We start from the raw sequence: 72,089 nt of genomic DNA on the forward strand, positions 1-72,089 counted from the left end.
AGTCGAAAATTTAGCAGGTAACATTGTCCATAGCAACCAATCAGATCACTTCTTTCAATTTCAAACTTGTCTTAGAAAAATAAAACCAGGAATCTGATTGGTTGCTACGGACAACTCCTGCATGTCTTTTCTATACTAATATTTCTCTATAAAGCAGGGGCCCTGTTGGTTAAGGGGGAGGGTGCACTGTCACATTAACTCCTTCCCGCAAAATTATGTGTCTGGTACGTCGGTATTGCAAGTAACTTACTGCAGTCCTATGTACCAAGCATGTCAGGACTTTAAGCTGTCGCTGTGTAAAGCGACACAGTGACAGAACCGGCAACTCAGCTCTAAAGCAGAGTTGCCGGGCAGGAGATGCTGGCATGGGATCAATCAGATTGGTCCGGTGCCAGCGAGCGCTGTGATTGGCCAGTCTGTACTGACCCACTGTGTCATCATCACGAGTTAGCTCCACTCATTCCCCACCACATAAATATTCTTATTGCCACTATGTCAGCCCCTGACATTTGGGAATTTGTCTATCACTCTATTTTTTCCCAATACGCATGTCCATCGAGCTTAATAGCTCCACGGCAAATTACTCTATCACTTGTTTTTGCCCTCATACGCATGCGCGCTTTGCTATGCCCTCATTGGTCACATAGGGTGGCTGCTTATTGGTGGTGTGGCATGCCCGTCACAGAACGGGGGGCTCGTTCTCTGCTCACTCTGTGATTGGCCCTACGCCAATCAATAGAACATGTGGAGCAACTCCATTACATATTTAAACAGGGCCATCTCGCCGCGCGCTGTCATTAGCCCCGATACCCCTGAAGACCCTACTTCGTAGCGAAACATGTCGGGGGGGCTTCTAATCTAAATTTTAAACACGTGTCCTGCTGACTCTTAGAATTGAACGTTTGGTCTGGTGCTGCGTGCTGCAGCCGTCAGCTCCAGGCTTTCTATACCTTGCACTAAGCTGATTGCAGTCAGCAACGGACTCTAATTTTTAAATTATATGTAGTCTGTCCTTTCTTTGCATAAATTTAATAAATACTTTGTTATTTTCTAATTGTTAGTTGGAAAACAGGGCTTCTGTTGCCGGCAGGCAATATATTTATTCCATACCAGCTGATGACCTGGGGTGATGAAGAAAGGTGCAAAGTGTAAGGTCCTTATACCTGCAATGTGGAGATATAGATAAAGCTGCATAAACCAGTCCCAGCCACTGGGGGCAGCAATGTTTAAAGGACATCAGCATGGAGTGGAAAGGTATAGATGGGATTGTACGTGATTCACTGGCTCTGGTTGTACGATACAGTTATGGGGGACGTCCAGTTTATATAACACAATCATAAAAATAACCATTTAAGGCATTGTGATTTATTAGAGGGGAGTCCCTCATTCAGGCTGTAAGCAGGGTAAACCAAACATAACATGCGAGGGAAGCTTTCTTATTGACTAATATAGAAATAAAGACCAGGACACCAAATTTAGTCTTTTGCTGGAGGGTGATCGGCCACAGCTTTTATTTTAACCTCTTAAACCAGAACCGCTTAGCGGTGAAACCCTTATATATTTTTCCACAGCTATCAGGCGTTATGCCAACTGCCAGACTGCCGACGGGCAAATCCACCCTCTTAGCCCCTACTCATACCAGCAAAGTCTCAAAGACCGCCATGAAGGAGCCCTTGTATGCCTACACAGGGTTCCGACCCCCACCCAGCAGAAAGAGTGCCTGTTCAACTCCGCATCCCGTGCACCCTGCCATACCATATGGGGGACAATCTCTGACCAGACGAGTATCATTTCGGAGAAAAAGGAGGAGAAGCGCTCCATATCAGAGCGCATTATCGTCATCAATTCGACCATTCTTAGGAGACAGAGATCATTGCCCCCCGCGTGAATGACCAGTATCACTGGGCCATTAACACCTGAGGTTTACCACTTCTGGAAGGACTTGACACCATTTTAAACCACGTATTCCTCTCCAAGAAATATTGATGTCTCGAAAGCCCAACGCACGGCCACCAGGCCTACAATCAGCCCGCTGGGCGGCCCAGAATATATAAGAATGCTCTAGCATCCAAACTGTGGGCCTAACATGATCAAAAAGAAAAACACATTATGACAGTGTTCTACAATAACAAATCCGGACGTATGTATCTGGCAAAGCAAGAGGAAACACCCGCGATGATAAGGCAGTGGTGGAGAACTGTTCTAAACTGATAAATAGTGAGGGGAGTGCGATCCATATGTACTAGGAACTGGGAGTAATGGAAACGAATGAGTAAATACTCAGAAAGTAAACGCATGGCGCAGACCGCGCCCTGGATGGCACGCAGGTGAATCCAAACACCGTGGCCAAATACGTCAGTCTTAGATCTTCGTACCCGTAAGATCCCGTACCCGTAATCGAGCAGCCTCAGCGGTTATGATAACATCCGTGTGCTGTAAGCCACCCTGCTTTTTTTTTGAAGGAGGTAATAATTCACTGATTCTAAAGGCTTAAAGAAGGCAAGGCTGAAACTGAGGGCCAGTAAAGTCTCGTATGGAGATGAGCACATTTTTGGACTTGCCATTACAAAACGGCAAAGCAAGGGATAGGAAATTGGCCGTCGTGATTCCTGACGAATATGACACTTTTTCCAGTCTGGGTAATTAAAAAGCATTTGGTGACATCTCCCCCCCCCCCCCCCCAACCCAGTGACTTAAATAAAAAGCAATACCAGATAAACGTTTCTGTGCGGCTGTGCCAGATATGTTTAAAGCCCTGAAGGATAGAACATATTCAATTGTTACCTCTAAACATAACTTATCCGAAGAAGAAATATTGCGACCTTTCACGACCTGTAATCACTCCAACCACGCCTTAGCGTTTCTCTGCCACGTAGCAGGCGCTACTGATGAACTGACGAGAGACATCAGTTGAGGTCCACCAACTCCCATAAATGATTTGGGCATGAGATGCGGACCCTCTCCGTATTGGGCAGCAAAGCCTGGAATTCGTGCCAGCGAAAACGTGAGAGAGAAAAAGCAACAACATTATTAAGACCAGGAACATGTTTTGATCTAAAATAAATGTTATGTTGTAGACAGCGCAAAACTAAGTCACGTAATAAAGATATAACACATATTGAAGAACAAGACAGACTGTTAATACCGGCAACCACACTGGCGTTGTCGGACTAGAAACAAATATGTCGATTTTTGAACAGTGGTCCCCAGATTTCGACTGCCACAATGATTGGAAAAAGTTCCAGCAAAGTAAGATTCCGGCAAAGGCCAGCGGCATGCCACGCTGCAGGCCAGGATGATACACCAAGCAGGGCAAACAACTGCTCCAAAACCGCAGGAGCCCGATGTATCTGTGTATAATGATAATTCTGCATTGTTGCCTTCTCCTGACCTGAAACATGTATGTTTGGAAAGATATACTTGGAAAGTATATAGTATATATACTTGGATATAAAGATATAGTTGGAAAGAAAACTACCCCATATGGTAAGGTCCGCTTTTAAGGGTTTGGTGAGACGAATCCGATGCCCAGCTAATTTAACTCCTCGAGTAGCCAATGATAAGCGGACAAAATCCTTCCCATTGGAATGACACGGCAAGCAAAGACCAAAAGACCCAGTAGTGACTTTTACTACTCCACAAAATCCTTCAATCAAGCTAAAAAGTTTCTTAATCTTTCTTCAGGTAACCTGAAAACCATTTCTATGGTGTCAATTTCAATGCCGAGGAAGGACAACCTTGTTATTGGACCTTCGGTTTCTTCTGCAGAAAGAGGGACGCCAAAACGAGATATGAAGAATTGAAATGTTTTTAGCATGTGATGGCCGGTATCCTCATCTGCTGGGGCGACAAATAAGAAATCGTCTGAATAATGAACTGCTGACCGTGAACCAGTCTCATATCTTACCACCCATTACAGAAATGAGCTAAACATCTCGAAATAGTGACATGATATTGTCAAAAATATTTTAATTATCTTTATATGTGTGAACATATATTGCTTTTGTGAAGGTGATTAGAATATGTTTAAAAAGATAACATTTTACATGGACTCCATCTTGTATGGTAGGCATCCATTTTGGATCATTGGAATCTATCTTTTGGCCTGAAGGAGCCATCTTGAGGTTAATAAGTAAAAAGTAAATATCAGCAGATGTCCTGAAGCAATTCTATGTTGTGTTCTTGAATTGAATGTTTTATTACTCTTTTAAGGAGCAGATCAAATAGCCTTGGCCGAATGGACAATGACTGTTTACCATCTCTCAGCCTTGGAAGAAGCCCTCTGTTTAATTAATTTAAACTTATCTGCAGTCTCCATTCTCTAGTGAGATAGGAAGTAGAGACAAATTAACTTGTGTATCTGAAATGTGTGTCCTTCCCATGGGACAAGGTTCAGGCCACCTGGGGCTTGGAGGGTGAAGTATTATTATAATGCATTGAAATAATTCTTATTGGCTGAATCAGAGTCATTATCATATTGTAGATGATTGGCTGAAACCAAAGCCTACACCTTTCCTGTCATTATACCATATGTGGAGTTTTGGGATATTACCATATATAGAATGTTTATGTTTGCAAGTATGAGGTCACCACCTACTCTCATTTTCCTATAAATAAAGATGGATCCGCCCCCTAGGGCAGAGATCGTTTGAACACTGAAGCTGCGTGTCCTGGTCTCTCCGGCCGGCCTCTCTCAGATCCACCATTGAGAGAGCATTCATTAATTAATTTGGAGCTCATAGACAAATGCAGATAATGTCCAACGTTAATGGACATACTAAATTCTGCAGCGACAATATGGAACAGACCATGGGCAACAAAGTATCAAAATAATAGTGATCCTCATAGAAACAGCCTAATAGGTGATATCAATCTGGGTGTACTGGCAGCAAGCTACAAGCTGATTCTATATCTGATTTCAGCGCTCCCTGACCAGCGCAACTGCACGATCAAAGGAAACGTAAGAGACCGAGGAATCCTCCAACGAAATCCCATAGTTTACCGAAAGACCTTTAGGAAATGAAAGATGGTGTATAAGGCGGAACTTACCGACTTCCTTCTTTGGAACCACTCCCAACAGAGAAACCCGAAGGTTAGGGAAGAAAGGACCCTCGATTCTATCTAAAGATACTTATTTTGCCAACTTCTCCCTTAAGACCTCCGGCTGCTCCCTAACCGATTTCAAGTTGTCCACAAATAAAGAATGGCTGCTTAGGTTAAATGGGATAAAGAAACCAAAACGTAACTGTGCTGCCGCTGCTCTGTCAGGATACTTATCTAGCCAAGGCCCCATCGTGGTTTCGCTCACTGGGGTCCTTTCCGTCACATTGAGCATTTTGCTTTGAAGGTGTCTCATGTGTTGGGCGGGAACCACGAGATGCTGTGTGTGGACCTCCACATGCGGAGCACCAATGCTTATATTTGCATAATCCTGCAAATTTACAATGGCCTTCATTGAATAACCAGCATGCACCAGGCCTGCGGACGGCCACTGACCCTTGAGGAAAAGGAGCTGATGAGCCACCATGTGGAACCGCCATGTGACTTATAAGCACTATAAATGCTATCCATGTAAATGAAAAGTTCCGAACAGCGTTCAGGGTGGTGCTGACCCATGACACAACCCATAACGGAAAAGGCCGGTATGCAATTATTCATGGTTTTGGCTACTCTGGGTTTTCGATCCTATGGTAAAATTTGGTCGATACATTCCGTGTTTATTTGTAAAAAACACCAAAATTTGGAGAAAATGTGTAAAAATTTAAATGTATCTGCTTATAAGACAGATAGCAACACCACACAAAATAGTTACTAGTTAACTTCCCCCATATGTCTACATTAGATTGGCATCGTATTTTGAACATCCTTTTCTTTTTCTAGGACGTTACAAGGCTTAGAACTTTAGCAGCAATTCCTCACAATTTCAAGAAAATGTCAAAAGGCTATTTTTTAGGGACCAGTTCAGTTCTAAAGTGACTTTGAGGGGCCCATATATCAGAAAACCCCATAAAACTCCCCATTATCAAAACCTAAACCCTCAAAGTATTAAAAATAGATTATAGGAAGGTTTCTAAACCCTGTAGGTGCTTCACAGGAATTACAGCAAAGTGGAGGTGAAATTTACAAATGTAATTTTTTTTGCAGAAAATCAGTTTTAATCCATTTTTTTCTGTAACACAGAAATTTTTACCAGAGAAACGCAACTGAATATTTATTGCCCAGATTCTGAAGTTGTTGGACTGAAGCACAGGCCTCAGAAGCAAAGGAGGACTTAGTCGATTTTGGGGCCTTCTTTTTCTTAGAATATATTTTAGGCACCATGTCAGGTTTGAAGAGGTCTTGTGGTGCCAAAACAGTAGAAACCCCCCAAAAGTGACCCCATTTTGGAAACTACCGAAGGGAAAGAGCGCCATTTGAGTTTTGGAGTTCAAATTTAGCTTGAATGGTTTGCAGAGGCCATGTCGCATTTGCAAAGCCCCTGAGGGGAGAAAACAGTGGAAACCCCCAAAAGTGACTTCATTTAGGAAACTACACCCCTCAAGGAACTTAACTAAGGGTATAGTTAGCATTTTGACCCCACAGGATTTTTGTAGACATTTTTGGAAGTAGGCTGTGAAAATTAAAATCTACATTTTTTTACGATTAAATTTAGCTAAGCCTAAAAAATTTTCATTTCCACAAGGATTAAAGGAGAAAAGGCACCCCAACATTTATAAAGAAAATCCTCTTGAGCACAGCAATACCCCATATGTGGTTATAAACTACTATTTGGACACACGGCAGGGATTAGAAGGGAAGGAGCTCTATTTAGCATTCAGATTTTGCTAGATTGGTTTGCGGCACCCTGTCACATTTGGAAAGCCCCCGAGGGCCCAAAACAGTGGAAACACCTTTATGCACAGACCCGTTTTTTCAGGGGGGAGGTTTTGCACTGATAAGTGGTGACCCTTCTTATGCCACTTTTGCTACACACTCTGCACCTCTTTTGGTATCTCCCCTTCTTTGCAGTTTGGGGAACGATGCCGGTAAAGTGTTGCCCTGGTACAATACGGGCGCCCTCACTTTCAGCAGATGTGTTTGGGCCCTCCCCAACCTGATTTTCAAACACAAGCACCTTGATAATCTCCTCCTGAAAATTAAGGAATGACTCTGTCCGGCCTGCACATTTGCATAGCACGTAAGTGTGATACAATGCCATCTGTACTAATGGCACGGCCACCTTTTTGTACCACACCCTTGTCTTCCGCATTGCACTATACGGCTTCAGCACTTGATCTGAGAGATCAACCCCTCCCAAGTATTTATTATATATAGCCCACGATGCAATCTGGCTTGTGGGTCACCGGGGTGGCACCTCGTACAGGGACAGGGGTTCTGCCGTTTCCATGTATTGTGGTCAAGAGAAGGACATCCCGCTTGTCCTTATACTTGACGAACAACACTTTCTCGCTGCATAATGCACCCCTTTTGACACGTTGCCCAATCAGAGTTTTAGAGAGGCCTCTCTGGTTATTGCGCACCGTGCCGCAGGCTGCAGTATTTCTGGTGGAGAGGTATTTAAATAGTGGGATGCTGATGTAGAAGTTATTCACGTAATGTTGGAGCTCCAAGAGGGGGGGGGGATTCTGGGGTTCAATCCTGAAGTCCTTCCCTTCATAAACCCAAAACCTGAGCTGCTCTAGCTCAGTTTGTACATTTTTATCCCATACCTTGCCCTCTTACTGGGTAGGTATTGGCGGAATTTTAGCCTACCCATAAAATGTACTAGGGACCAATATTTTTCAGGTAATCCAGGATCTGTCAGCATGCATCTGATCATTTCCATCAGAGTTCTGTTCTTCCTTTCTGCTGCCCCCATTTGTCCCTTTAAATCTGCCGTTCCAATTATCTGCACGTGGATCAGAGATTGTGGTTTTGACCTTTTGTTTAGTCCCTTTGCACGTGGATCAGAGATTGTGGTTTTGACCTTTTGTTTAGTCCCTTTTGGAAATGGTTTCTGCTGTTCTGCTTTCCATATTGTACAGTCCTTCTTTAGGTGTCCCTGTTTGTTGCACCTGAAACATTCTCTTCTTTCCTTCTTTTGATATTTTGTCTCTGTAGCTTTAACCCCTTCCCGCCGCAGCCACTTTTGGACTAAATGACTATTCCCGTACTCTGCAGGTGTATGTATATTGCTGTTCATATGTCATTATCTTGATTGTATTCACATTTATTTTTTGGTATATGCCTATCTGTGCAAAAGTTTTATACTTATTGCCTGCTTGAAAACTACTTAGACACTTTAGCATTTTTGGGGGATCATTTTTCCGGATTACTATTTGGTTGTCCTGCTGCGCTAGTGTTCTGATTCCATCTTTGATTTTGCGAGGGTTACGCTATTTTAATATGTTCTATGTTGTCTGCTTGCATTTGTCTATTTGCGTTTAATAAAGGATTTTTTGTATTTCTTCAATTATTTGGTCGTGACTGTTCTTTTCTTTTTTGGTCTAAGTTATTAGTCACTAGGACCACTGATATATTTGGGTTTATTGCTCAGTTGGCTAAACATTTCCCATATGTCTACTTTATGTTTGCATCATTTTTTAAACATCCCTTTATTTTTCTGGGACATTACAAGGCTTATAAATTTAGCAGCAATTTCTCACATTTTCAAGAATATGTCAAAAGCCTATTTTTTTAGGGAACAGAACGGATCTGAAGTGGCTTTGAGGGCCTTATATATTATGAACCCCTACAAATCACCCCATTTTAAAAACTGCACCCCTTAAAGTATTCAAAACAGTATTTAGAAAGTTTCTTAACCCTTTATGCGTTTCACAGGAATTAAAGCAATGTGGAAGGGAAATTTGCAAATTCCATTTTCTTTGGGCAGAAATGCCATTTTAATCGATTTTTCCTGTAAGACTGAAGGTTTTTACCAGAGAAACACAACGGAATATTTATTGCCCTGATTCTGCAGTTTTTAGAAACATCCCACATGTGGCCCTAGTGGGGTACTGGACTGAAACACCGGCCTCAGCAGAAAAGGAGCACCCAGTGGATTTTAGGGCCTTCCTTTTCTTAAATTATATTTCAGGCACCATGTCAGGTTAGAAGAGGTCTTGTGGTGCCAAAACAAAGGAAACACCCCAAAAAAGACCCCATTTTGGAAACTACACCCATTGAGGAATTCATCTAGAAGGTAGTGAGCATTTTGACCCCACAAGTGTTTTGCAAAAATTAGTACACAATAGATGTTGCAGATTGAATATTGCCCTTTTCCACAGAAATGCCACTTCAGTGCCCAATGTGTTGTGCCCAGCTTGTACCATCGTAGACGAACACCCCATAAATATTTAAGCAGGTTCTCCAGAATACAGTAATATCCCATATGTGGTCATAAATTGCCGTTTGGGCACGCTGCCAGGTTCAGTTGGACCACCATTTGGCTTTTGAAGCGCAGATTTTGCTTGGTTTTACTGTTATTTCAATTTATAATGTGGGGACATATGTAAGCTGGGCGGAGTACATCAGGGTATATGTAAGCTGTGCGGAGTACATCAGAGTATATGTAAGCTGTGCGGAGTACATCAGGATATATGTAAGCTGGGCGGAGTACATCAGGGTATATGTAAGCTGTGAGGAGTACATCAGAGTATATGTAAGCTGTGCGGAGTACATCAGGATATATGTAAGCTGGGCGGAGTATATCAGAGTATATGTAAGCTGGGTGGAGTACATCAGGGTATATGTAAGCTGGGTGGAGTACATCAGGGTATATGTAAGCTGTGAGGAGTACATCAGAGTATATGTAAGCTGGGCGGAGAACATCAGGGTATATGCAAGCTGGGCGGAGTATATCAGAGTATATGTAAGCTGGGTGGAGTACATCAGGGTATATGTAAGCTGGGTGGAGTACATCAGGGTATATGTAATCTGTGCGGAGTACATCAGGGTATATGTAAACTGGGTGGAGTACATCAGGGTATATGTAATATGTGCGGAGTACATCAGGGTATATGTAAACTGTGCGGAGTACATCAGGGTATATGTAAGCTGGGTGGAGTACATCAGGATATATGTAAGCTGGGTGGAGTACATCAGGGTATATGTAATATGTGCGGAGTACATCAGGGTATATGTAAGCTGTGTGGAGTACATCAGGGTATATGTAAGCTGGGTGGAGTACATCAGGGTATATGTAAGGCAATTTTTTGTTGGTGTAACATGTACACTCAGGTTGGAATATTTTGATTATCTGATACCATCTTCCAATAAATTCTTAATCTTTCTACAGGTGTTATGGATACCTATGGTCCATTCGTCCAGTTCTATAGTGGAGGTTGTCTATGATGTTCAACTTTGGAAATTGTGGGCTTGTTCCCCCTTTCTCCTGTTGGTTATTACCACATGCGGGCCCTCTGTATGCATGGGAGTGTTACCTTATGTATACGCATTTATATACTTGTTTTTCTTTTCTATATATGGATTTGGCGTCTCGGTATGTCTTCAGCTTTCTCAAGGGGTAGGTATTGGTACTTTTATGCGTACCGGCTCTATTTTTATTCTTATATATGCCTATTGGTATATTCATTTATATATTGGTATGTCTGTATTTCTGCACGATATCATATCTATTTCATGTATATACTATATTTCTTTGTGTACCGACCTTATTTATATTTTTAGTATTACATGTAACTATGGGTGCACTAATTCATATATTTACATGCTCATGTTTATGCCCTATAGCATATTATATATATATTGAATATGCACAAATTCACTTGTTTTATGTTTTATGAAACAAATTCATTATGACATCATATTTACACATATGCACTTTATTCCACAAAATATTTATTATTGGATATGTAATGATGTAGTATATTTTTTTTACACATATGGATTTTAGGTCAATCCATGTTTATTGTTGGATATATTATTATGTATTAGACCATCTACATTGATGGATTTCAGGTTACTACATATTTATTATTTCATATATTGTTTTTATATCTGTACACAGATAAGTATATTTTTTCTCCTTTTATATAACACATTTTACAACGATCTGTATTTTGACACTTTCATATAGGTCCCTATTTTTGTCGATTTATACAGCACATTATACAATGATCCACATCAAAAATGTGTGTAAGACTTGTGTATGAGTAACAGCGGTTTTATGTTTTTCAGGTGCCGTCCTCATCTCTTCTCACATATTTTATTTCTTTTGTATTTTTCTCTTTTTATCACTGTCACGAGCACGCGTGTTCACTCACCTGTATTCACTCTCTGTCTATTAGCCTCACTTTATTTATTTATTCTTTTATTTTCAATACTTATGCATACACGAATATATATCTTTACCATTATGGTTTTTTATTGTAAATGAAAGTGAATTTTTAAAGTGTATGGTACTCTTTATATTGATATATATATATGCCTGTAAAGTATAGATTCTTATATTTGTGTTGGTGTATGCACATATATGTATTTATGTATATTCATATGTGATGTTTATGTGCGTGCTATAGGCATCTAGAAAGTATGTATGAACTGCCTTGGGATATACCCTGGTATTCGGGATTATTTTAAACTTTGCCAGCTGTGTTTCATCGCTGAGACATGGTCTCTACTCCTTCGGGGTGAACTGTCTCAGCGATGTATACGGCATCCCTAGCTTGCATACGTCTATTGTCCCTTGTTTGGGCTTCTGGCATATTTGCCAGGCTCTAAGATGGCCACTGACCTCTCCCTACATAACAAGTATGGCCACGCCAGTCCCTTCCTTTAGTTCTTTTGTGGCGCGCACGCGCAGTGCGTACTCTGATGCGGCTGATGTCTATGGGCATGACTTCCAGCGCTCGGATGAACGCCGGTGCGCATGCGCAACGGAGGCATAATGGCGTCCGCAAACACAAGTGCAGCTCCTTTCATCTGTCCACATCTCTGATCTCTGCAGCATGGTAGGTGTAACCTTGCCTGTGATTATAATGCCCATATGCTGTGCACACTTTGTGTCTATTGGACATTGACATAATCCCCTCCCTTTGTATCTCATACTTAAAGTGACCATTATCCCATCAGTCAATACCCCTTGAGAAAGCTGACGGCGAAACGCGCGTCGGTGGCGGTCAGTGTGGAGTTATCTTGTGTGAGATCCATCATGCAATCCACGGGTTTGTGCAGTCTTCTTAACTGATGAAGTAGGGCAATTTTTGGGTGCAATTGTGCAGTCGTAGCCGTGTATTTTCACACGTATGCACAATGTTGTGCTCTTTGGTTAGGTGTATAGTATATCTATAGCCTCTTCAGCAGTTTAACAAATTGACTCATTACACATCCTCTTTGGATGTAGACCTCTGCACTTTACCACATCACAGGATGTTTATATTGTGTTAGCTTAGAACTTGGATTATTTACGCAGTTCCTCCACACTCTCCTTTTTAAATTGTGTGCAATACTGTTTTTATCTCTTCAAGGCCAATGTGTTATTTGCATTTCAATAAAGTTTGTTTTATACTGTCATGGTACATAATTTGTGCTATGTGTCGCTCATTTTTTGGATTTACTAGTAGTCTTCACAGTCTGGTATAGGTATTGACATATGTAAGCTGGGCGGAGTACATCAGGGTATATGTAAGCTGGGCGGAGTACATCAGGGTATATGTAAGCTGTGAGGAGACATCAGGGTATATGTAAGCTGTGCGGAGTACATCAGGGTATATGTAAGCTGTGCGGAGTACATCAGGGTATATGTAAGCTGGGCGGAGTACATCAGGGTATATGTAAGCTGGGCGGAGTACATCAGGGTATATGTAAGCTGTGAGGAGTACATCAGGGTATATGTAAGCTGGGCGGAGTACATCAGGGTATATGTAAGCTGTGAGGAGTACATCAGGGTATATGTAAGCTTGGTGGAGTACATCAGGGTATATGTAAGCTGGGTGGAGTACATCAGGGTATATGTAAGCTGGGTGGAGTACATCAGGGTATATGTAAGCTGGGCGGAGTACATCAGGGTATATGTAAGCTGCGCGGAGTACATCAGGGTATATGTAATATGTGCGGAGAACATCAGGGTATATGTATTCTGGGCGGAGTACATCAGGGTATATGTAAGCAAGGTGGAGTACATCACGGTATATGTAAGCTGGGTGGAGTACATCAGGGTATATGTAAGCTGGGTGGAGTACATCAGGGTATATGTAAGCTGGGTGGAGTACATCAGGGTATATGTAAGCTGGGTGGAGCACATCAGGGTATATGTAAACTGGGGGGAGTACATCAGGGTATATGTAAGCTGGGTGGAGTACATCAGGGTATATGTAAGCTGTGCGAAGTACATCAGGGTATATGTAAGCTGGGTGGAGTACATCAGGGTATATGTAAGCTGGGTGGAGTACATCAGGGTATATGTAAGCTGGGTGGAGTACATCAGGGTATATGTAAGCTGGGCGGAGTACATCAGGGTATATGTAAGCTGGGCGGAGTACATCAGGGTATATGTAAGCTGGGTGGAGTACATCAGGGTATATGTAATCTGTGCGGAGTACATCAGGGTATATGTATTCTGGGCGGAGTACATCAGGGTATATGTAAGCTGGGTGGAGTACATCAGGGTATATGTATTCTGGGTGGAGTACATCAGGGTATATGTAATCTGTGCGGAGTACATCAGGGTATATGTATTCTGGGTGGAGTACATCAGGGTATATGTAAACTGGGTGGAGTACATCAGGGTATATGTATTCTGGGCGGAGTACATCAGGGTATATGTAAGCTGTGCGGAGTACATCAGGGTATATGTAAGCTGTGCGGAGTACATCAGGGTATATGTAAGCTGGGTGGAGTACATCAGGGTATATGTAAGCTGGGCGGAGTACATCAGGGTATAATAGGATGATGTAATAATGGGGTGAATATCCATGGATTGGTGGGGTCACTTCATGCACAGGCCGGGATTATTGGGGATTATACAGAATATCTGCGCTCCAGTATCGCCTTATATGTGACTTCTTCATTAGTCCTATAAGCCGCACAAGGCCCTAAAGTTTCCTCATCTCCGCTGCATCTACGGGGTCACCTGTGGGGTCCAGTAAATGATGATGTGGGGTATTTAGTGAAAAACGACTGGACCTAAAATATGAGTCTGGGCCGTCATTCAGCGTGATTGCGTTCTTAGAGACATAACGTGCTATTTTCCGGTGACGGCGCTGTGCGAGGGATCGGTTGTTGGGGAACGAGCTGTCATTTTTATTGGTTCCATTTTGGGGTAAATACGCTTTTTTATCGCTATTTATTATATTATTTGGGAGATGAGGAAACCAAAAAACAGCAATTCTAGCGCGGTTTTGTTTCTTCTTTTTTACAGCGTTCACCGTGCGGTATAAACAACATGTGACCTTTATTCTGCGGGGCGATACGATTACAGCGACACCAAATTGATATCGTTTTTTCACGTTTCACTATTTTCCCACAATAAAAATTCTCTTTTCCAAAAAATCCTGTTTTGGTGTCGCCATTTTCTGACAGCCGTAACTTTTTTATTTTCCGGTTGATATCGCTGCGGGAGGACTTGTTTTATGCGTGACGAACTGTCGTTTCTATTGGTGCAATTCTGCGTTACTCGCGACTTATTCATCACTTTTTATTACATTTTTTTTGAGACAAGACGACAAAAAAATAAAATGCTGTCATTGTTTTTTATTTATTTTTTTACGGTGTTCACCGTGTGGTAAATAATGCGATATTTTCATAGTTCAGGCCGTTGTGAACGCGGCGATACCTATAATGTAACGTTCTTTTCATGTTGTGCCGCCTCCAGCGCTGCATTTATATCTTTCTCTATGTTGGGTCTCATTTTATACCGTTTCCTCAGCAGAAATAAGCTGCTGTTCAGACTGGAGCTGTCGTGCAGCTTTTGCAGCGCTGTCATGTCTGATGTGGATACATTGCTCGAATCAATGGCCTCGAACCTGTGGCATCAAATTGATACCTGAGGAGGCTGTAAAATCAGGCACTTGGGGCTATAATTATCTGCAGCTACCCGTGATAATCCGGGCATAGCAGGACCTGCGACTCATCCGCGCTGACGGGGGGTTCAGAGTCAGTTTCTGACAGGCGATGACAGGTCTGATGACAGGCGATGACAGGTCTGATGACAGTCTGATGACAGTCGATGACAAGTCTGATGACAGGTCAGATGACAGGTCTGATGACAGGTCTGATGACAGGCGATGACAGGTCTGATGACAGGCGACGACAGGTCTGATGACAGATGATGACAGGTCTGATGACAGGTCAGATGACAGGTCTGATGACAGGTCTGATGACGGGTCTGATGACAGGCGATGACAGGTCTGATGACAGATGATGACAGGCGATGACAGGTCTGATGACAGGTCAGATGACAGGCGATGACAGGTCTGATGACAGATGATGACAGGCGATGACAGGTCTGATGACAGGTCTGATGACAGGGATGACAGGTCTGATGACAAGCGATGACAGGTCTGATGACAGGCGATGACAGGCGATGAGAGATCTGATGACAGGCAATGACAGGCAATGACAGGTCTGATGACAGGCGATGACGGGTCTGATGACAGGCAATGACAGGTCTGATGACAGGCGATGACGGGTCTGATGACAGGCGATGACAGTAGTTGTTTTTTTTTATATTTCAACTGAACAATAGGAGCGGAGCGTCCACCAGTGACCCTGCTGTATTTAAAAGTGGGGATACCCTACCTACCTACCAAATTCTAAATGAGAGGTGTCATTGCTACCTAACCAGGATCTTGGGCAGTGGGCAATCTAGGGGTATACAGTATAATAACTTTATGGTGGTCCCTGTCTATTTATCTGGTCCCAGTCCTGATAATTGATCTCTGGTCCCTGTAGTAATGGCCCCCACACGTCCTCTCTGGATAGTCAGACATTGTGGGAGAATAAGACTGGGACAGACAGCAACCGACATCAGTAACAACATCAAGATGGAGAATACCAGAGATAACACATCATCACCAGAGGAGCTGCACAGGGATAACAACTAATAGTTACCACAGCGCCATCTACTGTCAGTGAGAGATAGTTCCTCCAGCATTCAGCTGCAGATGTTGTAATATTCCAGCATATGTACCCTGCCATTACCGGCGGAGCCGCTTTACTAGCAGAGACTGCGTTAGGGGTGGAGAGCTTCTCTAAGGCTGCGTTCACATGTATCAGTTGCATCAGCATCAGTTTTTTTTGTCTCTCAAGTGATTATAACTGATGCAAAAACTGATGCAAAAACGTATGAGTCGCCATCAGGCTTTTTCACAATTTTTACTACAAAAGCGTCAGTTGTCGTCAGTTGTCATCAGTTTCTTACCATCAGTATTTAACATCCGTTTTTACCACAATGGTTCACCAAAAAGGTGGTCCAGGGTCTGAAAATGTGCCATAGTTTGTGATAGATTAGATACATGATAGATTAGATACTTCTTGTGTTCCATGTCAGGGCTCTCCTTCCCTGCTCCGGCCTTGGCGCTACACTGAAGTCTGACACACACATTGTAATATCACGTGTGTCATGTTCAGTGCAGCGCTAAGGGCGGCGCCAAAAGAGAGCCCATAAGGCAACTGCCGTCCACTGACCTCAGATCAGATCTACGAAGCAGCCATGGGAGCCTGAAAAGATGCCAAACACTCTCTGTATCTTCAAGGAGTAGATTGTTTTTGGCGCCTTTACAGCTACCCACAGTGCCCTCTGTATATAGTTCCACACACCCCTGTAGATAATGCCACAGTGACTTAATATAGTGCCACACCCCCCTTTATATAGTGCCCCACATGCCCCTGTATATAGTGCCACACATGCACCTGTATATAATGCCGCAATGCCCTCTATATACAGGGGGTACTGCGCCAATATATACAGGGGGTACTGTGTCATTATATACAATGCCACAGTACCCCCTGTATATGATGTGACACAGCCCCCTGTAGATGGCGCCACACAGCGCCCCATGTAGATTGTGCCACATAGCGCCCCATGTAGATTGTGCAACATAGCGTCCCCCTGTAGATAGCGCCACCCCCACTGTATATAGTGCTATCCCCCTTCCCCTGTAGATAGCACCACTGAAGCTCCCTCCAGCAGAGGAATCCCCGGCCAGAGCATCGCCAACGCTGTGGCTGGGGATTCCCTCTCGGAGGACCCCCTGACGCCACTGTCCATATATGGACAGTGATGTCAGGAGTTACTCCCTAAATGGAATCCCTGGCCAAAGCATCGCTGACGGCTACTCCTTGAGCGGAATCCCCATTGCCGACTCTGGCCGGGGATTCCACTCCAGGAGGAGCCCCTGACATCAATGTCCATATATAGACAGTAACCTCAGGGGTTTCCCCTAGGAGCGGAATCCCCGGCCAGATCATCGGCAACGGGGATTCCGCTCAATCAGTAGCCACTGACATCACTGTCCATATATGGACAATGATGTCAAGGGCTCCCCCGAGCACAGCACTTAACCCTTTCAGGACCAAGGGTCCTCGATGCCTCAATGACCAGCCCCATTTTTTCAAATCTGACATGTGTCATTTTATGTGGTAATAACTCTGGAATGCTTTTGCCTATCCAAGCGATTCAGAGATTGTTTTCTCGTGATATATTGTACTTTATGTTAGTGGAAAAATTTGGTCAATAAATTCGTAGCTTATTTGTGAAAAACGCCAAAATGTAAAGAAAATTTGCAAAAATTATCCTTTTTCTAATTTTAAATGTAATCTACATTGTAAAATAGATAGTAATATCACATAAAATTGTTGGTAATTGACATCCCCCATATGTCTAGTTTATATTTGCATTGTTTTTTGAACATTATTTTATTTTTCTAGGACGTTACACGGCTTAGAACTTTAGCAGCAATTTCTTACATTTTCAAGAAAATTTCAAAAGGATATTTTGTCAAGGACCAGTTCAGTTCTGAAGTGGCTTTGAGGGCCTTATGTACTAGATAGACCCCATAAATCACCACATTTTAAAAACTGCACCCCTCAAAGTATTCAAAACAGCATTCAGAAAGTTTATTAACCCTTTAGGCGTTTCACAGGAATTAAAGCAAAGTAGAGGTGAAATTTACAAATTTAATTTTTTTTGGCGAAATTAATGTGTAATACCTTTTTTTCTGTAACACAGAAGGTTTTACCCGAGAAATGCAACTCAATATTTATTGTCCAGATTCTGCAGTTTTTAGAAATATCCCACATGTGGCTCTAGTATGATAATGGACTGAAGCACCGGCCTCAGAAGCAAAGGAGCACCCAGTGGATTTTGGGGCCTCCTTTTTTTAGAATATATTTTATGCACCATGTCAGGTTTGAAGAGGTCTTGTGGTGCCAAAACAGTGGAATCTCCCCAAAAGTGGTTTGGGAAACTACACACCTCAAGGAATTTATCTAGGGGTATAGTTAGCATCTTGACCAGACAGGTCTTTTGCTATATTTATTGGAATATGTCTGTGAAAATTAAAATCTACTTTTTTTCTGAAAAAATATAATGTAATTTTTACAAGGAATAAAGAATAAAAAGCACCCCAAAACTTGTCAAGCTATTTCTCCCGATTACGGCAATACCCCATATGTGGTAATACACTGCTGTTTGGACCCATGGCAGAGCTCAGAAAGGGATTTGGCTTTTGGAGCGCAGATTTTGCTTGGTAATAGTTCTGTTTGGGGTTTTGCTGGTATTTCAGTTTATAATGTGGGGGTATATGTAAGCTGGGCAGAGTACATCAGGGCATAATAAGGGGGTAAATAAAAAACTCATAGATTTGTGGCCGGTGTCGCACTGATAAATGGTGCCCAATCTTATCCGCTTTTGGACACTGCACAATTTCTGTCGCTATATTCTGAGCGCCAGAACTTGTTTTTTTTTTTTCCACCGGAGCCGTGTGAGGGCTTATTTGTTACGTTACAATCTGTAGTTTTCATTGGTACCATTTTAGGGTACATGTGATTTTTTGATCACTTTTTATTTGATTTTTTTGGCAAGCAAAGTGACAAAAAAAACCATACATTTTGACAATGTTTTTGTCCTTTTTTTTACAGTAATCACTGTGCGCTATAAATGACATTTTACTTTATTCTGCATGTCGGTACGATTACGGCGATATAGTTTTTTTACGTTTTGTGGCGTTTGCGCAATAAAATCACTTTTCTATAAAATTATTTATTTTTTGTGTCACCATATTCTGAGAGCCGTAATTTATTTTATTTTTCAGTCAAAAAAAGCTGTGTAAGGGCTTGTTTTTTGCGGGACGGGTTGTAGTTTTTATTGGTATTATTTTGGGCTGCATGCAAATTTTTGATCACTTTTTATTCTATATTTTGGGAGGGGTGATTGACAAAAAAAAAGTGATGCTAGTATTGTTTTTTAATTATTTTTTGCGGTGTTCACCGTGCGGGAAAAATAATATCATTGTTTTATAGTTGGGGGCGTTACGAACGCGGTGATACCAAATATGTGTACTGTTTTAACGGTTTATTTTTTTCCTATAATAAGAGACTTATTATAGGAAAAAAAAGCATTTTTTGTAGCTTATAACTTGTTTTTACACTTGTATAAAACATTTTTATTACTTTTTTTTTTTTTACTTGAAGACCTGCAGCACTGATGGCTGCTATAATACATTACACTACATAGGTAGTGTAACGTATTATAAACTGTCAGTGTGACGCTGACAGTCACACTGACAGGAAGCCTATGAGGATCAGCTGGTCCGTAGAATGGCAGACCGGAGGCTATTGTATGGCCTCCGGTTTTGCCATGCAACTGACGGCAGCACCCGCAATCGGTCCTCGGGAAAGTTTGTTGTAGCAACAAACTTTCCAGTTTGTTGCTACAACAAATTTTCCCTGCGATCACATGATCGGGACCTGAACCAATCAGGTCCCGGTCATGTCTTCGGGACCAGAGGCAGGGGATAACAGCGCGATCCGGGTGTCAGCACTACTCTGAGACACCCGGATCGCGCTTTTAACACCCACTGTAAATTCACGTCGGCGCTGTACAGAGCCGCAGACACTGACACAGCCGGCGTCCCAGCGCTTTTCACAGCGCTATGCCGGCTGGAACAGTGATCTGTATATTCACGCCCTGGCTGCACAGGGTATGTACGAAAAGGACATGGCTATACAGATTGTTGGCATGAAAGAGTTAAAGTAGCGTTGTGCCCAGGGGAATTCTCGGCGAGCGGAGGAGCTCCCTCTGCTCCTCCACTCTGAACTAATTCTCAATCAGGGACCTGATCACAGTTGACAGCTAGACATTCCCCCAGATGCACAGAGCAGCGGGCACACCGCCCGGAATCCGGAACTGTCCCGCTGAATCCGGGACGGGGGGAGGGTAGTCGTTAGGGGTCCCACCTGGAGCGGAATCCCCAGCAATACTATGACAGAGGATTCCGCTCCTAGCTCACGACCACCTTCCCGCCGGGTGCTGCCGAAAGGTGGATGCGGCAGCACCTGGCGTTCATCCGACCACAATTAAAATAGATAGGATACGGCGCCGGACCTCCATGGGATCCAGCTCCCAGGGAGGTCTGGCACCATACGGCGCCAAAACTGATATCCCCTGTGCCAGAACAGATCCCATAGAAAGCTATGGCATCCGTTCTAGCATCAGTTTGCCTCCGGCTTTTCTTCAACACACCGGGTGGTAAACTGAAGCTGACACCGGACATATGTGAACGGCCCCTAAGACAGCTTTTAAGGTGGATAATACCTCAGAGTCATTAACCCCACGCACCCCAGGCCCCAGTGTATGGGAACTCACCAGTACCAGTTGAAGTGGATGGGGATGGTAAGGGGACCACCGGAGTCGTCATCGGTATGATCGGTGCCTGAGCATTCTGCTGCATCACCGCAGCGGTAATAGAAAGTGTGTGGAAAATCAATAGAGGCGGGTGGGGAAGCCGTCTCATCAAGGAAGTGGCTGAGCCAACCTTTCCCTTCTGTTAGGATACGAGCCCTAAAGGCTGTCATTAAATCACCATCAGCAGCAGCCATGGCACTCTGTTCTGGACAGGGCAGCGGTACCTCAAAACTCGCCTCCAGGATCCCAGTGGAAAGAGGAAGCCGCACTATAAAGCAGACAATTTAAGCCCTTTGCTTGTGGGCAAAGTCCAGTACAAAACCTCTCTCTATTGGCCCATGAGTGTGGCCAGTACCCTCAGACAGCATAGAAGGGTAAGCTTCTTTATATGTTGCACCCATATGCTAATTAGAGATAATGGAAGAGGAGAAAACTTTATTAACCCCTTCACAACCTGCCCATAAATTAAAACCACATTTAAACCTTTCTCCCCTAACAGTCAGTGTGCACTGGATGCCCTTCAGGACCCTCACCCATTAATAACCTCACCCAGGGGCGTAGCTAAGGCTCATGGTCCCTGGTGCAAGAATTCAGCTTGGACACCCCTACTCCTCCCCAACACCACCAGACCCTTGCACACGCTTATGCCCGACAGACCCCATGAATGCCCCCACACTATAATGCCCCCTATAGCTGCCCCCACCGTATAATGCCCCCACACAATATAATGCCCCTATAGCTGACCACCACAGTTTAATGCCCCATAGCTGCCCCCACAATGTAATGTCCCTATAGCTGCCCCCACAGTATAATGCCCCCATACAGTATAATGCCCCCCATAGCTGCCCCATACAGTATAATGCCCCTATAGCTGACCCCACAGTATATTGCCGCTCAAATCTCCACATACAACATAATGCCCCCATACAGTATATTGCCCCCATATTTGCCCCATAAAGTATAATGCCCCCATAGTTGCCCCATAAAGTATAATGCCCCTGTATAGTATAATGCAACCCATAGCTTCCCCATACAGTATAATGCCCCCATACAGTATTAAGCCCTCCATAGCTGCCCCATACAGTATGATACCCCCATACAGTATAACGCCCTCCATAGCTGCCACATAAAGTATAATGCCCCCATAGCTGCCCCATACAGTATAATGCCCCCCTACAGTATAATGCCCCCTATAGCTGTCTCATTCAGTATAATGCCCCCTCAGCAGCTACCATATGAGCCCCCCTCCCATACCCTCTATAATGCCCCCATAAGTATGTACCTAATAGAAAAATAATAACAATTAATTACCTATCCCCGTTCCCACGATGGGTGGAGGATCCTTCCCCTCCGGTCTGTGCTGTGAGTGACTCGGCGCAGACTGGCGCGAAAACGTCACTACATCGCGGCACAGTGAATGCTGGAGAAAGGCTCCAGCATTGAACCCCACTGAATGTGTGTCCTGCGGATGCAAATTCTGTTGGATTCGAGACCAGCGCGGACAGCGCTGTGTAAGAACAGGGGCGACCGTTGTGACCCCTATAACTACGCCACTGCCCTCACCTATAAAGAGCATCTCTCTGGTGGAACTTGCACATCCGTACATTACATAGAGGGGTCAGTATTTGATTCCCTGGTGGTCTTGGGTAAGGAAAAGGTAAATTGCCTCCTCCTTGGTAGTCTAATGGTTTACCCTCCTCCACACGCTCTAGTGGTGTTTCCTGCCGCTGACGGGAAGCTGAATGCAATATTCACATCGTGATCGAACTCCCTCCCCACCCTGCATCAATCATACAGATCAGAGGGGTTAATAAGGGGCCGCCAGGCTCCCCAGAGTCCAGACTATCACGTGTACACATTTTGTAGCAAGATTTTTTTATTGATAAAATGTACGTCTAAGGCTATGTTCACACGGAGTATTTTGCCGATTTTTTTTACGCGGAAACCGCGTCGCAAAACTCGGCAAAAACGGCCCGAAAATGCCTCCCATTGATTTCAATGGGAGGCGTCGGCGTCTTTTTCCCGCGAGCAGTAAAACTGCCTCGAGGGAAAAAGAAGCGACATGCCCTATCCTTTGGGCGCTTCCGCCACTGACCTCCCATTGACTTCAATGGGAGGTAGAGAAAGCGTATTTCGGTGTTTTATGCCCGCGCCACTCAATGGCCGCGGGCGAGAAATGCCGCGGAAAACTCCGTGGAAATCGGCGTGCAGGGAGAGGAAAATCTGCCTTAAACTTCCAAACGGAATTTTGAGGCAGAAATTCCTCCTGCAAAATACTCCGTGTGAACATAGCCTTATAGTGTAAAAAATATATATTTATTTTTTTCATAAATCATAATTTTGCTACAAAAACATTGAGACGTTCTTATTCCTCCAGGTTCATGAGGACAGATCTATGGAAGAATCAGGATTATTATTATTGACAGTAATGAAGACAAAAACAGGTTTCAGGTGGTAGAAATAAGTCAAATGACTTTACTAAACCGTTTTATAAGCCAACAAACAAGGACCATGAGGATAGTAAACAGTCCGCTGCTTCTCTCTCCTTGTGGTAAGATGATATTGGGGAGAAAGGTTGGAGGTGGTGGATGTCTCGGCACTTGGTTGTATTTCTGGAGCCTCTGCAGTTTGAGATGTTCCTGCTCGGCTGTGACGTGCCATTCCACCTCGCTGTAGAGTCCGCTGGTCATAAACGGTTCTTGTAGTTCTTTCTCCCCGTTTGTAAGATTTTTTTTTTGAGAAAGGTTGGAGCTGATGGCCGTCTTGGCACTTGGTCGCCATCTCTGGAGTACATCAGTTTAGGATGTTCCCAGAGAAGTTCCTGCGTGGCTGTGACGTGCCATTCCACCTCTAGTGTCCACTGTTTATAAACGGTTCTTGTAGTTCGTCTTCCCTGATGTAAGATGATATATGGGAGATAGGTCGGAGATGGTGGATGTCTTGGCACTTGGTCGCCATCTCCAGATCTTCTGCAGTTTGGGATGTGATAACTGCTTGGCTGTGGCGCGCCATTCCACATCATTGTATAAAACTGGAAAAAGAGAAAGTAAACCTGTAACTATATGGACAAATCTTCTAAAATTTCTAAAACATTATTAGATGATAATGGAGACAGTAGTGACCATAAAAGCTGAACCAAGTGGTAGTAGTCATCATTGTCTGGGCAAGGTCCAAGGGGGCAGAGGGTGGGTAGTGGACTGGTTATTTCCTCACATTTATGGGGCGGGATCCCCTTTTAATAGTGTTTGGATTGGATATTGTATATTCTCTACCTGCCATCTATATACATGTGATTTAGGACATACAACACATTGACCTCACCTTTATTTTTATTGTTGTCAGGTCTGACATGGAAGATTAGGGCTGGATCTTGTGTATTTGTGGTTTGGGGTGTGTGGTCAGATGAAACCGTCTCACGTCACCGTCCACGATGGTCCTCTTTATACTCCAGAGTCCTGGTTCTTCTCCCTCTTGGAGATGGTGAAGCTTTTCAGAGTAATTGTTATAGATAAACTCTAAGAAAAGAAACACATATCCACATTATAAACCCCATGATTGTAGAGATGAATAATAATGTTATTACGAGGTCCGGTATACGAGGTGATAATGAGGTGACGTCTACTGACCTGCATATTCTGATAGTAGCTCAATACATTCACCAGCATGAGGACCAACGTCGACCACTCTATGATCTTTGCTGTCATTTCACTGATCTGTGAAAAAATATGAAAATAAATACATTAAAAATTGCACAAAACAACAACTTTCCGAGATTTTGCTGCATTCATGTTTATTGCATGGAGTCATGTGACTGACGGCGATGCCAAAACGGACCTGACCCATTGTCATGTGACACCATATCCATTACATTGCGGGCGTCACGATCACCATGGTGCTGAGTGCGAGCACAAATATTATAGGTCCAATTATTTTCCTATAGAACGGCTTCTAGGGGTGCAAATAAAATCTATCCAATGATCCAGAATTATTGATAATCTCATTAGTGCCGGATTAAAGGAATTTTGCGTCCACTGGTTTGTACCAGCAGCTCAGCATGTCAATAATTTGATATTATGTATGAGATATACTGTACATACCTTTACACATTGATCTCCAGCGCACAGGTGGGTGTATACTGATACCCAACTTCCAATGACTGGTAATTTATTATATAGGAAAATAACGTTTATTAAGTGTCTTATAGAATTTACTACATATTTATGTGAGATAAATGTTAATATAATACATATATAGCAAGGACAGTACCGCTGCTTTCTATTCATTATCTTCCTGCAAGAAGCTGAACAATGTTACCAGATGGCGCTGTATTACACCAGCATGTCGCCATCTGACGGCCAAGATCAGAAAAGAAAGGGAAATGATTACCTCAGGTTCTGATGTTTCCTACATGTGAACCTAAAGATAAGTACGGTTGGATTCAATTCAAATATTATTTAAAAAAGGATACAGAAAACCAGTAAGGTTACGGCCATTATGCAGGACGCCAGTCTGAAATGGCTGATGACTCTTCGGCTTTCGGGCACTTTGTAGAGGAGTATGGACTGCCAAAGGTTGTAAAGGCTGCCAAACCCGAATGCAATGAAAGCGCAAATCCGGTGAGTCATTGGATAACGGTAGGTCTAGAAAACAAGCAGACAGAGGTTACAGCAAATCTTATGGAACTAATCACTAATTTACCCTCAGAACTTCCCAATAAATCCTAAATAACGTGTTCTGATATAATAACCCCGGAGACATAATGGATATAATAACCCCGGAGACATAATGGATATAGAGGTTGGTCTCCTGCTTGGGACTCCTCTCTGTTAGATGGAGCAGACACACATCTATCACATGGTCGTCCATTCATTGGTATAAGCCATGTATTACCACTTTAATGTGTGGCCACACGGTGATAACCACTGATCATGATCACCAGGGGTTCAGCTGCCGGAAACACAGTGATCAGCTGATTGCCAACGGGTCCCTATTTAGGGCAGATGGGACAACCCTATTAACATAAAACATTTATTAACTTACCGAAAACATAGCCATCACGGCCGTCCCAACGCATGATGACCATCCAATTGCCAGGAGGATCTTTTGAACCAAGGTCTGACGAGGCCCAAAGGCTTCAGCATGGAGCATGATGAACTTGTAATGTAGAAACGTCAGACCCAGAGCTGAAAAAGAGAAAATGAGCCAAATAAATCCTGTACCACGTGTAAAACAAGCTAATAACATCTATGAAGCGCGGACCAAGCGCTAAACCCAACAAGAAACCTACAATAATGGACGGGAACATTTATCTGCATCGTCTGATCCGGACTATTATTATCAATTGAGATTAACAAAACTTTATTTATTATTTAGAATAATCTGATTACTGCTGCAGGCTGAGATAGGGACAGGGCGGGACTGATGCCAAGTCTGAGTCATGTCTGACAGTCTGGTTGCTAGGGAAACACTACCTAACAACCACAGTCTTGTCCAGCAATGTGTCCCTAGCAACCGGCCTGCATCTCTCACTGACGTAGTAATCACATTTTTATAAAAATAAATGTAGGTTTGACCCCAGAGTAATATAATCAGATATAAGACATTTTATAATAACCCGCCATCCCCCAGAAGTAAGAACATATTATAATCACTTCTGTGATATTTACTTACAGGCAATGGCCATTCCTACGAATCCTATTCTAAACAGGATATTTTCGGGAAAGAAATTTCCCGTTTCACTGTGAAACGAAAAAGAAAAAGTCAATGTTAAATAATATCGAAAATTTTTCATAATTGTTTAATCTTAATAATCAGCAGTCTGATAATAATCTATAGGGATGAGGGAATGCGTTTCTCTGTCCTCTTGCAGCCCCTCTGGGTAATGGAAGCCATTTTCTTATTTAGATATTTCCTCCATATTTAAGTAATTACCTTATACATTCCCAAACTATAAAATAAGAGTCGTGTAATTCTCCATCTTACCTGATGTACATCAGTGGGGGGGCATGGTCCTTGATCACAGTCAGGGTGTAGCCTCCAGAGAGCCAGGCCACACACCAAAAGGCCAAGAAGATGGGGAAGAATCCCAATCCGTTGATTTCCATAATAGTGAAAAGTCGCCAATAAATTAGCAAATCACACTCTGTGTCAATTCACAGAAAGAAAGACCGGGCTGCTGTCAGGGGAATATTTATAACCTCCCATCATCTCTCTGTGACATCATAGTTAAGTGATGTCATCATGATGTCACAGTAAGGTCAGTTCTGCTGCTGTCAGGGGAATTCCCAACTTCTCAGCTCTCTGTGACATCATAGCTCAGTGATGTCATCGTGATGTCACAGTAAGGTCAGTTCTGCTCTGGAGCTGCCATGGTTTAGTATCTATGAACTTATTTCTGCTATGCGCTTCGCAGACCCCAGAACATAAGTCATTGATGTAGTGACATTTTAGCGTCTTTTTTCACAGAGGTCAATGTAAGGTCATCTGTTAGGCCTCATTTACACGCGCGTGCTTTTCAAGCGTGTCGTACGCACCTATATTAGTCTATGGGGCAGTGTAGACGATGCGTGAATTTTGCGCAGCGTGAGTACGTTGCGTAAAACTCACGACATGTTCTATAATCGTGCGTTTTTCGCACATCACGCACCCATTGAAGTCAATGGGTGCGTGAAAACCACGCATGCCGCACGGAAGCACTTCCGTGCGAACTGCGTGATTCGCGCAAGAGCTGTCAAAAGGATGAATGTAAACATAAAAGCACCACGTGCTTTTCTGTTTACAAACATCCAAACGGAGTGTCAAATTAAAGATGAGCGCACCGAACTTAACCGGGGTCGGCCGAACTCGTTTTGACCGAACCCGGCAAAAAATGTTCGGGTACGCGACGGCAGGAGACAGTCACTGTCCACGGTGCTGAAAGAGTTAAACTGGTTCAGCACCATGGACAGTGACTTCCGATCACAATATACATATGCGTGTAAAAAAAACAAGAGGTTCTGACTTACCGACAACTCCCGGCTTCTTCCTCCAGAACGACCTCCCGGGATGACAATTCAGACCAAGTGACAGCTGCAGCCAATCACAGGCCAAGCACAGGCTGCAGCCAATCACAGGCTGCAGCGGTCTCATGGACTGCCGCGTCATCCTGGGAGGTGGGGCCGGATGACAAGAGAGGGACGCATCACCAAGGCAACGGCCGGGAGACCGGACTGGAGGAAGCAGGAAGTTCATGGTAAGTATGAACGTCTTTTTTTGATTCACAGGTTGGTGCATATTGTAATCGGAACTCACTGTCGCGGGTGCTGAAAGAGTTACTGCCGATCAGTTAGCTCTTTCAGCACCTTGGACAGTGACGGGCGTCGACTAGCCTCATCTCTATGATGGCGGCTGCGCGAAAATCACGCAGCCGCGCATCATACACGGATGACACACGGAGCTGTCAAGTGCCTTTTGCGCGCGCAAAACGCACACGCTCGTGTAAATCAGGCCTTATACTGTGCTAATAAAAACTATTTACCCCCCTCCATTGATTTTTCCATGTTGTTTTGGGTGACAGCATTGTATCACAGGGGATTACATTTGGTAAAACAAGACTGACAGGACCAATGAAGGCATCACCCCCATATAACACAACCTCTAACATTTATATGAAATAACTGGGACTCAGACCAAGATGTGGGGTAAAGTGGGGGTCGGCCACAGCTTTTATTATTATTATGTCCGCTGGTTGGATAAACACATTGCAAGATAAACAGGTCACCCTGGGTGCCAGAACATTGCAGGCGCGATGGGCATGCTCCAGTTGTTTCCGGGTGATTTCACGAACGGTAGAGACAAGATCCTCCTAGAACCGCCGCTGTGACGTCTGGAACAGAAGAAAATGATCAAAACAGGATGAACATAAAAACTCTGAATCAATTATCAACAAAATGACATTTAACTCCTTAACAAGATGTCACATACATGTACATGGCAGTCGTTGAAGAGAAGTATGGAGCGGGATCACGGGCTGGGGTCACTCCATACTTAGCGGGTAATGGCTGTGTAATATAGCCAACACCGCACTGCAATGGACAGAATCAAATATCACTTTGAGTCTGCCTGTTTAACCCATTAGATGCCAAAGTCAATCACGACCACAGCATCTAACGCATTAGATTGAGAGGGGCGACCCCCTCCGACGTGCCATTGTCCCCCCACGATGCTATAGCGGGATGCGGCTGGTTATAATGGCAGCCTGGGGGCCTAATGAAGGGTCTGCCATCTTTGTTCTCCGGCAGGGCTTCATAGGTGGCTGTAAGAATCACGATAAACTGCAATACGTTACTACTGAAGTAGATCGAGTGAGCGATCCAATGATCATTGGTTCAAGTCCACTAGGGGGACTACTAAACAGAATTTAAAAAAAGTTAAATAAATAAATTCCCTCTTCCCATTTTTTCCCTAAAGTAATGTTAAACAAAATAAGTTAGCATAACTGATATCGCCGCGTTTGCAAGTCCGAACTATTACAATATGATGTTATCTAACCCACTCTCTGAACACTGTAAGAAAAAAAAAATGTAAAACACCCAAATTGCTGTTTTTTGGTCACGTTAGCTCCCCAAAAAAATGGAATAAAAACTGATCAAAAAGTCAAAATGGTAACAAAAGCTCGCCTCGCAAAATCGAAGCCCTCACATCGCTCAATCTACGGAAAAATAAAAAAAAAATACGTCTCTCAGATTTTGGAGACGCAAAACAAATTTTTTTAACAAATAGTTTTACAAAGTGGTAAAACATTAAAAAATATACATTCAGTATCGCCGTAATCGTATTAATCAGTAGAATAAAGTGAACATGTAGTTATTACCGCACGATGAAAACAAAATCCCCCTGAAAATGGCGCATTAGCTTTTTTTTGCTCATTCCACTCCACAAATAATTTATTTTTCAGTTTCCCAGTACATTATCAGATACATTAAATGGTACCATAAAAAATGACAACTTGTCCCATAAAAAACAAGCTCTCATACGGTTATGCCGACGAAAAAATAAAAAAAGTGATGGCTTTTGGAAGGCGGGGAGTAATAAACGAATATGAAAAAACGTAAATTGGTCGTGTCATTAAGGAGTCAAATCATGAGAGGGAGTGGGGGAAAGACGCCAAGCTGCAGGGTCCAAAGAGGACGAAGGGCATTACTATTTTATAGGGAGCTCTATAGCCCCCTACTATGTGATCACTGGCCAATCCCTGTAGATCATGATGAAGTGATGCCACCCCCCATTTATTTATTCTTAAAGTGACCCCGTCAGTCAAAGCTCCCAACCGTATGCCCCTGGGGAGCTGAAAAGCTCTATACAGTGATCTGCATGTAGTATAATTATTAACCCCTTGATGTTGCAACCAATTTTGTCTTTTAAGCTGCAAATATTTTTTTTTCCTTTTGTCTCCCTTCATTGTGACCATTTTGTGGTACATTTAAATTAACATTTAAAGTGTAGCTAAACGTTCGACAAACTACTGACATGTCATAGAGACATGTCAGAAGTTTAGATTGGTGGGCGTCCGAGCACTGAGACCCCCAACAATCGCTAGAACAAAGCAGCTGAATCACTCATGTGAGCGCTGAGCCGCTTCGTGTCTATTCGGCCAGCAGCCATACCGTTTAGGCGGTACGGTCCAGTGGGTCCACGTACCCAACGTGACAGCCAAATGGCGCTCCTTCCATTCTAAGCCCTGCCGTGTGCCCAAACAGCAGTTTATGACCACATATGGGGTATTGCCGTACTTGGGAGAAATTGCTTTACAAATGCTGGAGTTCTTTTTTTCCTTTATTTGTTGAGAAAATGAGAAATTTTGAGCTAAAGCTACGTTTTATTCAAGAAAAGGGATTGTTTTTATTTTCACTGCCCAATTCTAATAATTTCTATGAAATACCTGTGGGGTCCAAAAATTCACTACACCCCTAGATGAATTCCTCAAGGGGTGTAGTTTCCTAAATGGAGTCACTTTTTGGGCGTTTTCATTGTTTTGGTCCCTCAGGGGCTTTGCAAATGTGACATGGCCTCTGTAAACTATTCCTGCTAAATGTGATCTCAAAAAGCCAAATGGCGCTCTTTCCCTTCTGAGCCCCACCGTTTGTCCAAACAGCCGTTTATGACCACATGTGGAGTATTGTTTTACTTAGGAAAAATTGCTTTACAAATTGCTTTTTCCCCTTTAGTCCTTGTTGAAATGAAAAGAAATTAGCTAAACCTACATTTTCTTTGAAAAAATATAGATTTTAATTTTTACGGCCTACTCCCATTTCTGCAATAAACCTGAGCGGTCAAAATGCTCACTATACCCCTAGATAATTTCCTTGAGGTGTGTAGTTTCCCAAATGGGGTCACTTTTCGGGGATTTCCACTGTTTTGGCACCGCAAGAGCCCTTCAAACCTGACATGGTGCCTAAAATATATTCTAATAAAAAGATGGCCCCAAAATCCACGAGGTGCGCCTTTGCTTCTGAGGCCAGTGCTTTAGTCCAGTACCAAACTAGGGTCACATGTGGGATATTTTCTAAATCTGCAGAACCTGGGAAATAAATATTGAGTTGCAATTCTTTGGTAAAACTTTCTGTGTTACAAAAAAAATGGATTTAAAATGAATTTCTGCTAAAATTACTTTGCTGTAATTCCTGTGAAACCGTCTGAAGGGTTAAGAAACTTTCTAAATGCTGTTTTGAATACTTTGAGGGGTGACGTTTTTAAAATGGGGTGACTTTTTCGGGGTTTCACAACTGAACTGCCCTCTGTAAAAATAGCCTTTTGAAATTTTCTTGAAAATATGAGAAATTGCTGCTAAAGTTCTAAGCCTTTTAACGTCCTATAAAAATTAAAGGACGTTCAAAAAACGATGTCAATCTAATGTAGACATATGGGGGATGTTAATTAGGAACAATTTTTTGCAGTGTAACTGCCTGTCTTACAAGCAGATACATTTAAATTTAGAAAAATGCTAATTTTTTAATTTTTTCGCTAAATTTGGGTGTTTTTCAGAATTAAATACTAAGTGTATCGAGCAAATTTTGCCAGTAACATAAAGTCCAATTTATCAAGAGAAAATAATCTCAGAATCGCTTGGATAGTTAAAAGCATTCCGAAGTTATTACCACATAAAGTGACACATGTCAGATTTGAAAAATGAGGCTCTGTCAGGAAGGTCAAAAGTGGGCAAAAGCAGGAAGGGGTTAATTTATCTTTATTTTTATTGTTTTTTCTGCTCCTCATTATTCACCATAAATAATGTTATTTTTCGCGTCTGGAAACTGTTATTGGGGTCAGTAGCTGTCACTATTATTGGGGTCAGTAGCTGTCATTATTATTGGGGTCAGTAGCTGTCACTATTATTGGGGTCAGTAGCTGTCACTATTATTGAGGTAAGTAGCTGTCACTATTATTGGAGTCAGTAGCTGTCACTATTATTGGGGTCAGTAGCTGTCACTATTATTGGGGTCAGTAGCTGTCACTATTATTGGGGTCAGTAGCTGTCACTATTATTGGGGTCAGTAGCTGTCACTATTATTGGGGGTAGTAGCTGTCACTATTATTGGGGTCAGTAGCTGTCACTATTATTGGGGTCAGTAGCTGTCACTATTATTGGGGTCAGTAGCTGTCACTATTATTGGGATCAGTAGCTGTCACTATTATTGGGGTCAGTAGCTGTCACTATTATTGGGGTCAGTAGCTGTCACTATTATTGGGGTCAGTAGCTGTCACTATTATTGGGGTCAGTAGCTGTCACTATTATTGGGGTCAGTAGCTGTCACTATTATTGGGGTCAGTAGCTGTCACTAATATTGGGGTAAATAGCTGTCACTATTATTGGGGTCAGTAGCTGTCACTATTATTGGGGTCAGTAGCTGTCACTATTATTGGGGTCAGTAGATGTCACTATTATTGGGGTCAGTAGCTGTCACTATTATTGGGGTCAGTAGCTGTCACTATTATTGGGGGTAGTAGCTGTCACTATTATTGGGGGTAGTAGCTGTCACTATTATTGGGGTCAGTAGCTGTCACTGTTATTAGGGTAAGTAGCTGTCACTATTATTGGGGTCAGCAGCTGTCACTATTATTGGGGTCAGTAGCTGTCACTATTATTGGGGTCAGTAGCTGTCACTATTATTGGGGTCAGTAGCTGTCACTATTATTGGGGTCAGTAGCTGTCACTATTATTGGGGTCAGTAGCTGTCACTGTTATTTGGGTCAGTAGCTGTCACTATTATTGGGGTCAGTAGCTGTCACTATTATTGGGGTCAGTAGCTGTCACTATTATTGGGGTCAGTAGCTGTCACTATTATTGGGGTCAGTAGGTGTCACTATTATTGGGGTCAGTAGCTGTCACTATTATTGGGGTCAGTAGCTGTCACTATTACTGGGGTCAGTAGCTGTCACTATTAATGGGGTAGTAGCTGTCACTATTATTGGGGTCAGTAGATGTCACTATTACTGGGGTCAGTAGCTGTCACTATTATTGGGGTCAGTAGCTGTCACTATTACTGGGGTCAGTAGCTGTCACTATTATTGGGGTCAGTAGCTGTCACTATTATTGGGGTCAGTAGCTGTCACTATTATTGGGGTCAGTAGCTGTCACTGTTATTGGGGTCAGTAGCTGTCAGTATTATTGGGGTCAGTAGCTGTCACTGTTATTGAGGTCAGTAGCTGTCACTATTATTGGGGTCAGTAGCTGTCACTATAATGGATGCAGTAGATGTTGCCTCTAGAGGCTCTGGCTGTCACTGCATGGTGGGCTGTGGTTGTCACTTATAAGACCCTCCAATCTACCAACTCTCATCTTTTGAATTGGTTGCTATGGTTACTTCTGGGCAGATGTGGAGTAGAAAAACTGAGCAGTTATAAAGCATGGGAACATTGTCCATAGCAACCAATCAGATCACTTCTTTTATTTTCAAATCTGACTAAGAAAAATAAAACCGAGAACTTCCGGTTCCGGCGCCTGCATGTGAGGACGCAGGGAAGAGGAGCTCCCGCACCCAGCCAGGTAAAACTATTGCAACAGCCGCTATACGCGGCGCAGACCAGCCACCGAAGCGTGGGAACACGGGGAAACGGCCAAGTCCGGAGGCCAGCTGTCAGTGCGGGGGGAGCAACAGGAGGCACCGAAGATTGCCGCTGCTTACATGTGCAGCGCGGCGTGAGTACGGGGTGCACCACGTGTCGTCCCGGGATCCGGTACTGAGAGAGGGAGCGAGCAGGATCCGGCTTGGATGTCTTGGCACTTGGTCGCCATCTCTAGATCTTCTGCAGTTTGGGATGTTCCCATAGTAGTTACTGCTTGGCTGTGGCGCGCCATTCCACATCATTGTATAAAACTGGAAATAAGAGACCGTAAACCTGTAACTATATGGACAAATCTTCTAATAGAGCTCCCTTTTATTAGTGTTTGGATTGGATATTGTATATTCTCTACCTGCCATCTATATACATGTGATTTAGGACATACAACACATTGACCTCACCTTTATTTTTATTGTTGTGAGGTCTGACATGGAAGATTAGGGCTGGATCTTGTGTATTTCTGGATTGGGGTGTGTGATCAGATGAAACCGTCTCACGTCACCGTCCACGATGGTCCTCTTTATACTCCAGAGTCCTGGTTCTTCTCCCTCTTGGAGATGGTGAAGCTTTTCCGGGTAATTGTTATAGATAAACTCTAAGAAAAGAAACACATATCCACATTATAAACCCCATGATTGTAGAGATGAATAATAATGTTATTACGAGGTCCGGTATACGAGGGGATAATGAGGTGACGTCTACTGACCTGCATATTCTGATAGTAGCTCAATACATTCACCAGCATGAGGACCAACATCGACCACTCTATGATCTTTGCTGTCATTTCACTGATCTGTGAAAAAATATCAAAATTAATACATTAAAAATTGCACAAAACAAGAACTTTCCACCCGGGCCGAGGTTTTGCTGCATTCATGTTTATTGTATACTCCATGTGACTGACGGCGATGCCAAAATGGACCTGACCCATTGTCATGTGACACCATATCCATTACATTGCGGGCGTCACGATCACCATGGTGCTGAGAATAAGCACAAAGATTATAGGCCCAATTGTTTTCCTATAGAACGGCTTTTAGGGGTACAAATAAAATCTGTACATAGCTTTACACATTGATCTCCAGCGCACAGGTGGGTGTATATGGATACCGTACTTCCAATGACTGGTAATTTATTATATAGGAAAATAACGTTTATAAAGTGTCTTATAGAATTGACTACATATTTATGTGAGATAAATGTTAATATAATACATATATAGCAAGGACAGTACCGCTTGCTTTCTATTCAGTATGTTCCTGCAAGAAGCTGAACAATGTTACCAGATGGCGCTGTGTTACACCAGCATGTCGCCATCTGGCGGGCAAGATCAGAAAATGAAGGGAAATGATCACCTCAGGATCTGATGTTTCCTACATGTGAACCTAAAGACAAGGACAATTGGATTCCATTCAAATATTATTTAAGAAAGGATACAGAAAACCACTAAGGTCATGGCCATTAAGCAGGACGCCAGTCTGAAATGGCTGATGACTCTTCGGCTTTCGGGCACTTTGTAGACGAGTATGGACTGCCAAAGGTTGTAAAGGCTGGCAAACCCGAATGCAATGAAAAGCGCAAATCCGGTGAGTCATTGGATAACGGTACGTCTAGAAAACAAGCAGACAGAGGTTACAGCAAATCTTATGGAACTAATCACTAATTTACCCTCAGAACTTCCCAATAAATCCTAAATAACGTGTTCTGATATAATAACCACAGAGACATAATGGATATAGAGGTTGGTCTCTTGCTTGTGACTCCTTTCTATTAGACACATCTATTACATGGTCGTCCATTCATTGGAATAAGCCATGTAATACCACTCTATGATGTGGCCACCCGGTGATAACCACTGATCATGATCACCAGGGGTTCAGCTGATTGCCAGCGGATCCCTATTTAGTGAAGATGGGACAACCCCATCAATGTAAAACATTTATTAACTTACCGAAAATGTAGCCATCACGGCTGTCCCGACGCATGATGACCATCCAATTGCCATGAGGATCTTTTAAACCAAGGTCTGACGATCCCGAAAGACTTCAGCATGGAACATAATGAACTTATAATGTAGAAACGTCAGGCCCAGAGCTGAAAAAGAGAAAATAAGCCAAATAAATCCTGTACCGTGCAAAACGTGTAAAACAACCTAATAACATCTATGACGCGCGGACCAAGCGCTAAACCCAACAAGAAACCTACAATAATGGACGGGAACATTTATCTGCATCGTCTGATCCGGACAATTATTATCAATTGAAATGAACAAAACATTATTTATTTTTTAGAAAAATCTGATTACTGCTGCATGAAGAGACTATTATAATCACTTCCGTGATTGTTACTTACAGGCAATGGCCATTCCTATGAATCCCATTCTAAACAGGATATTTTCTGCAAAGAAATTTCCCATTTCACTGCAAAACAAAACAGAAAACACTCAATGTTAAATAATATGGAAAAATTGTCAGAATTGTTTCATCTTAATAATCAGCAGTCAGATAATCTATAGGACTGAGGGGATGATGTACATCAGTGGGGGGCATGGTTGTTGATGTGAGGTCAGGGTGTAGCTAGCAGAGAGCCAGGCCACACACCAAAAGGCCAAGAAGATGGAGAAGAATCCCAATCCATTGGTCTCCATAAAGTGAGAAGTCGCCAATAAATTAGCAAATCGCACTGTGTCAATTCATGGAAAGAAAGACCGGGCAGCTGTCAGGGGAATATTTATAACCCCTCGTCATCTCTCTGTGACATCAGCACGGCTCTGCGTCCTCGGCGGGGAAGATGATGTAGATATTGATAAGAAGAAGAGGAGGGTTGTCGCTCAGAAGATGACGAGGGCGATCTCCGCCGACCGTGCCTGCGCCCACCGCCAGATCTGTGTTTCCTCCCTCTCCTTGACGATTCCTTTGCCAAACCTGAAAGAGAAAAAAGGGACAAGGCAGAAGCGTGATTAACATCACATCGATCCCCCTTGGCACCAACAGCATGTGCCACATTCCTGCTCGGACCCTCCAGCTGCGGGCCAGAACTGGACGGTACATTCAATAATGACACAGTTGTGCAGGAGACCGCAGCCCTGGCTGAGACCGGACGACTTCTTCTCCAGCTCTTGTCCTCTGATAGGGGGTTGAGCAATGCAATGCCCTCACTGCTGTGCCCCTGCGCCGTCTCACGTCACCATCCACGATGATCCTCTTTATACTTCAGAGTCCCGGTTCTTCTCCCTCTTGGAGATGGTGAAGCTTTTCCAGGTAATTGTTATAGATAAACTCTAAGAAAAGAAACACATATCCACATTATAAACCCCATGATTGTAGAGATGAATAATAATGTTGTTACGAGGTCCGGTATACGAGGGGATAATGAGGTGACGTCTACTGACCTGCATATTCTGATAGTAGCTCAATACATTCACCAGCATGAGGACCAACGTCGACCACTCCATGATCTTTGCTGTCATTTCACTGATCTGTGAAAAAATATCAAAATTAATACATTAAAAATTGCACAAAACAAGAACTTTCCACCCGGGCCGAGGTTTTGCTGCCTTCATGTTTATTGTATACTCCATGTGACTGACGGCGATGCCAAAATGGACCTGACCCATTGTCATGTGACACCATATCCATTACATTGCGGGCGTCACGATCACCATGGTGCTGAGAATAAGCACAAAGATTATAGGTCCAATTGTTTTGCTATAGAACGGCTTCTAGGGGTGCAAATAAAATCTGTACATAGCTTTACACATTGATCTCCAGCGCACAGGTGGGTGTATATGGATACCGTACTTCCAATGACTGGTAATTTATTATATAGGAAAACAACGTTTATAAAGTGTCTTATAGAATTTACTACATATTTATGTGAGATAAATGTTAATATAATACATATATAGCAAGGACAGTACCGCTTGCTTTCTATTCAGTATGTTCCTACAAGAAGCTGAACAATGTTACCAGATGGCGCTGTGTTACACCAGCATGTCGCCATCTGACGGCGGAGATCAGAAAATAAAGGGAAATGATCACCTCAGGATCTGATGTTTCCTACATGTGAACCTAAAGACAAGGACAATTGGATTCCATTCAAATATTATTTAAGAAAGGATACAGAAAACCACTAAGGTCATGGCCATTATGCAGGACGCCAGTCTGAAATGGCTGATGACTCTTCGGCTTTCGGGCACTTTGTAGACGAGTATGGACTGCCAAAGGTTGTAAAGGCTGGCAAACCCGAATGCAATGAAAAGCGCAAATCCGGTGAGTCATTGGATAACGGTACGTCTAGAAAACAAGCAGACAGAGGTTACAGCAAATCTTATGGAACTAATCACTAATTTACCCTCAGAACTTCCCAATAAATCCTAAATAACGTGTTCTGATATAATAACCACAGAGACATAATGGATATAGAGGTTGGTCTCTTGCTTGTGACTCCTTTCTATTAGACACATCTATTACATGGTCGTCCATTCATTGGAATAAGCCATGTAATACCACTCTATGATGTGGCCACCTGGTGATAACCGCTGATCATGATCACCAGGGGTTCAGCTGATTGCCAGCGGATCCCTATTTAGTGAAGATGGGACAACCCCATCAATGTAAAACATTTATTAACTTACCGAAAATGTAGCCATCACGGCTGTCCCGACGCATGATGACCATCCAATTGCCATGAGGATCTTTTAAACCAAGGTCTGACGATCCCGAAAGACTTCAGCATGGAACATAATGAACTTATAATGTAGAAACGTCAGGCCCAGAGCTGAAAAAGAGAAAATAAGCCAAATAAATCCTGTACCGTGCAAAACGTGTAAAACAACCTAATAACATCTATGACGCGCGGACCAAGCGCTAAACCCAACAAGAAACCTACAATAATGGACGGGAACATTTATCTGCATCGTCTGATCCGGACAATTATTATCAATTGAAATGAACAAAACATTATTTATTTTTTAGAAAAATCTGATTACTGCTGCATGAAGAGACTATTATAATCACTTCCGTGATTGTTACTTACAGGCAATGGCCATTCCTATGAATCCCATTCTAAACAGGATATTTTCTGCAAAGAAATTTCCCATTTCACTGCAAAACAAAACAGAAAACACTCAATGTTAAATAATATGGAAAAATTGTCAGAATTGTTTCATCTTAATAATCAGCAGTCAGATAATCTACAGAACTGAGGGGATGATGTACATCAGTGGGGGGGCATGGTTGTTGATGTGAGGTCAGGGTGTAGCTAGCAGAGAGCCAGGCCACACACCAAAAGGCCAAGAAGATGGAGAAGAATCCCAATCCATTGGTCTCCATAAAGTGAGAAGTCGCCAATAAATTAGCAAATCGCACTGTGTCAATTCATGGAAAGAAAGACCGGGCAGCTGTCAGGGGAATATTTATAACCCCTCGTCATCTCTCTGTGACATCAGCACGGCTCTGCGTCCTCGGCGGGGAAGATGATGTAGATATTGATAAGAAGAAGAGGAGGGTTGTCGCTCAGAAGATGACGAGGGCGATCTCCGCCGACCGTGCCTGCGCCCACCGCCAGATCTGTGTTTCCTCCCTCTCCTTGACGATTCCTTTGCCAAACCTGAAAGAGAAAAAAGGGACAAGGCAGAAGCGTGATTAACATCACATCGATCCCCCTTGGCACCAACAGCATGTGCCACATTCCTGCTCGGACCCTCCAGCTGCGGGCCAGAACTGGACGGTACATTCAATAATGACACAGTTGTGCAGGAGACCGCAGCCCTGGCTGAGACCGGACGACTTCTTCTCCAGCTCTTGTCCTCTGATAGGGGGTTGGGCCATGCAATGCCCTCACTGCTGTGCCCCTGCGCCGTCTCACGTCACCGTCCACGATGATCCTCTTTATACTTCAGAGTCCCGGTTCTTCTCCCTCTTGGAGATGGTGAAGCTTTTCCAGGTTATTGTTATAGATAAACTCTAAGAAAAGAAACACATATCCACATTATAAACCCCATGATTGTAGAGATGAATAATAATGTTGTTACGAGGTCCGGTATACGAGGTGATAATGAGGTGACGTCTACTTACCTGCATATTCTGATAGTAGCTCAATACATTCACCAGCATGAGGACCAACGTCGACCACTCCATGATCTTTGCTGTCATTTCACTGATCTGTGAAAAAATATCAAAATTAATACATTAAAAATTGCACAAAACAAGAACTTTCCACCCGGGCCGAGGTTTTGCTGCCTTCATGTTTATTGTATACTCCATGTGACTGACGGCGATGCCAAAATGGACCTGACCCATTGTCATGTGACACCATATCCATTACATTGCGGGCGTCACGATCACCATGGTGCTGAGAATAAGCACAAAGATTATAGGTCCAATTGTTTTGCTATAGAACGGCTTCTAGGGGTGCAAATAAAATCTGTACATAGCTTTACACATTGATCTCCAGCGCACAGGTGGGTGTATATGGATACCGTACTTCCAATGACTGGTAATTTATTATATAGGAAAATAACGTTTATAAAGTGTCTTATAGAATTTACTACATATTTATGTGAGATAAATGTTAATATAATACATATATAGCAAGGACAGTACCGCTTGCTTTCTATTCAGTATGTTCCTACAAGAAGCTGAACAATGTTACCAGATGGCGCTGTGTTACACCAGCATGTCGCCATCTGACGGCGGAGATCAGAAAATAAAGGGAAATGATCACCTCAGGATCTGATGTTTCCTACATGTGAACCTAAAGACAAGGACAATTGGATTCCATTCAAATATTATTTAAGAAAGGATACAGAAAACCACTAAGGTCATGGCCATTATGCAGGACGCCAGTCTGAAATGGCTGATGACTCTTCGGCTTTCGGGCACTTTGTAGACGAGTATGGACTGCCAAAGGTTGTAAAGGCTGGCAAACCCGAATGCAATGAAAGCGCAAATCCGGTGAGTCATTGGATAACGGTACGTCTAGAAAACAAGCAGACAGAGGTTACAGCAAATCTTATGGAACTAATCACTAATTTACCCTCAGAACTTCCCAATAAATCCTAAATAACGTGTTCTGATATAATAACCACAGAGACATAATGGATATAGAGGTTGGTCTCTTGCTTGTGACTCCTTTATATTAGACACATCTATTACATGGTCGTCCATTCATTGGAATAAGCCATGTAATACCACTTTATGATGTGGCCACCCGGTGATAACCACTGATCATGATCACCAGGGGTTCAGCTGATTGCCAGCGGGTCCCTATTTAGTGAAGATGGGACAACCCCATCAATGTAAAACATTTATTAACTTACCGAAAATGTAGCCATCACGGCTGTCCCGACGCATGATGACCATCCAATTGCCATGAGGATCTTTTAAACCAAGGTCTGACGATCCCGAAAGGCTTCAGCATGGAACATAATGAACTTATAATGTAGAAACGTCAGGCCCAGAGCTGAAAAAGAGAAAATAAGCCAAATAAATCCTGTACCATGCAAAACGTGTAAAACAACCTAATAACATCTATGACGCGCGGACCAAGCGCTAAACCCAAAAAGAAACCTACAATAATGGACGGGAACATTTATCTGCATCGTCTGATCCGGACAATTATTATCAATTGAAATGAACAAAACTTTATTTCTTTTTTAGAAAAATCTGATTACTGCTGCATGAAGAGACTATTATAATCACTTCCGTGATTGTTACTTACAGGCAATGGCCATTCCTATGAATCCCATTCTAAACAGGATATTTTCTGCAAAGAAATTTCCCATTTCACTGCAAAACAAAAAAGAAAACGCTCAATGTTAAATAATATGGAAAAATTGTCAGAATTGTTTCATCTTAATAATCAGCAGTCAGATAATCTATAGGACTGAGGGGATGATGTACATCAGTGGGGGGCATGGTTGTTGATGTGAGGTCAGGGTGTAGCTAGCAGAGAGCCAGGCCACACACCAAAAGGCCAAGAAGATGGAGAAGAATCCCAATCCATTGGTCTCCATAAAGTGAGAAGTCGCCAATAAATTAGCAAATCGCACTGTGTCAATTCATGGAAAGAAAGACCGGGCAGCTGTCAGGGGAATATTTATAACCCCTCGTCATCTCTCTGTGACATCAGCACGGCTCTGCGTCCTCGGCGGGGAAGATGATGTAGATATTGATAAGAAGAAGAGGAGGGTTGTCGCTCAGAAGATGACGAGGGCGATCTCCGCCGACCGTGCCTGCGCCCACCGCCAGATCTGTGTTTCCTCCCTCTCCTTGACGATTCCTTTGCCAAACCTGAAAGAGAAAAAAGGGACAAGGCAGAAGCGTGATTAACATCACATCGATCCCCCTTGGCACCAACAGCATGTGCCACATTCCTGCTCGGACCCTCCAGCTGCGGGCCAGAACTGGACGGTACATTCAATAATGACACAGTTGTGCAGGAGACCGCAGCCCTGGCTGAGACCGGACGACTTCTTCTCCAGCTCTTGTCCTCTGATAGGGGGTTGAGCCATGCAATGCCCTCACTGCTGTGCCCCTGCGGCGTCTCCTCTGCCCGGGCCTCCCTCCCCCAGCATCTCCTGACACAATAGCCGCTGACCCTGCTTCCTCACCTGATCCCAGCTGAAGCAGATGTTCATCGGCGCAGGTTCCCGGATCAGCGGTGCAGGTATGGTTGTTGATAACAGTCAGTGTGTAGCTAGCAGAGAGCCAGGCCGCACACCAAAAGGCCAAGAAGATGGAGAAGAATCTCGATCCGTTGATCTCCATAATAGTGAAAATTCGCCAATAAATTAGCAAATCACACTCTGTGTCAATTCACGGAAAGAAAGACCGGGTTGCACTTCCCTGCAGTCCCTGGTGCTCTACCTATGCGATTCACCGCCATCTAAACAAGATCCTCCTAGAACCGCCCGCTGTGATATCTACAACAGAATAAAATAATCAAAATAATCAAAACAGGATGAACAAAAAAATTCACTGAAACAATCAACAAAATAACATTTATTTCCTTAACAACATGCCACATACATGTACATGGCAGTCGTTAAGGGGAAGTATGGAGCGAGATCACGGGCTGGGGTCGCTCCATACTTAGCGGGTAATGGCTGTGTAATATAGCCAACACCGCACTGCAACGGACAGAATCAAATATCACTTTGATTATGCCAATTTAACCACTTAGAGGCCACAGTCAATCACGACCACAGCATCTAACACATTAGAATGAGAGGGACGACCCCCTCCGACGTGCCATTGTCCCCGCACGATGCTATCGCGGGATGCGGCTGGTGATAATGGCAGCCTGGGGGCCTAATGAAGGGTCTGCCATCTTTGTACTCCGGCAGGGCTTTATAGGTGGCTGTAAGAATCACAATATACTGCAATACTTTACTATTGCAGTAGATCGTGTGAGCGATCCAATGATCGCTGGTTCAAGTCCACTAGGGGGACTACTAAACAGAATTTAAAAAAAGTTAAATTCCCTCTTCCCATTTTTTCCCTAAAGTAATGTTAAACAAAATATAAATTAGCATAACTGATATCGCCACATTTGCAAAAGTCCGAACTATTACAATCTGATGTTATCTAACCCACTGAACACAGTAAAAAAAATAAAAAAATGTTTAAAGCCCCCAAATTGCTGTTTTTTGGTCACGTTAGCTCCCCAAAAAATAGAATAAAAACTGACCAAAAAGTCGCATGTACTCCAAAATGGTAACTATAAAAGCTCGCCTCGCAAAAAATAAGCCCTCACATCGCTCAATCTACAGAAACATAAAAAAGTTATGGCTCTCAGATTTTGGCGACGCAAAACTAATTTTTTTAACAAATAGTTTTACAAAGTGGTAAAACATGAAAAAATGATAAATTCGGTATCGCTGTTATCATATTCATCCGTAGAATAAAGTGAACATGTAGTTATTACCGGACGATAGACGCTGTAAAAACGAAAGCGAGGAAGGGGAGTGATAAACGAAAATGAAAAAAAACGTGTCATTAAGGAGTCAAATCAAGAGAGGGAGTGGGGGAAAGACGCCAAGCTGCAGGGGCCAAAGAGGAGGACGAAGGGCATTACTATCTCATAGGGAGCTCTATAGCCCCCTACCATGTGATCACTGGCCAATCTCTGTAGATCATGATGAAGTGATGCCACCCCCCATTTATTTATTCTTAAAGTGACCCCGCCAGTCAAAGCTCCCAACCGTATGCCCCTGGGGAGCTGAAAAGCTCTATACAGTGATCTGCATGTACTATAATTATTAACCCCTTGATGTTGCAACTAATTTTGTCCTTTCAGCTGCAATTATTTTTTTTTCGCTTTTGTCTCCCTTCATTGTGACCATGAGCATTTAAAGAAGCACTCCACTTTATTTATTTATTTATTTTTTGCACCCTCCATTTGTGCATTGGTGTGTCAGTGGGGAGCTGGGTGTAGAAATACTTACCGATCCCTGGATCCTGTCGTTTTTCGAGTCCAGGGCCGCGCACGTGATCTTCATTCTGACCTGGTCTGGAATCACTGCTGTTCAGAAAACCTGAAGTCAATGCATTACTATGGAGCCTCGTTCTGGCCTCGTCCTGGTCTTGCTGGCTTCCATAGGAATGCATTGAGAGCCTGAGTTCCGGTTTATTCAAAAGCACCGTGACTCCAGACAAGTCAGAGGGAAGATCAGGTGAGCGGCCTTGGACCCGAAAAATACAAAATGCGGGGATCGGTAAGTATTTTGCACACAGCACCCCACTGAAACACCAATGTACAAATGGAGGGTGCAATACAAAAAAATAAGTGGAGTGCTCCAATAATCTATCTTTATTTTTATTGCTTTTTTAAGTTTTTTTATGCCCTTCATCATTCACCATAAATAAGATGTTATTGTTCGAGTCTGTAAACTGTTATTGGGGTCAGTAGCTGTCACTATTATTGGGGTCAATAGCTGTCACTATTATTGGGGTCAGTAGCTGTCACTATTATTGGGGTCAGTAGCTGTCACTATTATTGGGGTCAGTAGCTGTCACTATTATTGGGGTCAGTAGCTGTCACTATTATTGGGGTCAGTAGCTGTCACTATTATTGGGGTCAGTAGCTGTCACTATTATTGGGGTCAGTAGCTGTCACTATTATTGGGGTCAGTAGCTGTCACTATTATTGGGGTCAGTAGCTGTCACTATTATTGGGGTCAGTAGCTGTCACTGTTTTTGGGGTCAGTAGCTGTCACTATAGTGGAGGCAGTAGCTGTCACTATTATTGAGGTCAGTAGCTGTCACTATTATTGGGGTCAGTAGCTGTCACTATTATTGGGGTCAGTAGCTGTCACTATTATTGGGGTCAGTAGCTGTCACTATTATTGGGGTCAGTAGCTGTCAATATTATTGGGGTCAGTAGCTGTCACTATTATTGGGGTCAGTAGCTGTCAATATTATTGGGGTCAGTAGCTGTCACTATTTTTGGAGTCAGTAGTTGTCACTATTATTGGGGTCAGTAGCTGTCACAATTATTGGGGTCAGTAGCTGTCACTATTATTGGGGTCAGTAGCTGTCACTATTATTGGGGTCAGTAGCTGTCACTATTATTTATTGGGGTCAGTAGCTGTCACTGTTTTTGGGGTCAGTAGCTGTCACTATAGTGGAGGCAGTAGCTGTCACTATTATTGAGGTCAGTAGCTGTCACTATTATTGGGGTCAGTAGCTGTCACTATTATTGGGGTCAGTAGCTGTCACTATTATTGGGGTCAGTAGCTGTCACTATTATTGGGGTCAGTAGCTGTCACTATTATTAGGCTCAGTAGCTGTCACTATTATTGGGGTCAGTAGCTGTCACTTTTTTTGGGGTCAGTAGCTGTCACTATAGTGGAGGCAGTAGCTGTCACTATTATTGAGGTCAGTAGCTGTCACTATTATTGGGGTCAGTAGCTGTCACTATTATTGGGGGTAGTAGCTGTCACTATTATTGGGGTCAGTAGCTGTCACTATTATTGGGGTCAGTAGCTGTCACTATTATTGGGGTCAGTAGCTGTCACTATTATTGGGGTCAGTAGCTGTCACTATTATTGGGGTCAGTAGATGTCACTATTATTGGGGTAGTAGCTGTCACTGTTATTGGGGTCAGTAGTTGTCACTATAATGGTGGCAGTAGCTGTCACTATTATTGGGGTCAGTAGTTGTCACTATAATGGTGGCAGTAGCTGTTGCCTCTAGAGCAGGGGTCTCAGGCACGCGGCCCGCGGGCCGCATGCGGCCCCTGAGGCTGTCATCTGCGGCCCGCGACCCGCAGGGAGAGGTGAGAGCGTTTCTTCAGGACGTCAGTCCTCCGGCGAATGCTGAGTCCGCGGGGAGAGGATAGAGCGGTCGGAAGGAGGAGCGCTCCTTCATGACGTCAGTCCTCCTTGGACCGCATTGGTGAGCGCTCGCTCCTTCATAACGTCAGTCACGAGTCCCGGACGCATTGGTGAGCAGTTGAATTAGAGTCCCATGTAGTGGAAAACCCCTTTAGTAGCGCCCCACACACACCATCTTTGACAGCGCTACACACCCCGGCCGAGGAGGGAGTCACAATGGAGCTACTTACATAGAAGGGGCATGTGGCGCTGTCAGCAGGGTGTGGTGTGTTGGGCCCATTCTAGAGCAAAGGAATCCCAGGCCAGTGCATCGGCATGCTCTGGCTTGGGATGTCACCCCTGCGTGGTACTATCTATAGGGGGGGGGGTGATCTACAATGGTTTGTGGCATTACATAGGGCACTGGTACTATACAGAGGGCAGTGTGGCACTAGAGGGCACTGTGGCACTAAAGAGGGCACTGTGGCACTACAGAGGGCACTGGGGCACTACAGAGGGCACTGGCACTACAGAGGGCACTGGGGCACTACAGAGGGCAGTGTGGCATTAAATAGGGCATTGTGGCACTATACAGAGGCCACTGTGGCACTACAGAGGGCACTGTGGCACTATAGAGGGCACTGTGGCACTACAGAGGGCAGTGTAGCATTACAGAGGGCACTGTGGCACTATCTACAGAGTGCAGTGTGGCATTAAATAGGGCACTGGGGCACTACAGAGGGCAGTGTAGCATTACAGAGGGCACTGTGGCATTATCTACAGAGGGCAGTGTGGCATTAAATAGGGCACTGTGGCACTATACAGAGGGCACTGTGGCACTACAGAGGGCACTGTGGCACTACAGAGGGCACTGTGGCACTACAGAGGGCAGTGTAGCATTACAGAGGGCACTGTGGCACTATCTACAGAGGGCAGTGTGGCAATAAATAGGGCACTGTGGCACTATACAGAGGGCACTGTGGCACTACAGAGGGCACTGTGGCACTACAGAGGGCAGTGTAGCATTACAGAGGGCACTGTGGCACTATCTACAGAGGGCACTGTGGCACTACAGAGGGCACTGTGGCACTATCTACAGAGGGCAGTGTGGCAATAAATAGGGCACTGTGGCACTATACAGAGGGCACTGTGGCACTACAGAGGGCACTGTGGCACTACAGAGGGCAGTGTAGCATTACAGAGGGCACTGTGGCACTATCTACAGAGGGCACTGTGGCATTAAATAGGGCACTGTGGCACTATACAGAGGGCACTGTGGCACTACAGAGGGCACTGGGGCACTACAGAGGGCAGTGTAGCATTACAGAGGGCACTGTGGCACTATCTACAGAGGGCAGTGTGGCATTAAATAGGGCACTGTGGCACTATACAGAGGGCACTGTGGCACTATAGAGGGCACTGTGGCACTACAGAGGGCAGTGTAGCATTACAGAGGGCACTGTGGCACTATCTACAGAGGGCAGTGTGGCATTAAATAGGGCACTGTGGCACTATACAGAGGACACTGTGGCACTACAGAGGGCACTGTGGCACTACAGAGGGCAGTGTAGCATTACAGAGGGCACTGTGGCACTATACAGAGGGCAGTGTGGCAGCATCTACAGAGGGCACTGGCATTATCTACAGAGGGCAGTGTGGCAGCAACTACAGAGGGCACTGTGGCAGCATCTACAGAGGGCAGTGTGGCAGCATCTACAGAGGGCAGTGTGGCAGCATCTACAGAGGGCAGTGTGGCAATAAATAGGGCACTGTGGCACTATACAGAGGGCACTGTGGCACTACAGAGGGCACTGTGGCACTACAGAGGGCAGTGTAGCATTACAGAGGGCACTGTGGCACTATCTACAGAGGGCACTGTGGCATTAAATAGGGCACTGTGGCACTATACAGAGGGCACTGTGGCACTACAGAGGGCACTGGGGCACTACAGAGGGCAGTGTAGCATTACAGAGGGCACTGTGGCACTATCTACAGAGGGCAGTGTGGCATTAAATAGGGCACTGTGGCACTATACAGAGGGCACTGTGGCACTATAGAGGGCACTGTGGCACTACAGAGGGCAGTGTAGCATTACAGAGGGCACTGTGGCACTATCTACAGAGGGCAGTGTGGCATTAAATAGGGCACTGTGGCACTATACAGAGGACACTGTGGCACTACAGAGGGCACTGTGGCACTACAGAGGGCAGTGTAGCATTACAGAGGGCACTGTGGCACTATACAGAGGGCAGTGTGGCAGCATCTACAGAGGGCACTGGCATTATCTACAGAGGGCAGTGTGGCAGCAACTACAGAGGGCACTGTGGCAGCATCTACAGAGGGCAGTGTGGCAGCATCTACAGAGGGCAGTGTGGCAGCATCTACAGAGGGCAGTGTGGCAGCATCTACAGAGGGCACTGTGGCAGCATCTACAGAGGGCAGTGTGGCAGCAACTACAGAGGGCACTGTGGCAGCATCTACAGAGGGCAGTGTGGCAGCATCTACAGAGGGCAGTGTGGCAGCATCTACAGAGGGCAGTGTGGCAGCATCTACAGAGGGCACTGTGGCAGCATCTACAGAGGGCAGTGTGGCAGCAACTACAGAGGGCACTGTGGCAGCATCTACAGAGGGCAGTGTGGCAGCATCTACAGAGGGCAGTGTGGCAGCATCTACAGAGGGCAGTGTGGCAGCATCTACAGAGGGCACTGTGGCAGCATCTACAGAGGGCACTGTGGCAGCATCTACAGAGGGCACTGTGGCACTATCTACAGAGGGCAGTGTGGCAATAAATAGGGCACTGTGGCACTATACAGAGGGCAGTGTGGCAGCATCTACAGAGGGCACTGGCATTATCTACAGAGGGCAGTGTGGCAGCAACTACAGAGGGCACTATGGCAGCATCTACAGAGGGCACTGTGGCAGCATCTACAGAGGGCACTGTGGCAGCATCTACAGAGGGCACTGTGGCAGCATCTACAGAGGGCAGTGTGGCAGCATCTACAGAGGGCACTGTGGCACTATCTACAGAGGGCAGTGTGGCAATAAATAGGGCACTGTGGCACTATACAGAGGGCAGTGTGGCAGCATCTACAGAGGGCACTGGCATTATCTACAGAGGGCAGTGTGGCAGCAACTACAGAGGGCACTATGGCAGCATCTACAGAGGGCAGTGTGGCAGCATCTACAGAGGGCAGTGTGGCAGCATCTACAGAGGGCAGTGTGGCAGCATCTACAGAGGGCACTGTGGCAGCATCTACAGAGGGCAGTGTGGCAGCATCTACAGAGGGCACTGTGGCAGCTTCTACAGAGGGCACTGTGGCAGCATCTACAGAGGGCACTGTGGCAGCATCTACAGAGGGCACTGTGGCAGCATCTACAGAGGGCATTTTTTAATTATTGGGGGATCGGACAGTATATTTTTACTGAGGGGGCAGCAGACTTTGTATGCAGCAGTGGCTGTACAGCGGTGGATGTGTAGGTAATAGTGCCCTGCAGAAGTGGATGTAGGTTACAGAGCTCTGCAGTAGTAAATATAGGTAACAGTGCTCTGCAGAGGTGGATGTGGATGACCGTGCTCTGCAGTGCCCTCATAGACATACAATGTATGCCTATGAGGGCACTATAATTCCATGTGGCAGCAAACTATGATATATTTATATGGGGGCAGTACAGGGTTGCTAACGGACATATTTTTCAATTCCCAGAGAACCCCTTTACAGTCTTTAATGGCGTCGTCATCGAAAAATCGCAAGATTGCTGATGAGAAACGAATATTCCAGGACAAGTGGGAAAACTTATATTTTGTCACAGAGGTAAAAGACAGAGCCCAGTGTCTGATTTGTTTGCAGTTTATCGCGGTGCTTAAGGACTACAATGTGCGTCGACATTACATGACGCAGCATGGAGAACAGTATGATGCACTGTCTGGCAAAATACGGGATGAAAAGGTTCAGCAACTGAAAGCATCGCTTAAAAAACAGCGAACCTTTTTCTCAAGTATTAATAAGTCAAGCGAATCTTCAGTAAAAGCGAGTTTTGTCCTTAGTAACATGATAGCAAAATCTTCAAGACCATTCACTGAAGGCCAGTTCATTAAAGACTGTTTTATAAAGACATGTGAAATTATTTGTCCGGACAAACAGAAACCGTTTGAAGGCATAAGCTTGTCGGCAAATACTGTTGCTAGTAGAATCACTGAATCTGCTAGTAACATTCATCAGCAACTGATTACAAGAGCGCAAGGTTTTGCAGCATTTTCCATAGCGCTTGACGAGAGTACTGGTGTAACAGATACTGCATATTGTGCTGTCTTTATTCGTGGGGTTGATGGAGACCTAAACATAACTGAGGAATTATTCGATTTATTACCTATGAAAGGCACAACAACCGGTCGTGACATTTTTAAAGAGCTTGAAGGTTGTATTAACACAGCAGGACTGCCATGGGATAAACTCGTGTCTGTGGCAACTGACGGTGCACCAGCAATGTGTTCTGAAAATGTTGGTGTTGTGGGCTTATTGAAAGCAAAACGAAAGCAGCTTTCTTTGTCGAGTCCTTTCAGTGCAATACACTGCATTCTGCATCAGGAGGCGCTGTGTAGCAAAAGTCTAAAAAGGAAAGAAGTTATGGACTTTGTTGTTAAGACGGTTCATTTTATACGGGCAAGAGGTCTTAACCAGAGGCAGTTCACTTCTTTTTTTATCCGATATGGACACTGAATATGGAGACTTGCTGTATCATACCGAGGTCAGATGGTTGAGTCGGGGAAGCGTGTTGAAGAGATTTTTTGCTTTAAGACAGGAGATAGCGCTTTTTATGGCACTAAAAGATAACGACGCTCTCCAACTTTCTGACCCAGCTTTTCTATCTGATTTAGCGTTTCTAACAGATGTCACAGAACACCTCAACGCACTCAACTTGAAACTTCAGGGCCCAAAGCAGATGATTACGATGATGTATGACAGTGTCAAGGCATTCAGATGTAAGCTGTCTTTGTGGGCCAAACAGCTGAAGTCTAGCAATTTGGCACATTTCTCCGCTTTGCAGTCGATACGAGTTGAACCACAACACCTCAGTTATTACTCAGATATCATTTCTCAATTACTGCAAGAGTTTGATCGACGTTTTCATGAGTTCCGGGATCTTGAACCTGAATTTGCACTCTTTGCCACTCCGTTTGCGGTAGACGTCGCTTGTGTTTCAGAAGATCTGCAGATGGAGATTGTGGACTTGCAGTGCGACACTGTTCTTAAACAGAAGTATATGGACATTGGTGTTCCAGATTTCTACAAGTTTGTCTCTCAAGAAAAGTTTCCAAAACTTGTTAATGCCGCTGCCAGGACCATGACCATGTTTGGCAGTACGTATGTATGTGAACAGTTCTTCTCTTCAATGAAGATTAACAAATCAGCGTTACGGTCAAGACTTACGGATGAACATCTTCGTGCAACATTGCGATTGGCTAACGCGCATGATATTAAGCCCAATATTGACGTTCTTGTGTCTGCCAAACGCTGCCAACTGAGCTGCCAGACTGCATTTAGCGACACTTAAAGTAGAAAACTAGATTGTGTAAACTCACAAATTTCCGGGAAGTTTAAACCTAGCGGTATTATTATACTAATGTTATAGTAGTTCAAATATAAAATTGATGATTCGATCTTCGGGGAATGCCCCCAACTGTAATTTGCATTGTTTGATCTACATCTACAGTATACCTTTTCTTGTAAACCTCCAATAAAAATTATTGAAACACAAATAACAACAATTTTGTATGGTATCAAATTTTTTCTGTAATGCGGCCCTTCAACTTCCAATTTTTTCATTATGCGGCCCATCCACCCAGCTGAGCTTGAGACCCCCTGCTCTAGAGGCTCTGGCTGTCACTGCATGGTGGGCTGTGGTTGTCACTTATCAGACCCTCCAATCTACCTACCAACTCTCATCCATTGAATTGGTTGCTATGGTTACTTCTGGGAAGATGTGGAGTCGAAAATTTAGCAGGTAACATTGTCCATAGCAACCAATCAGATCACTTCTTTCAATTTCAAACCTGTCTTAGAAAAATAAAACCAGGAATCTGATTGGTTGCTATGGACAACTCCTGCATGTCTTTTCTATACTAATATTTCTCTATAAAGCAGGGGCCCTGTAGGTAAAGGGGGAGGGGGGTACTGTCACATTAACTCCTTCCCGCAAAATGATGTGTCTGGTACGTCGGTATTGCAAGTAACTTACTGCAGTCCTATGTACCAAGCATGTCAGGACTTTAAAGAGGCTCTGTCACCAGATTTTGCAACCCCTATCTGCTATTGCAGCAGATAGGCGCTGCAATGTAGATTACAGTAACGTTTTTATTTTTAAAAAACGAGCATTTTTGGCCAAGTTATGACCATTTTTGTAATTATGCAAATGAGGCTTGCAAAAGTCCAAGTGGGTGTGTTTAAAAGTACAAGTCCAAGTGGGTGTGTATTATGTGCGTACATCGGGGCGTTTTTAATACTTTCACTAGCTGGGCGCTCTGATGAGAAGTAACATCCTCTTCTCTTCAGAACGCCCAGCTTGTGACAGTGCAGATCTGTGACGTCACTCACAGGTCCTGCATCGTGACGGCAGCAGAGGCTACAGTTGATTCTGCAGCAGCATCAGCGTTTGCAGGTAAGATCGACTTACCTGCAAACGCTGATGCTGCTGCAGAATCAACTGTAGCCTCTGGCAGTGGCGGACACAGACTGCAAAAGGCCCCTGTGCAGATAATGTGCCAGGGCCCCCCCGCCCCCCCCCCCAATACCGACAAAGTTACCTAAACATATATATGCATATAAAAATAAACCTTACTAATAAAAATTATGAAGGAAGATTTATATTGTACATTTTATTACCAGTTTAGAACACAAGTAACACATTTTTTTCCGGGTTAAATTCTTATCTAAACTAAGTCCCTAAATGTGGGCAAAGAAAATGAAAAACCTATACTCACCTCCTCCGGCGCCTCCGTTCCCCCTCCGCAGCCCCTATCCCTTTCTGTGTTTACAAAGCTGCTGTGGTGACGCGCGGTCGATGGCACATGACCGCTGCAGCCAATCAATGCCCTCAACAGCGATTTGCTGTGGAACTACTGTCCTCAGCAGCACACCAATGAGGAGTTATTGGCAGCAGCGGTCACGTGCCATCGGCAGCGCGTCACCAGTGCAGCCTTGTACACTTGTAACACAGACCGAGACAGGAGGATGGGGGCTGCGGCGGGTGAACGGAGGCGAGGGAGGAGGTGAGTATAGTTTTTTTATTTTCTTTGCCCACATTTAGAGACTTAGGTTAAATTGAATCATTGAATATAACACAAAGCACTCATGCAACTGAGATGCAATAATTTAGATGATCTTATCATGCTTAGCTTACTGCACTGTTACCTATCAAGCAGGACTGAATCTCAAGATATCTACAGAGGGGGCTGTATGGCGTTATCTACAGGGGGGACTGTATGGCGCTATCAACAGAGGGGGCTGTATGGCGTTATCTACAGGGGGGACTGTATGGCGCTATCTACAGAGGGGTCTGTATGGCGCTATCTACAGGGGGGTCTGTATGGCGCTATCTACAGGGGGGACTGTATGGCGCTATCTACAGGGGGGACTGTATGGCGCTATCTACAGGGGGGACTGTATGGCGCTATCTACAGGGGGGACTGTATGGCGCTATCTACAGGGGGGACTGTATGGCGCTATCTACAGGGGGGACTGTATGGCGCTATCTACAGGGGGGACTGTATGGCGCTATCTACAGAGGGGGCTGTATGGCGTTATCTACAGGGGGGCTGTATGGCGTTATCTACAGGGGGCTGTATGGTGTTATCTACAGGGGGGACTTTATGGCGTTATCTACAGTGGGGTCTGTATGGCGTTATCTACAGGGGTTCTGTATGGCGTTCCCTACAGGGGGGGTCTGTAGGGAAAGTCATACAGCCCCCCCCTGTAGGGAACGCCATACAGACCCCCCTTTAGGGAACGCCATACAGACCCCCCTGTAGGGAACGCTATACAGCCCCCCCTGTAGGGAACGCTATACAGCCCCCCCTGTAGGGAACGCCTTACAGCCCCCCCCTGTAGGGAACGCTATACAGCCCCCCCCCTGTAGGGAACGCCATACACCCCCAATCACTCAAAAAAATGCGACCTACAGTGTGAAAAGACAAAAGACATGTATCCCCTATCCACAGGATAGGGGATACATGTGTGATCGCTGGCATTGATAGGGAGAGCGGGGGACCGAAAGTCCCCCGAAGTTCTCCATCACTCACCTCTGACTTCCGGTGTCTGCGCAGCTCAAGTGTGACCGGCGCTCCATTCATTTCTACGGAGCTGCCGACACAGACCCCGGAAGTCCGAGGTTTGTGATGGAGAACTTCAGGGGACTTTCGGTCCCCCGTTCTCCCTATCAATGCCAGCGATCACACACGTATCCCCTATCCTGTGGATAGGGGATACATGTCTTATGTTTAATGGCAGAGCGGGGAGATACTCCCTGCTCTGCCGTAGTGTTCCGTGGCATCGCGCTGTAGCAGCCATAGCGGCAGCTAGCGGAGATTCCGGCCAAGGTGGGGGCCCGTGCCGGCAGGTGACGCGGGCCCCCTCATGCCGCGGCCCCGTAGCAGCCGCTACGGCTGCTATAGCAGTAGTTACGCCCCTGTGTTAGGGGGAGTTCACACTGAGGTTTTTTTCGCGAAAAACGTCAGAAAGTGCCTCCCATTGAAATCCATGAAATTTTTCCTGCGAGCAGTAAAAACCGCATGCGGGAAAAAGAAGCGCAATGCCCTTTCTTCGGGCGTTTCTGTCTCTGACTTCCCATTGACAACAATGGCAGGCAGAAAATGCGTTTTTTGCTGCGTTTCCCTGCCCACGGCCCGATGGCCGAAAAACGCCACAAAAAAACGCAATGAAAAACGCGGGAAGTGTTCTACCGGCAGGTCAAAATATGCCTCAAAATTCCGGAAGGAATTATGAGGCAGATTTTTCTACATAAAAACTTCTCCCTTCTGACATGAACTTTTTAACTTCATCTACCTGTCCTCTGCAGTCTGCACGTCCTCCACTCGTCCTGTGTCTGTCCTCCGCTCATCCTATGAGTTCTCCGGCAGTCCTGACTGTACTGTCCAGCCGCCCGAAGTCTTACGTCGCACCGCCCCCTGTCCTCTCCCCTGCCTGAGCGCTCCTCCTACCACCAGCATCGCCGTCCTGTCCTATTCATCTGTGCCAGATTGGCAGTGCAGTGTAGCGGCTATCACCGGGCCCGGGCACCCGCCCCCTCCCTCCCGATTGGTAGTGCAGTGTGGCGGCTATCACCGGGCCCCCGCCCCCTCCCTCCCCTCATGCCTAGTGTTGTGATGCTACTAGGCATGAGGGGGCCCGTGCCGCCAGGCCTGGTACATAAAATGTAATGTGCCTGTCAGGGCGACACGGGCCCCCCCATGCCGCGGGCCCCGTAGCAGCTGCTACGGCTGCTACTGTGGTAGTTACGCCACTGAACGGGCCCCCTTCCCACGCGGGGCCCTTGTGCAGCTGCACCGGCTGCACATGCGGTATGTCCGCCCCTGGCCTCTGGTGCCGATGTGGCCGTCACGATGCAGGACCTGTGAGTGACGTCACAGATCTGCACTGTCACAAGCTGGGCGTTCTGAAGAGAAGAGGATGTTACTTCTCATCAGAGCGCCCAGCTAGTGAAAGTATTAAAAACGCCCCGATGTACGCACATAATACACACCCACTTGGACTTGTACTTTTAAACACACCCACTTGGACTTTTGCAAGCCTCATTTGCATAACTACAAAAATGGTCATAACTTGGCCAAAAATGCTCGTTTTTTTAAAATAAAAACGTTACTGTAATCTACATTGCAGCGCCTATCTGCTGCAATAGCAGATAGGGGTTGCAAAATCTGGTGACAGAGCCTCTTTAAGCTGTCGCTGTGTAAAGCGACACAGTGACAGAACCGGCAACTCAGCTCTAAAGCAGAGTTGCCGGGCAGGAGATGCTGGCATGGGATCAATCAGATTGGTCCGGTGCCGGCGAGCGCTGTGATTGGCCAGTCTGTACTGACTAGCCAAACAAAACGCAGACGTATTGTTTTCCCAGCATCTCCTGCTCTGTGAGGGCTCAACTGTGTCCTGGAGCCTGACAGAGCCAGATGCTGTGTAGATAGATAAAAATGTACATAAAGCCGGCGATCAGTCCCCTCACCAGCTGATAAAACACTACAACCACCATCATCTGGTGATCAGTGTCATCAGACCTGTCCTCAGTCCTGTCACCGCCTCTCATCAGACCTGTCATCGCCTCTCATCAGACCTGTCATCAGAGCTGTCATCGCCTGTCATCAGAGCTGTCATCGCCTGTCATCACTTGTCATCAGACCTGTCATCGCCTGTCAGCAGACCTGTCATCAGAGCTATCATCGCCTGTCATCAGACCTGTCATCAGACCTGTCATCTCCAGTTAGAAATATAAAATATGGCCCAAAGGCTTTACACCACTGATGTGACAAACCAAATGTTATTCTCAGATACAGACTCAGCAGGTGAAGGTGAAGCAGTTTGTGATTTCATCTGAATCTAGAGAAACTGACTCTGAACCCCCCGTCAGCGCGGAAGAGTCGCAGGTGCTGCTATGCCCGGATTATCACGGGTAGCTGCAGATAATTATAGCCCCCCAAGTGCCTGATTTTACAGCCTCCTCAGGGATCAATTTGATGCCACAGGGTTCGAGGCCATTGATTTTTTTCCATTTTTTTTTCTGACTCCCTAATAAATTTGATGGTTGAGCAGACGAATATCTATGCTGCTCCGTTTATCTCCAAAAACCGTGACCCCCTACTATGCCAGAGGCCAAAATTGTACTCCAACAAATGCAGCAGAGCTGTATACATTCTGGGGCATCCTGTCAGGATACTTATCTAGCCAAGGCCCCATCGTGGTTTCACTCACTGGGGTCCTTTCCGTCACATTGAGCATTTTGCTTTGAAGGTGCCTCATGTGTTGGGCGGGAACCGAGAGATGCTGTGTGTGGAGGTCCACATGCGGAGCACCAATGCTTATATTTGCATAATCCTGCAAATTTACAATGGCCTTCATTGAATAACCAGCATGCACCAGACCTGCGGACGGCCACTGACCCTTGAGGAAAAGGAGCTGATGAGCCAGATGCCATTAATGGAAAGGGGTGTGTTTTTTGGGTCATCATAAGACGCAACCATACGTCAGTGGATTTAACACCCCAACCAAAATTTGGTTATAACGCTAGACGACGTCTGAATTCTCCGTCGTAGTGCCACCATGTGGAACCACCATGTGACTTATAAGCACTATAAATGCTATCCATGTAAATGAAAAGTTCCGAACAGCGTTCAGGGTGGTGCTGACCCATGACACAACCCATAACGGAAAAGGCCTGTATCCAATTATTCATGGTTTTGGCTACCCTGGGTTTTCGATCCTATGGTTTGCTATCAAGAACCCTTCTTTCCTTATCAATGGTGTGTTGGTCCACGGATACCGGGGACCATGTATTAACCCCTTAAGGACACAGTCTGTTTTCGCCTAATGGACCAGGCCATTTTTTCAAAACTGACATGTGTGACTTGATGTGGTAATAACTTCGGAATGCTTTCACCTATCCAAGCGATTCTGAGAATGTTTTCTCGCGACACATTGGACTTTAAATTAGTGGTAAAATTTGGTCGATACATTCCGTGTTTATTTGTAAAAAACACCAAAATTTAGAGAAAATGTGTAAAAATTAGCATTTTTCGAAATTTAAATGTATCTGCTTGTAAGACAGATAGCAACACCACACAAAATAGTTACTAGTTAACTTCCCCCATATGTCTACATTAGATTGGCATCGTATTTTGAAGATCCTTTTATTTTTCTAGGACGTTACAAGGCTTAGAACTTTAGAAGCAATTCCTCACAATTTCAAGAAAATTTCAAAAGGCTATTTTTTTAGGGACCAGTTCAGTTCTAAAGTGACTTTGAGGTGCCCATATATCAGAAAACCCCATAAAACTCCCCATTTTCAAAACCTAAACCCTCAAAGTATTAAAAATAGCTTTTAGAAAGTTTCTAAACCCTTTAGGGGCTTCACAGGAATTACAGCAAAGTGGAGGTGAAATTTACAAATGTAATTTTTTTTGCAGAAAATCAGTTTGAATCCATATTTTTCTGTAACACAGAAATTTTTACCAGAGAAACGCAACTGAATATTTATTGCCCAGATTCTGAAGTTGTTGGACTGAAGCACAGGCCTCAGAAGCAAAGGAGGACTTAGTCGATTTTGGGGCCTTCTTTTTCTTAGAATATATTTTAGGCACCATGTCAGGTTTGAAGAGGTCTTGTGGTGCCAAAACAGTAGAAACCCCCCAAAAGTGACCCCATTTTGGAAACTACCGAAGGGAATGAGCGCCATTTGACTTTTGGAGTTCAAATTTAGCTGGAATGGTTTGCAGAGGCCATGTCGCATTTGCAAAGCCCCTGAGGGGACAAAACAGTGGAAACCCCCAAAAGTGACTTCATTTAGGAAACTACACCCCTCAAGTAACTTAATTAAGGGTATAGTTAGCATTTTGACCCCACAGGTTTTTTGCAGAATTTTTTGGAAGTAGGCTGTGAAAATGAAAATCTACATTTTTTTCCGATTAAATGTAGCTAAACCTAATTTTTTTTCATTTCCACAAGGATTAAAGGAGAAAAGGCACCCCAACATTTATAAAGAAAATCCTCTTGAGCACAGCAATACCCCATATGTGGTTATAAACTACTATTTGGACACACGGCAGGGATTAGAAGGGAAGGAGCTCTATTTAGCATTCAGATTTTGCTGGATTGGTTTGCGGCACCCTGTCGCATTTGCAAAGCCCCTGAGGGCCCAAAACAGTGGAAACACCCCAAAAGTGACCCAATTTAGAAAACGACACCGCTCAAGGTACTCATCGAAGGGTATAATTAGCATTTTGACTCACAGGTTTTTTGTCTGAATTTATTTGAATTAAGCCGTATTTACTGGTATTTCAATATATAATGTGGGGGCATGTGTATGATGTGAAGAGCAAATCAGTATAATAAAAGGTACATAAATAATACAATTAATAATTCATAGATGTGTGGTAAGCCTTGTAGCAATCCTTTATGCACAGACCCGTTTTTTCGGGGCAGGTGTCGCACTGATAAGTGGTGACCCTTCTTATGCCACTTTTGCTACACACTCTGCACCTCTTTTGGGATCTCCCCTTCTTTGCAGTTTGGGGAATGATGCCGGTAAAGTGTTGCCCTGGTACAATACGGGCGCCCTCACTTTCAGCAGATGTGTTTGGGCCCTCCCCAACCTGGTTTTCAAACACAAGCACCTTGGTAATCTCCTCCTGAAAATTAAGGAATGACTCTGTCCGGCCTGCACATTTGCATAGCACGTAAGTGTGATACAATGCCATCTGTACTAATGGCACGGCCACCTTTTTGTACCACACCCTTGTCTTCCGCATTGAACTATACGGCTTCAGCACTTGATCTGAGAGATCAACCCCTCCCAAGTACTTATTATATATAGCCCACGATGCAATCTGGATTGTGGGTCACCGTGGTGGCACCTCGTACAGGGACAGGGGTGCTGCCGTTTCCATGTATTGTGGTCAAGAGAAGGACATCCCGCTTGTCCTTATACTTGACGAACAACACTTTCTCGCTGTATAATGCACCCCTTTTGACACGTTGCGCAATCAGAGTTTTAGAGCGGCCTCTATGGTTTCTGCGCACCGTGCCGCAGGCTGCAGTATTTCTGGTGGAGAGGCATTTAAATAGTGGGATGCTGATGTAGAAGTTATCCACGTAATGTTGGAGCTCCAAGAGGGGGAGGATTCTGGGGGTTCAATCCTGAAGTCCTTCCCTTCATAAACCCAAAACCTGAGCTGCTCTAGCTCAGTTTGTACATTTTTATCCCATACCTTGCCCTCTTACTGGGTAGGTATTGGCGGAATTTTAGCCTACCCATAAAATGTACTAGGGACCAATATTTTTCAGGTAATCCAGGATCTGTCAGCATGCATCTGATCATTTCCATCAGAGTTCTGTTCTTCCTTTCTGCTGCCCCCATTTGTCCCTTTAAATCTGCCGTTCCAATTATCTGCACGTGGATCAGAGATTGTGGTTTTGACCTTTTGTTTAGTCCCTTTGCACGTGGATCAGAGATTGTGGTTTTGACCTTTTGTTTAGTCCCTTTTGGAAATGGTTTCTGCTGTTCTGCTTTCCATATTGTACAGTCCTTCTTTAGGTGTCCCTGTTTGTTGCACCTGAAACATTCTCTTCTTTCCTTCTTTTGATATTTTGTCTCTGTAGCTTTAACCCCTTCCCGCCGCAGCCACTTTTGGACTAAATGACTATTCCCGTACTCTGCAGGTGTATGTATATTGCTGTTTATATGTCATTATCTTGATTGTATTCACATTTATTTTTTGGTATATGCCTATCTGTGCAAAAGTTTTATACTTATTGCCTGCTTGAAAACTACTTAGACACTTTAGCATTTTTGGGGGATCATTTTTCCGTATATGTAAGCTGGGTGGAGTACATCAGGGTATATGTAAGCTGGGCGGAGTACATCAGGGTATATGTAAGCTGGGTGGAGTACATCAGGGTATATGTAATCTTTGCGGAGTACATGAGGGTATATGTAATATGTGCGGAGTACATCAGGGTATATGTAAGCTGTGTGGAGTACATCAGGGTATATGTAAGCTGGGTGGAGTACATCAGGGTATATGTAAGCTGGGTGGAGTACATCAGGGTATATGTAATCTGTGCGGAGTACATCAGGGTATATGTAATATGTGCGGAGTACATCAGGGTATATGTAAGCTGGGCGGAGTACATCAGGGTATATGTAAGCTGGGTGGAGTACATCAGGGTATATGTAATCTTTGCGGAGTACATGAGGGTATATTTAATATGTGCGGAGTACATCAGGGTATATGTAAGCTGTGTGGAGTACATCAGGGTATATGTAAGCTGGGTGGAGTACATCAGGGTATATGTAAGCTGGGTGGAGTACATCAGGGTATATGTAATCTGTGCGGAGTACATCAGGGTATATGTAATATGTGCGGAGTACATCAGGGTATATGTAAGCTGGGTGGAGTACATCAGGATATATGTAAGCTGGGTGGAGCACATCAGGGTATATGTAATATGTGCGGAGTACATCAGGGTATATGTAAGCTGTGTGGAGTACATCAGGGTATATGTAAGCTGGGTGGAGTACATCAGGGTATATGTAAGGCAATTTTTTGTTGGTGTAACATGTACACTCAGGTTGGAATATTTTGATTATCTGATACCATCTTCCAATAAATTCTTAATCTTTCTACAGGTGTTATGGATACCTATGGTCCATTCGTCCAGTTCTGTAGTGGAGGTTGTCTATGATGTTCAACTTTGGAAATTGTGGGCTTGTTCCCCCTTTCTCCTGTTGGTTATTACCACATGCGGGCCCTCTGTATGCATGGGAGTGTTACCTTATGTATACGCATTTATATACTTGTTTTTCTTTTCTATATATGGATTTGGCGTCTCGGTATGTCTTCAGCTTTCTCAAGGGGTAGGTATTGGTACTTTTATGCGTACCGGCTCTATTTTTATTCTTATATATGCCTATTGGTATATTCATTTATATATTGGTATGTCTGTATTTCTGCACGATATCATATCTATTTCATGTATATACTATATTTCTTTGTGTACCGACCTTATTTATATTTTTAGTATTACATGGAACTATGGGTGCACTAATTCATATATTTACATGCTCATGTTTATGCCCTATAGCATATTATATATATATTGAATATGCACAAATTCACTTGTTTTATGTTTTATGAAACAAATTCATTATGACATCATATTTACACATATGCACTTTATTCCACAAAATATTTATTATTGGATATGTAATGATGTAGTATATTTTTTTTACACATATGGATTTTAGGTCAATCCATGTTTATTGTTGGATATATTATTATGTATTAGACCATCTACATTGATGGATTTCAGGTTACTACATATTTATTATTTCATATATTGTTTTTATATCTGTACACAGATAAGTATATTTTTTCTCCTTTTATATAACACATTTTACAACGATCTGTATTTTGACACTTTCATATAGGTCCCTATTTTTGTCGATTTATACAGCACATTATACAATGATCCACATCAAAAATGTGTGTAAGACTTGTGTATGAGTAACAGCGGTTTTATGTTTTTCAGGTGCCGTCCTCATCTCTTCTCACATATTTTATTTCTTTTGTATTTTTCTCTTTTTATCACTGTCACGAGCACGCGTGTTCACTCACCTGTATTCACTCTCTGTCTATTATCCTCACTTTATTTATTTATTCTTTTATTTTCAATACTTATGCATACACGAATATATATCTTTACCATTATGGTTTTTTATTGTAAATGAAAGTGAATTTTTAAAGTGTATGGTACTCTTTATATTGATATATATATATGCCTGTAAAGTATAGATTCTTATATTTGTGTTGGTGTATGCACATATATGTATTTATGTATATTCATATGTGATGTTTATGTGCGTGCTATAGGCGTCTAGAAAGTATGTATGAACTGCCTTGGGATATACCCTGGTATTCGGGATTATTTTAAACTTTGCCAGCTGTGTTTCATCGCTGAGACATGGTCTCTACTCCTTCGGGGTGAACTGTCTCAGCGATGTATACGGCATCCCTAGCTTGCATACGTCTATTGTCCCTTGTTTGGGCTTCTGGCATATTTGCCAGGCTCTAAGATGGCCACTGACCTCTCCCTACATAACAAGTATGGCCACGCCAGTCCCTTCCTTTAGTTCTTTTGCGGCGCGCACGCGCAGTGCGTACTCTGATGCGGCTGATGTCTATGGGCATGACTTCCGGCGCTCGGATGAACGCCGGTGCGCATGCGCAACGGAGGCATAATGGCGTCCGCAAACACGAGTGCAGCTCCTTTCATCTGTCCACATCTCTGATCTCTGCAGCATGGTAGGTGTAACCTTGCCTGTGATTATAATGCCCATATGCTGTGCACACTTTCTGTCTATTGGACATTGACATAATCCCCTCCCTTTGTATCTCATACTTAAAGTGACCATTATCCCAGCAGTCAATACCCCTTGAGAAAGCTGACGGCGAAACGCGCGTCGGGGGCGGTCAGTGTGGAGTTATCTTGTGTGAGATCCATCATGCAATCCACGGGTTTGTGCAGTCTTCTTAACTTATGAAGTAGGGCAATTTTTGGGTGCAATTGTGCAGTCGTAGCCGTGTATTTTCACACGTATGCACAATGTTGTGCTCTTTGGTTAGGTGTATAGTATATCTATAGCCTCTTCAGCAGTTTAACAAATTGACTCATTACACATCCTCTTTGGATGTAGACCTCTGCACTTTACCACATCACAGGATGTTTATATTGTGTTAGCTTATAACTTGGATTATTTACGCAGTTCCTCCACACTCTCCTTTTTAAATTGTGTGCAATACTGTTTTTATCTCTTCATGGCCAATGTGTTATTTGCATTTCAATAAAGTTTGTTTTATACTGTCATGGTACATAATTTGTGCTATGTGTCGCTCATTTTTTGGATTTACTAGTAGTCTTCACAGTCTGGTATAGGTATTGACATATGTCAGCTGGGCGGAGAACATCAGGGTATATGTAAGCTGTGCGGAGTAAATCAGGGTAAATGTAAGCTGTGCGGAATACATCAGGGTATATGTAAGCTGGGCGGAGTACATCAGGGTATATGTAAACTGTGCGGAGTACATCAGGGTATATGTAAGCTGTGCGGAGTACATCAGGGTATATGTAAGCTGGGTGGAGTACATCAGGGTATATGTAAGCTGTGTGGAGTACATCAGGGTATATGTAAGCTGGGCGGAGTACATCAGGGTATATGTAAGCTGTGCGGAGAACATCAGGGTATATGTAAGCTGGGCGGAGTACATCAGGATATATGTAAGCTGTGCGGAGTACATCAGGGTATATGTAAGCTGTGCGGAGTACATCAGGATATATGTAAGCTGTGCGGAGTACATCAGGGTATATGTAAACTGGACGGAGTACATCAGGGTATATGTAAGCTGGACTGAGTACATCAGGGTATATGTAAGCTGTGAGGAGGCATCAGGGTATATGTAAGCTGTGCGGAGTACATCAGGGTATATGTAAGCTGGGCGGAGTACATCAGGGTATATGTAAACTGGGCGGAGTACATCAGGGTATATGTAAGCTGTGCGGAGTACATCAGGGTATATATAAGCTGTGAGGAGTACATCAGGGTATATGTAAGCTGTGCGGAGTACATCAGGGTATATGTAAGCTGTGCGGAGTACATCAGGGTATATGTAAGCTGGGCGGAGTACATCAGGATATATGTAAGCTGGGCGGAGTACATCAGGGTATATGTAATCTGTGCGGAGTACATCAGGATATATGTAAGCTGTGCGGAGTAGTACATCAGGGTATATGTAAACTGGACGGAGTACATCAGGGTATATGTAAGCTGGACGGAGTACATCAGGGTATATGTAATCTGTGCGGAGTACATCAGGATATATGTAAGCTGTGCGGAGTAGTACATCAGGGTATATGTAAACTGGACGGAGTACATCAGGGTATATGTAAGCTGGACGGAGTACATCAGGGTATATGTAAGCTGTGAGGAGGCATCAGGGTATATGTAAGCTGTGCGGAGTACATCAGGGTATCTGTAAGCTGGGCGGAGTACATCAGGGTATATGTAAACTGGGCGGAGTACATCAGGGTATATGTAAGCTGTGCGGAGTACATCAGGGTATATATAAGCTGTGAGGAGTACATCAGGGTATATGTAAGCTGTGCGGAGTACATCAGGGTATATGTAAGCTGTGCGGAGTACATCAGGGTATATGTAAGCTGGGCGGAGTACATCAGGATACATGTAAGCTGTGAGGAGTACATCAGGGTATATGTAAGCTGGGCGGAGTACATCAGGGTATATGTAAGCTGTGCGGAGTACATCAGGGTATATGTAAGCTGGGTGGAGTACATCAGGGTATATGTAATCTGTGCGGAGTACATCAGGGTATATGTAAGCTGTGAGGAGTACATCAGGGTATATGTAATCTGTGAGGAGACATCAGGGTACATGTAAGCTGTGCGGAGTACATCAGGGTATATGTAAGCTGGGCGGTGTACATCAGGGTATATGTAAACTGGGTGGAGTACATCAGGGTATATGTAAGCTGTGCGGAGTACATCAGGGTATATGTAAGCTGTGAGGAGTACATCAGGGTATATGTAAGCTGTGCGGAGTACATCAGGGTATATGTAATCTGGGCGGAGTACATCAGGATATATGTAAACTGTGAGGAGTACATCAGGGTATATGTAATATGTGCGGAGTACATCAGGGTGTATGTAAGCTGTGAGGAGTACATCAGGGTATATGTAAGCTGTGCGGAGTACATCAGGGTATATGTAAACTGGGCGGAGTACATCAGTGCATATGTAAGATGGGTGGAGTACATCAGGGTATATGTAAGCTTGGCGGAGTACATCAGGGTATATGTAAGCTGGGCAGTACATCAGGGTATATGTAAGCTGGGCAGTACATCAGGGTATATATAAGCTGGGTGGAGTACATCAGGGTATATGTAAGCTGGGTGGAGTACATCAGGGTATATGTATTCTGGGCGGAGTACATCAGGGTATATGTAAGTTGGGCGGAGTACATCAGGGTATATGTAAGCTGGGCGGAGTACATCAGGATATATGTAAGCTGGGTGGAGTACATCAGGGTATATGTAAGCTGGGTGGAGTACATCAGGGTATATGTAAGCAAGGTGGAGTACATCAGGGTATATGTAAGCTGGGTGGAGTACATCAGGGTATATGTAAGCTGGGTGGAGTACATCAGGGTATATGTAAGCTGGGTGGAGTACATCAGGGTATATGTAAGCTGGGTGGAGCACATCAGGGTATATGTAAACTGGGTGGAGTACATCAGGGTATATGTAAGCTGGGTGGAGTACATCAGGGTATATGTAAGCTGTGCGGAGTACATCAGGGTATATGTAAACTGTGTGGAGTACATCAGGGTATATGTAAACTGGGTGGAGTACATCAGGGTATATGTAAGCTGGGTGGAGTACATCAGGGTATATGTAAACTGGGTGGAGTACATCAGGGTATATGTAAGCTGGGCGGAGTACATCAGGGTATATGTAAGCTGTGCGGAGTACATCAGGGTATATGTAAGCTGGGCAGTACATCAGGGTATATGTAAGCTGGGTGGGGTACATCAGGGTATATGTAAGCTGGGTGGAGTACATCAGGGTTTATGTAAACTGGGCGGAGTACATCAGGGTATATGTAAGCTGTGAGGAGTACATCAGGGTATATGTAAGCTGGGTGGAGTACATAAGGGTATATGTAAGCTGGGTGGAGTACATCAGGGTATATGTAAGCTGGGTGGAGTACATAAAGGTATATGTAAACTGTGAGGAGTACATCAGGGTATATGTAAGCTGGGTGGAGTACATCAGGGTATATGTAATCTGGGTGGAGTATATCAGGGTATATGTATTCTGGGCGGAGTACATCAGGGTATATGTAATCTGTGCGGAGTACATCAGGGTATATGTATTCTGGGCGGAGTACATCAGGGTATATGTAAGCTGTGAGGAGTACATCAGGGTATATGTAAGCTGTGTGGAGTACATCAGGGTATATGTAAGCTGGGCGAAGTACATCAGGGTATATGTAAGCTGTGCGGAGTACATCAGGGTATATGTATTCTGTGCGGAGTACATCAGGGTATATGTATTCTGTGCGGAGTACATCATCAGGGTATATGTATTCTGGGCGGAGTACTTCAGGGTATATGTAAACTGGGTGGAGTACATCAGGGTATATGTAAGCTGGGTGGAGTACATCAGGGTATATGTATTCTGGGCGGAGTACATCAGGGTATATGTAAGCTGGGCGGAGTACATCAGGGTAATAGGATAATGTAATAATGGGGTGAATATCCATGGATTGGTGGGGTCACTTCATGCACAGGCCGGGATTATTGGGGATTATACAGAATATCTGCGCTCCAGTATCGCCTTATATGTGACTTCTTCATTAGTCCTATAAGCCGCAAAAGGCCCTAAAGTTTCCTCATCTCCGCTGCATCTACGGGGTCACCTGTGGGGTCCAGTAAATGATGATGTGGGGTATTTAGTGAAAAACGACTGGACCTAAAATATGAGTCTGGGCCGTCATTCAGCGTGATTGCGTTCTTAGAGACATAACGTGCTATTTTCCGGTGACGGCGCTGTGCGAGGGATCGGTTGTTGGGGAACGAGCTGTCATTTTTATTGGTTCCATTTTGGGGTAAATGCGCTTTTTTTATCGCTATTTATTATATTGTTTGGGAGATGAGGAAACCAAAAAACATCAATTCTAGCGCGGTTTTGTTTCTTCTTTTTTACAGCGTTCACCGTGCGGTATAAACAACATGTGACCTTTATTCTGCGGGGCGATACGATTACAGCGACACCAAATTTATATCGTTTTTTCACGTTTCACTATTTTCCCACAATAAAAATTCTCTTTTCCAAAAAATCCTGTTTTGGTGTCGCCATTTTCTGACAGCCGTAACTTTTTTATTTTCCGGTTGATATCGCTGCGGGAGGACTTGTTTTATGCGTGACGAACTGTCGTTTCTATTGGTGCAATTCTGCGTTACTCGCGACTTATTCATCACTTTTTATTACATTTTTTTGAGACAAGACGACAAAAAAATAAAATGCTGTCATTGTGTTTTATTTATTTTTTTACGGTGTTCACCGTGCGGTAAATAATGCGATATTTTCAACGTTCTTTTCATGTTGTGCCGCCTCCAGCGCTGCATTTATATCTTTCTCTATGTTGGGTCTCATTTTATACCGTTTCCTCAGCAGAAATAAGCTGCTGTTCAGACTGGAGCTGTCGTGCAGCTTTTGCAGCGCTGTCATGTCTGATGTGGATACGTTGCTCGAATCAATGGCCTCGAACCTGTGGCATCAAATTGATACCTGAGGAGGCTGTAAAATCAGGCACTTGGGGCTATAATTATCTGCAGCTACCCGTGATAATCCGGGCATAGCAGGACCTGCGACTCATCCGCGCTGACAGGGGGGTTCAGAGTCAGTTTCTGACAGGCGATGACAGGTCTGATGACAGGCGATGACAGGTCTGATGACAGTCTGATGACAGGTCTGATGACAGGCGATGACAGGTCTGATGACAGGTCAGATGACAGTCGATGACAAGTCTGATGACAGGTCAGATGACAGGTCTGATGACAGGTCTGATGACGGGTCTGATGACAGATGATGACAGGTCTGATGACAGATGATGACAGGCGATGACAGGTCTGATGACAGGTCAGATGACAGGCGATGACAGGTCTGATGACAGATGATGACAGGCGATGACAGGTCTGATGACAGGTCTGATGACAGGGATGACAGGTCTGATGACAGGCGATGACAGGTCTGATGACAGATGATGACAGGCGATGAGAGATCTGATGACAGGCAATGACAGGCAATGACAGGTCTGATGACAGGCGATGACGGGTCTGATGACAGGCGATGACAGTAGTTTTTTTTTTTTATATTTCAACTGAACAATAGGAGCGGAGCGTCCACCAGTGACCCTGCTGTATTTAAAAGTGGGGATACCCTACCTACCTACCAAATTCTAAATGAGAGGTGTCATTGCTACCTAACCAGGATCTCGGGCAGTGGGCAATCTAGGGGTATACAGTATAATAACTTTATGGTGGTCCCTGTCTATTTATCTGGTCCCAGTCCTGATAATTGATCTCTGGTCCCTGTAGTAATGGCCCCCACACGTCCTCTCTGGATAGTCAGACATTGTGGGAGAATAAGACTGGGACAGACAGCAACCGACATCAGTAACAACATCAAGATGGAGAATACCAGAGATAACACATCATCACCAGAGGAGCTGCACAGGGATAACAACTAATAGTTACCACAGCGCCATCTACTGTCAGTGAGAGATAGTTCCTCCAGCATTCAGCTGCAGATGTTGTAATATTCCAGCATATGTACCCTGCCATTACCAGCGGAGCCGCTTTACTAGCAGAGACTGCGTTAGGGGTGCAGAGCTTCTCTAAGGCTGCGTTCACATGTATCAGTTGCATCAGCATCAGTTTTTTTTGTCTCTCAAGTGATTATAACTGATGCAAAAACTGATGCAAAAACGTATGAGTCGCCATCAGGCTTTTTCACAATTTTTACTACAAAAGCGTCAGTTGTCATCAGTTGTCATCAGTTTCTTACCATCAGTATTTAACATCCGTTTTTACCACAATGGTTCACCAAAAAGGTGGTCCAGGGTCTGAAAATGTGCCATAGTTTGTGATAGATTAGATACATGATAGATTAGATACTTCTTGTGTTCCATGTCAGGGCTCTCCTTCTCTGCTCCGGCCTTGGCGCTACACTGAAGTCTGACACACACATTGTAATATCACGTGTGTCATGTTCAGTGCAGCGCTAAGGGCGGCGCCAAAAGAGAGCCCAGAAGGCAGCTGCCGTCCACTGACCTCAGATCAGATCTACGAAGCAGCCATGGGAGCCTGAAAAGACGCCAAACACTCTCTGTATCTTCAAGGAGTAGATTGTTTTTGGCGCCTTTACAGCTACCCACAGTGCCCTCTGTATATAGTTCCACACACCCCTGTAGATAATGCCACAGTGACTTAATATAGTGCCACACCCCCCTTTATATAGTGCCCCACATGCCCCTGTATATAGTGCCACACATGCACCTGTAGATAATTCCGCAATGCCCTCTATATACAGGGGGTACTGCGCCAATATATACAGGGGGTACTGTGTCATTATATACAATGCCACAGTACCCCCTGTATATGATGTCACACAGCCCCCTGTAGATGGCGCCACACAGCGCCCCATGTAGATTGTGCCACATAGCGCCCCATGTAGATTGTGCAACATAGCGTCCCCCTGTAGATAGCGCCACCCCCACTGTATATAGTGCTATCCCCCTTCCCCTGTAGATAGCACCACTGAAGCTCCCTCCAGCAGAGGAATCCCCGGCCAGAGCATCGCCAACGCTGTGGCTGGGGATTCCCTCTCGGAGGACCCCCTGACGCCACTGTCCATATATGGACAGTGATGTCAGGAGTTACTCTCTAAATGGAATACCCGGCCAAAGCATCGCTGACGGCTACTCCTTGAGCGGAATCCCCTTTGCCGACTCTGGCCGGGGATTCCACACCAGGAGGAGCCCCTGACATCAATGTCCATATATAGACAGTAACCTCAGGGGTTTCCCCTAGGAGCGGAATCCCCGGCCAGATCATCGGCAACGGGGATTCCGCTCAATCAGTAGCCACTGACATCACTGTCCATATATGGACAATGATGTCAAGGGCTCCCCCGAGCACAGCACTTAACCCTTTCAGGACCAAGGGTCCTCGATGCCTCAATGACCAGCCCCATTTTTTCAAATCTGACATGTGTCATTTTATGTGGTAATAACTCTGGAATGCTTTTGCCTATCCAAGCGATTCAGAGATTGTTTTCTCGTGATATATTGTACTTTATGTTAGTGGAAAAATGTGGTCAATAAATTCGTAGCTTATTTGTGAAAAACGCCAAAATGTAAAGAAAATTTGCAAAAATTTTCCTTTTTCTAATTTTAAATGTAATCTACATTGTAAAATAGATAGTAATATCACATAAAATTGTTGGTAATTGACATCTCCCATATGTCTAGTTTATATTTGCATTGTTTTTTGAACATTATTTTATTTTTCTAGGACGTTACACGGCTTAGAACTTTAGCAGCAATTTCTTACATTTTCAAGAAAATTTCAAAAGGATATTTTGTCAAGGACCAGTTCAGTTCTGAAGTGGCTTTGAGGGCCTTATGTACTAGATAGACCCCATAAATCACCACATTTTAAAAACTGCACCCCTAAAAGTATTCAAAACAGCATTCAGAAAGTTTATTAACCCTTTAGGTGTTTCACAGGAATTAAAGCAAAGTAGAGGTGAAATTTACAAATTTCATTTTTTTGGGCGAAATTAATTTGTAATACATTTTTTTCTGTAACACAGAAGATTTTACCCGAGAAATGCAACTCAATATTTATTGCCCATATTCTGCAGTTTTTAGAAATATCCCACATGTGGCTCTAGTATGATAATGGACGGAAGCACCGGCCTCAGAAGCAAAGGAGCACCCAGTGGATTTTGGGGCCTCCTTTTTTTAGAATATATTTTAGGCACCATGTCAGGTTTGAAGAGGTCTTGTGGTGCCAAAACAGTGGAATCTCCCCAAAAGTGGTTTGGGAAACTACACACCTCAAGGAATTTATCTAGGGGTATAGTTAGCATCTTGACCAGACAGGTCTTTTGCTATATTTATTGGAATATGTCAATACGTTTTGACAATGTTTTTGTCCTTTTTTTTACAGTAATCACTGTGCGCTATAAATGACATTTTACTTTATTCTGCATGTCGGTACGATTACGGCGATATAGTTTTTTTTACGTTTTGTGGCGTTTGCGCAATAAAATCACTTTTCTATAAAATTATTTATTTTTTGTGTCACCATATTCTGAGAGCCGTAATTTATTTTATTTTTCAGTCCAAAAAAGCTGTGTAAGGGCTTGTTTTTTGCGGGACGGGTTGTAGTTTTTATTGGTAT

Source organism: Rhinoderma darwinii (assembly GCF_050947455.1).
Source record: "Rhinoderma darwinii isolate aRhiDar2 chromosome 10 unlocalized genomic scaffold, aRhiDar2.hap1 SUPER_10_unloc_10, whole genome shotgun sequence".
In the NCBI taxonomy this organism is placed as follows: Eukaryota; Metazoa; Chordata; class Amphibia; order Anura; family Rhinodermatidae; genus Rhinoderma; species Rhinoderma darwinii.